This window comes from Rhamphochromis sp. 'chilingali', assembly GCF_963969265.1.
Source record: "Rhamphochromis sp. 'chilingali' genome assembly, chromosome: 2".
NCBI lineage: Eukaryota > Metazoa > Chordata > Actinopteri > Cichliformes > Cichlidae > Rhamphochromis > Rhamphochromis sp. 'chilingali'.
Window position 1 is genome coordinate 17,913,213 of NC_137930.1, and position 52,216 is coordinate 17,965,428.

At 40.4% G+C, this 52,216-nt stretch overlaps 6 protein-coding genes across 8 annotated transcripts; 4 read left to right on the top strand and 2 right to left on the bottom strand.

The window, feature by feature from the left end:
- Positions 1–2,555: 2,555 nt before the first annotated feature.
- On the bottom strand, positions 2,556–23,163 carry usp20 (ubiquitin specific peptidase 20). Of its 3 annotated transcripts, XM_080875426.1 has the most exons (26): positions 22,755–23,162; positions 22,539–22,634; positions 22,318–22,425; positions 22,109–22,162; positions 21,750–21,812; positions 21,524–21,664; positions 21,286–21,388; positions 21,006–21,075; positions 20,721–20,834; positions 20,535–20,613; positions 19,136–19,652; positions 18,851–19,000; positions 18,040–18,179; positions 17,615–17,787; positions 13,215–13,309; positions 13,093–13,126; positions 12,955–13,000; positions 12,624–12,804; positions 12,366–12,492; positions 12,112–12,281; positions 11,862–11,943; positions 10,804–10,912; positions 10,617–10,719; positions 10,472–10,540; positions 10,221–10,389; positions 2,557–8,994 (listed from the first exon to the last, which is right to left on the bottom strand). In XM_080875426.1, exons 3-25 carry the CDS (start codon positions 22,393–22,395, stop codon positions 10,232–10,234), a joined length of 2,856 nt encoding a protein of 951 aa, XP_080731552.1. In that variant the 5' UTR covers positions 22,396–22,425; positions 22,539–22,634; positions 22,755–23,162; the 3' UTR covers positions 2,557–8,994; positions 10,221–10,231. The 3 variants fall into 3 exon arrangements, with proteins under 3 accessions (XP_080731553.1, XP_080731552.1, XP_080731554.1); XM_080875427.1 differs by having other exon boundaries at positions 2,556–8,958; positions 22,539–23,163; XM_080875428.1 differs by having other exon boundaries at positions 2,559–8,994; positions 18,040–18,152; positions 22,539–23,161.
- A 6,283-nt stretch (positions 23,164–29,446) lies between these two features.
- rpl7a (ribosomal protein L7a) lies at positions 29,447–32,277 on the top strand (the record flags this gene model as incomplete). Its single annotated transcript, XM_080876146.1, has 8 exons — positions 29,447–29,466; positions 29,893–30,059; positions 30,265–30,414; positions 30,661–30,801; positions 31,177–31,256; positions 31,529–31,659; positions 31,971–32,040; positions 32,134–32,277. The coding sequence occupies 8 exons, from the start codon at positions 29,447–29,449 to the stop codon at positions 32,236–32,238; spliced, it is 864 nt and encodes a 287-aa protein (XP_080732272.1). The 3' UTR covers positions 32,239–32,277.
- A 674-nt stretch (positions 32,278–32,951) lies between these two features.
- surf1 (SURF1 cytochrome c oxidase assembly factor) lies at positions 32,952–36,224 on the bottom strand. Its single transcript, XM_080875439.1, has 9 exons — positions 36,065–36,224; positions 35,886–35,946; positions 35,388–35,512; positions 35,195–35,277; positions 34,822–35,013; positions 34,650–34,722; positions 33,359–33,521; positions 33,138–33,219; positions 32,952–33,043 (listed from the first exon to the last, which is right to left on the bottom strand). The coding sequence occupies exons 1-9, from the start codon at positions 36,125–36,127 to the stop codon at positions 32,983–32,985; spliced, it is 903 nt and encodes a 300-aa protein (XP_080731565.1). The 5' UTR covers positions 36,128–36,224; the 3' UTR covers positions 32,952–32,982.
- Positions 36,225–36,239: 15 nt separating this feature from the next.
- Positions 36,240–39,271, top strand: surf6 (surfeit 6). The gene is made up of 4 exons (XM_080875438.1): positions 36,240–36,465; positions 37,878–38,081; positions 38,170–38,252; positions 38,404–39,271. Exons 1-4 carry the CDS (start codon positions 36,375–36,377, stop codon positions 39,091–39,093), a joined length of 1,068 nt encoding a protein of 355 aa, XP_080731564.1. The 5' UTR covers positions 36,240–36,374; the 3' UTR covers positions 39,094–39,271.
- A 509-nt stretch (positions 39,272–39,780) lies between these two features.
- Positions 39,781–45,790, top strand: kyat1 (kynurenine aminotransferase 1). The gene is made up of 13 exons (XM_080864380.1): positions 39,781–40,053; positions 40,132–40,190; positions 41,921–42,068; positions 42,198–42,347; positions 42,479–42,565; positions 42,695–42,817; positions 42,983–43,103; positions 43,186–43,262; positions 43,345–43,434; positions 43,609–43,795; positions 43,882–43,958; positions 44,479–44,565; positions 44,654–45,790. Exons 1-13 carry the CDS (start codon positions 39,982–39,984, stop codon positions 44,711–44,713), a joined length of 1,338 nt encoding a protein of 445 aa, XP_080720506.1. The 5' UTR covers positions 39,781–39,981; the 3' UTR covers positions 44,714–45,790.
- Positions 45,791–46,763: 973 nt separating this feature from the next.
- On the top strand, positions 46,764–51,592 carry spout1 (SPOUT domain containing methyltransferase 1). The gene is made up of 12 exons (XM_080864392.1): positions 46,764–46,875; positions 46,967–47,006; positions 47,935–48,048; positions 48,126–48,285; positions 48,382–48,471; positions 48,559–48,608; positions 48,753–48,883; positions 48,991–49,063; positions 49,159–49,257; positions 49,373–49,475; positions 49,626–49,773; positions 49,887–51,592. Exons 1-12 carry the CDS (start codon positions 46,828–46,830, stop codon positions 49,968–49,970), a joined length of 1,140 nt encoding a protein of 379 aa, XP_080720518.1. The 5' UTR covers positions 46,764–46,827; the 3' UTR covers positions 49,971–51,592.
- Positions 51,593–52,216: the final 624 nt, after the last annotated feature.

Here is a 52,216-nt window from a genome sequence, read left to right on the forward strand (position 1 = left end):
ACTTGAGATGACATCACACCTCCGTACTTAAGAGCAGCTCTCTTCCTAAAATTAAAACGGGCGATTCTTTCGTCTCTCTCTCATGCTTATATTTTTTTGGCATACAGCAGAAGGTAAAAACAACAAAAATAATAAAGTCTATGCATCATTTTTCTGTGGCATTTGCAATAGTTTTAGCACATTAAAATATACTGATGTAAAAAAATCTCATGCAATTTGGGTCTTGAATTACTTTGTTAGCTTTTTCCACAATTAAGGCAACCATTTCTTTTGTAATTTATATTTGCAAAGTAAGTGCAGCTTTTGGTTTTTTTTTTTAGTCAAACACTAGAGTGGCCCTCCAGTGAGATGACAGTGCCAGCAGTGGCCCCCAGCTCATTTGAGTTTGATCCCATAAAGATCATGCCAAGAGTGTCTAAATGAATAAAGTAAATAATTATTTAACTTGTTTAAAATTGGATGTAATCTATTAAAGGCATAATTAAATGAAGATTTAGTAAAATTATGTGTTTATTTAAAAATATTTGGTGCTGTCAGCGTTAATCTCATTAAAATTATGTTAACGCCATAACCGCATTAGCGCGGCACATCTCTGTTAGCGAGTTAGTGCGGATCGCCCCATGTGTGGGGCTGCACGGCGTCAATGCGTTAGCGCCGTGCAGCCCCACGCACGGGGCGATCCGCGCCAACTTGCTAACAGAGATGTGCCGCGTTAACGCCATAACTGCATTAATGCGGTGAGGTGAATCATCCAATAATTTAAACTGCATGGAGTCTCATTGCAGTGCTGTCAGTATACTTTGAACTAAATCATTTGTTTGTCCATGTTCAATTGTGTTATACGTATTTGAAAAAAATAATCAAACATATTTTCAATTAAAATTAACATAGGGAGGGAAGAAAATGAGAATATTTTACCTTCAGCCAGGACACGCGAGGGCGTGATATCCCATACTTATGTGTTGTACCGAGTGAATCGACTGAAAGGGAACGGTTAGTTATGTCTATAACTTCTGTTCCCTGAAGGAGAGGAACGAGGTACAACACATAAGTATGGGATATCACGCCCTTACTTATGTGTTGTACCGAGTGAATCGACTGAAAGGGAACATCTGATCTAGCACACTGAGGGTATCTGCATGGATACCCTGAAGAGCGCTGTCAAGCCTGCTCCAGAAATTATCAAATTATCTGTCTTCTAGATGGCAGCTGTTTGTTAAAAGTTTACTAGAATTTTTTATTTTTTTTTAATCTGATCTGTGTGAACAGTCTTCATCAAATTTAATATACTGGTGTACAGTTCTTTACCACCTTCTTCCCAATCAGTCTAGCATTTTTGGGCTCTCAAAATAATTTTACATTCATGTGCCTTCTATAGCTGAGTTCTTGCCTTTAAAATTGCACATACATTTTAAAAGAACACAAGTAATACAGTCAATTATGTGTTATTTCTATTAGAGCTATTAATCATAAGCATGAAAAGGTAGTGAAGTGCACAGTGAAGCCAAGCTCTAGTTATCAAATATGCTGCTATCAACGTGTGGGCTGCGTCCTGCCATCCTCAGAAGTCTGGAGTCTTCAACTTGCCAGGCAGGAAGTATTTGTACACAAATACAAACTCTGTGTACTTGGAACTGAGAAACAACTAGAAACACTGGGGAAAATGTGTATTTAAAAAAAATGAAAAAAGAAAATGCAATGGCTTGGACCACCCTGGAGTTAGCCCCGCCCCCTGACTTTGAAGGGTGAGGTTTAGATTAGATTAAATAGATTTATGATGCACTGCAACACAGAAACCATTAAATAATTTAATGTTTTGATATTTTAATCTAATAATGACACATTTAAGTAATTATTTTGGCACAATCCCAAGTGGCTACATTTGAAATCCATCACTGGTTCATCCCTTAAAAAGCATGGAAACTTCACTGCTCATCATTCAATGCATTTTTTTGCATAAACCTCTGTTTAGCAAACATAAATCTTTACAAAGCAAAAGATTTGGAAAATTCGCTTCCTTATAGTAAGAAGGTCTGACAGCTAGGATGGATGGATGGATGGACGATAAGAAGGTTGATGCCACTCCAAGCTTGATCTGTTTAGGTTAGCTTAGCATTAATACTTAAAGCAGCAGAAAGAGCCGTGCTTTGTCAATGAGCAAATTAGGTTTTAATGTCCATTTTTGTACAAATTTAAAATGTAGATAATGTGATTATTAGAGGGTATGTGCTGGTAGGGAGGGAACGCACTCATGCAAGCACATCCAAACATTTAACATGTGATGTACCTTTAACAGAACCATGAAAACGACTTCCTCATTCGACTGTCCTTCTGAATAAGGAAGTTGAAAATTAGGTCCTTGTTGGTCCTTGACCCTACTAAAAGGTGCCATGATGAAGAGATAATGAGTGTTATTCACTTCACCTGTCATTGGTCATAATGTTATGCCTTATCGGTGTAGCCTGCTTCACAGTAATGCAAAAGTCTTGAACCACCCTCATTTCTTTATATTTTGCCTCAAGGAGCCAGATTTGGGGGGGGGGGGGGCGCGACACTGGCTGCTTTTTCACTCATTTTCACTCCAATCCTTGTGTGTGAGCATTTTTACAGATTTAGAGTTTTTTTTTCTTTTGTTTCTTTATTAAGCCTGTCAATGGAAAATTGTACTTAGTAGTCAGTATAATCTTTTAATGATATAAGTTTGCATATGGTAGAATGCTGCATGTAATTATTTGTGTGTAGAAGTATATAGTTGGTGGCATATTGAAAGGATGTCTCATCCTAGGAGGTCTGTAACATTCTAGGGTGTTCACCCCCACATCCTAGGAGCATGAGAGTTCGTACCTTGTTTTATTGTTTTATGGTAGGATTAACGTAGCTACGTCTGTTCTAGTCTAAGTGTTTTAACTGCTGGACTTCCTCACCGTGTTATCTAGGGTGAACCATCTAGGGTGGGGGAGACTACCCTCTTTGTGACCAAGGATGTAGCTTTTGTGCTTTCATAACCCTTTGATCAGCAGGACACACACACACACACACACACACACACACACACACACACACACACAGAAGTACAAAATAAAGACCGGGGCAGTGCTCAGCGCGAGTCTCTCAGTCTGGAGACTGCCCTTGCTAGCAAGAAGTTCTGTGTGTTTCTCTTCTCTGGGTCTTTACTGAAGAAGTGTTTTAGAACATTTTCCTTAACAAAGCCATATAACACTAGCCTATGAATTCTTCAAGCATAAAAAGGCACCTAACAAACCAGCACTGTGTCTACATGTGACAGACCATTTCCAAAGAACCAACAAAGTCAATATTAAAGAGCCATTAGACAAAACCTTGGCATGGTATCTAAGCAGGGTGTGTTCTTAACTGGACAAGTGGACGACAAAAGTGGCAGGCCTAAAACCTATCTACACCACATGAACATAGTGAAATAGAAAAAAAAAATCTGGAGAACTATTGCTCAAGACCACTTGAAAAAATTACATGACAGTCTGGCTCCTTGTTAGCGAAATATAAAGAAATGAGGGGACTTTTACACAGCTCTGTAAAAATGCTGCATCAGTTTTTTGAGGCTGATAGGAACACCCAATGTCCTGGAATCAGGCCACTGGTGTTCCTCTTGAACAATTGTCAGTGAGGTTTCAAATATTTACCAAAAAGCAGCTGAAAGCAACCATCAGTACCTTCTTGCATCACACACACACCAAAGAAAATTGGCATTTTCAAATGTAATACGAGGGAATTTTAATCATCAAACTAGTCATAAGTTATTACATCAGTTATACAGATATTAAGACATCTCATTGAATTTAGGCCAACCACTTAGGTCCCACGTTATCAAAGCAACACTACTGGCATGAGCACACGAGCCACACATTAGAGGATACAGAGAAAACAAAAGTCAATGAGATCCCGTTGTGTGTTTTAACATTTCCGATTAACTGTCCACATTTTTGAGTGAAGTGAAAACTCTGCACGTGTAGCTACGCACTGTAACACAAACAAACAAACTCACAGATGAGGATAATTAAGTAATCACCATTCACGATTTCTCTACACTGCAAAGAAAGTCTGAACAAAAAAAAAAAAAAAAAAAAAACGCTCCAGTCTTCAGGTCAGCTGTTCAGACTGTCAGCATGTCAAGCACATCTTTGATGATAGAGCTGAGATTGCACTAAGATTTGTCTTTTATTTCATTGCACTTCCCCCCCCCCCCCAAAAAAAAACATGTATCTAAACATAATACACATATCGCCAATAACACCTCTCGTGGATACAACATGGAAATGTGCTAAAAGAAAACACATTAGAAAACAATGAACAAATCAGTGGTGTAAACAAAACAATGGAAAAAAGTAATTCTGCCTATCATGTGTTAGGACGCACCTTTCAAAGGTTCCTGTTGTTTTTCATATAAAGCTGGAGAACAAAGGAATGATTACCTCCTGAGTTCTCATCGCTTTCCTTAATATCTCTGCATGAATGAGAGCTTTCTCGATTGAGCTTCCAAACAAATAAAGCTGTTAGAGTTAATAGTACACTGCTAGACATACATGACTAATGTAAAGGTGGATGAATGTTGGGAAATTTCCCACCTTAACAAACAGTGTGTAGGGGATTGAAGGCACTGTATTCAAAAGTAGGATGACTATAGTGCAGATAGAGTTACCCCAGCTATTATTAAGGGAAAAAGCACACATCAAACACTTAATTTTTGATCGGTATTTGTCAAAGTTTTGTTTTATTCTGCTAAGATGACTCGAACACATTAAAGGGAAACCCTATTTCTACTTTCTTGTTAGAGAGTAAAAATGTCCAAGGTCTTTTTAAATATAAAAAAATTTAAATAATTGATGAATCTGTGTCTATCTGAACTACTGTCGCCTATTTCCGCAATCAAGTTTCACATTGGATGGGTGTATTGCTGACTATACAAGCACAGTGCCAAATGTGAAGTTGTTTTGGATAAGGGGCGCCTCACTTAGCTGGAAGGCAAGAATGCCACGGGAACCAAAAGGTTAAAGTAGATATGTCACAGAATGAGATATTAGAAATCTGGAAAATTTAGAGCTGAACATGCACAGTAGTGAGTCCACTCAATAGCCATGGCAAGCCAAGACACCTTTCAGAGGAAGCTCATTTCCACTGCTTGTATCCACAATCTCGTTCTTTCGGTCTTCACGCCCAGCTCTAACCATAGGTGAGGACAGAAATGTAGCATGACTAGTAAATCTACAGCTTCACCTTTACACTCATTTCTTTCTTCACCACAACAGACCGGTACAGCACCTGCATCTCTTCAGACAATATGCTATTCCCATTCTCTAGATCTAAAGATACTTGAACTCCCCTATGGGAGAAACTACTTTCCAAAGTGGAAAGAGACCTGCACCCTTTTTCGGTTGGGAACTGTGGCCTCAAACTTGGAAGTGCCAAATGTCATCCCAGCTCCAAATCATCCTAGCGCAATGTATGGCACTTGAAAACAAAGTGTCTGGACTTCTTTAAGTTTCCTTGAAGACTTTTCACCTCTCATCCAAGAAGCTTCTTCAGTTCTAAGAGCAAATGGTGGAGAGTTCCAGATTTTAAGCCCTATTGGGAGTGTCCCCAAGAGGGTCGTGGACCCCCTGTTGATCCTCTGCCCCACACCTTTGAAAGTGGGTGTGAGGCACAATCAGTCAATGTTTCAGGTGAACCCACTGTGAGACTAAGCCCCACCCTATCAGGTGATTTACTGAGGTCAAATGGCTCAGGATGTGAGTGGTCGTTAAGGCGTCTGGGAAGGGTTCTCAAAACTGGATTATAGATGGCAGCGATAGAAGTGATCTGGGCCCACCCAGCCAGAAACAATCTACCACTTCTGTACCTGGACTCTGGTGGAGCCCTGGTTGACCATTAATTCTCCACCCCCCAAAAAAACAAACAAACATTAACTTTGATTTTATTGGAAACCTAGATATATAACTACATGTACAGAGGTGAGCCAGTTTTGGCTTTATGGTTGAATTCACTGTCAATTTGTCCTGTGCCTCTATTTTGGCTCTTCTATTTGGCAAACGCAACCGGGGTGAATGATCATACTCTATTATTGAGACCCATCTGTTATGCCTCAAATTATAGCCAAAAATGATTCCTTGATACAAATGTGAAGAAATTCAGACGATTACTCCCAAATATGTGTGGGTGAACTCGTCATCAGGGAAAAATAGTAATTTCACTTAGAGGAATTTTTTATTTTTTAAAAAAAAGCAAATGACACAGAACGGGGAACACTCTGGAACAAACACCACTTTGCACCTTCATCTTACATAAAAGATTAAATAAGCCCTCACTATTATTTTCAGTCATTTGGCCCTGAAAATTTCGTTATCAAAGTACTTCTAGCTACTTTTAAACCGGCATCAGCTGAGTTGCAACATTTACCCACAGTCTACTTCTGGAGGTTTTTCACTGCCAGTCTAATACATATAATTTCTCCCTTAATGATTACTGATAAAATAGAGATTTAAAAGCAATGTATATGCACTGACACTTTATGAAAAACACCTATGGAGACTTCATGTCATGTAAATTGACAAAAAAAAGAAGAAGCATGTAATAGCTCATTAACACCATTTCTAAACCTGATTATTATTAACTGACAGTAGACTAGACTAATATAATGTAATGTAGTCTAATATATTAAAGGGAAAGAATTAGCTTATTAAAATAATGCCAAGCATTAACTACTTAAAATGTGGGGGCGACGTTTGGCAAGGGTTAGGGTTCTATTATTTATTTATTTTTTAAAAAGAACAAAAAAGGCAAGCGTGTGGTTTATCTGAAATGAGAAAGAGGATGACTAAGTTTACTTAGCTAAGCTTCTTACAGATTTGTTATCGAATTATCTCTCTTGCATTTCTGCAACATGAATTGCACACTTCAGGAAAATATCTAACATTTTATACTTATGCTAAATTTTTACAAGGTTTTTTTTTTATTTACCACCTTCAGATTGGAGTCCAAACATTGCACAGTAGTATAAAACAAAATAATAATAATAAAAAAAGTATACATACACCGAATCAGTATAAGGAGTAACCTTATTGGTGCGACATGTTTCTTTTCTTCTTCTTTTTTTTTTGCATATGTGATATCTGTTTGTGAAGCTGTTGTGTTATTTCTGCTAAATTTTTAGAAGATGGTGGGAAAAAGCACTTTGTACTTAATACTGCCCTTTAAACAAATACTGCATAATGGTCTATTGTAATAACAGGCATCTCAAAGTTAATTTACACTTAGAAATCAAAAGCTTCTGTCTCTTCTCGTCATAAAAACCAGCTCTGATGTTTTGTTGCACAAGATTCTCTTCATTAATCCTCTCTCACGCTCAACTTTCTGTTTATGCCCCATGAAAATTCCCATTTCCAAATTTCCATCTGTTAATATTCATAAACTCCTAAGTATTGATAGCTGCTTGCGTAAACTAAACAGAAGCGAGTCAACACTTCGATCATTTTGAGCACACAAAAAGATAACGGGTTGTCTGTTTGGGGTATAAAAATAAAAAATAAAAAAAAACTCAACCTGTCAGTGAAATGTCCTCACTTGAGCAAAGAAGAACAAAAAAAACAACAACTTTTTTTTCATGCATTTATACCCAAAGTCTTTTGGAACATGCATTTTTGTAGTCTGTAAACCCTTTTAAACAAATTCAAACCTGAAAAGACCCACAGTCCTGAGTGCTTTTAAAGAGGACATATTATATACCACTTTAACATGTTGATGCAGGCTTTACATGTCCCCGAAATGTTTAAGGTTCAGCTTATACCCCCAGTTTTCAACAGACGCTTTCAGTGCCTGTAGCTTTAAATTAAAAGTGCTGCTGGTGCCCAATCTCCTTTTCAGGAAGTGGTCTGTAAGACACACACGGGAGCAGCCGAAAGCACCACCCAGTGAGAGCAGTACAGCACAGTGTGCCACATAGACGTGAATGAGAGACTCTGATGTTTCTATCATTCTCAGTGTGATCATTTTACATGCAACACAAAGCAATCACAAACAACCACTGATTTGAGCTCATGATTATGAACCATGGATCAATTCAAAAACTGAAACTTTAGCAATGCAGCTTTAAAAACTGGCTCATAACTGGCGACAGGTTACAAGCCAGGTTGTAGTTTGTGTCTTCATATTTCGCACTCATTTCATTGTCTGTAAACAAAAACTGAAGATTATGTAAATGAGGTCAGCTGTAGTGGGATTTTAAACGTGCTGAAATGCAGTACAGGGTGCGATGAGGAGAGATGCAAAGAGACGTAAAGGACCGAGCTGAGCTTGGACTAAAGCAGTAAAGGTGACATGAAAACACAGAAATGTACACCGGGGCAGGTCTGTTGTATTCAGGTGCATCTATTCACCAGTGGGGCCTGTATGTAACTACATGCAATATCTCTAGAGATGCTCTTTTGCCATCTTTTGTGGAAAAACAAAGTAGATATGCATAATATGTCCCCTTTAAAGATCAAAGTGTCCGACTGTGATTTATCTGACATCCCTCTCGTCATGGCCGTACCTGCTGATATGTAACTAAATAACAAAAAGCACTGTTAATGTCTCTGGGTTTGCTTCCAGGGAAGAAGAGAAGTCCTCAAAAGCAACACACTGTAATTCTATTCTCCGCAGCATTTCGTCTTGTAATACTTGCAGCCATCTGCCCGTTTAGCATTATACAACACCATGTCACTACAGCGGCCACTGAGACACCACAGCTACCAAAAACAGCTCCAGGGATGTGACAACATCTTATTTGTACACCTCAACATTAAGGATCAAAGTTATCCAACAAATAAACCGTGTTGTTTTTAGGTAGCGTTTTCTCTTGCTGCAACATGGCTTCAGAATAACATGCTGCTACATTTACAAAGTGCTCAAGATGGGGCTTCTTCACCGTGGTGCAAATTCCTCAGCTTCCTGTGAGGACAAGAGTGGAAAAAGGGCTCAGAAGACCTGGGGATGATAAAAGTTGAGAAACAGTTTGAGAATGAGCAGACCCTTAGTGAGGCATCATCTCCAACTCTATATTTTGGATTTATAGCAGTTAAGAGACCAGATATCCTTCTTTCTGCTGATTTACCCAAATACACTAAAAGGCATACCTGAATCCACTCTGTGTATATACAGCATATATAGGGATATGTATGTTTATAAGTACAGTGTTGTGCAAATGTCTTGAGCCACCTCTCACTGCTATATATTTTCCAAAAAAATTCCAGACATTTATTGAATCCTGCAAACATACACGGAAATACAGAGTTTGTACAGTTCTAACAAGTTCAGCAACAGAGCTTCAGGCCTTTTGTTCTCTTCTCTGTCAAGATGATCCCACGCTGCTTCAATAATGTTGAGGTCTGGGCTCTGAGGAGGCATTTTATTGCGATTTTTGAATCACTTATTGCTAAAAGATGAAGCTGTTACCAATCAGACACTTTCTAGATGGCATATCATGGTGAATCAATATCTGACAATACTTATTATATTTGTTTCATCACAAATCCCACAAACCAAGGCAGCAACTCCCCCGTGTTTTACAGATGGCTGTAGACACTCACTGTTGGACCTCTTCTGACCGCCACCATACATGTTGATAATAAGTTTTAAATGTGGATCCCCTGCTCTGTGATCAGAATTTACACCAAAAATACAGAATCTGAATTCCTTTGTTTATAAGACCTGTTGCCACTGATTTTCACTCCAGCTCCTGTGTAATTACACACACCTCAGCCACTTCAGATAACAGGAGATGAAGTCCAGATGCAACTTTTAGGTCCATTTTTTCACGTTTTTGAGGCCTGCCAGGTCGTCTTTATCCAGGTTCCTTAATTTTTTTTTAGGACACACTGCACACCATGTGGAGATGTGCCAAATTTAAAGCTAATAGCTCTGTGTTGTGTAACTGTCTTATGTTTGGATTTGGGGTGTTTTTTTATAGATTCAACTCAAGGAAATGGGAACAAATAATCTTCGTGACAGGCTCCTAATAACAAAGTGCCTAAAGATACGATTTAAAATTAAACAACAAACATTAAACAAATTTCCTCTGAAAATGGTCAGGTACGAGGACTGGACTCAAAATGAGGCCAGAGAACTATTGCTAAAGATCACTTTTAAAAAATTCAAAAACATCAGTCTCAAAGGTTTTGCACAGTAATGAAGCAAAGTGTAAAGATTCCAACCTCTCTTTATCTCAAAGTGCTCTCGTCTCTGCCTCAATCTTCCTCTCTCCGTGAAGGGTGTCGGGGTCAGCCGGGGCCACCGTCTGTCTCACTGCAATCTCAGGGCCTCCGCCATAAATTCCCAACAAGTACTGCCAAGTCTCCTCTGAGATCTGACCATAGTCTGCACCTGTGGTGAAAAAACACGCAATGTCTAAAAACAGTACATTGATTTTCTACCTTTATGTCCTTTTCAACCTCCTCAGACTTACCTTGCTTTAGCTGTATATGTCCTCCTTTCATAACACCGATTTTACTGTTGTCGATGGGACCGGGTGGCTCTGGGAAAAGGAAAGTATAAAAGTATTTGGTAAAGAGAGAAAGATGGGAACTCGAATGCGCTGCTACTCATCGTACCATTGTCTTTGCCCTTCACAAAGCTCTCCCACTCTCTGAACCACTGCATGCTGATACACAGGATCACTGTTGGAGCCTCCTCAGCTTGAAACTCTTTGTTCAGCTACACACAAGAGAAAAGAAAAGTTCATTCAACACAAAGACACTTTAGCACAAAGGTAAACTTTTGCATAACACACACGTTTACCTTGATGAAGGTGTCAATTTCTGTTTTTCTGCGTTTAGCTAGAGCTTCAATCTCCACCTGACAGATTGCACACATGTAGAGGTGGTTGACTGCTGGGCCACCTCCGAAGCTGAAAGCAGAAAAAATCCGTAACAGAGAGATTAACACATGATTTGATAAGGAAGTATAAGGCCTTTTTGTTGGTCTTTACATCAATGCTGAGATGCATGTCATCTTTAAATGGGTGCTGCTGCCTAATATAATCAAAGTGGTCAACAATGTTGCTACATGACATAACCATTCAGCTCTTATGCCGAGTGACAGTTTTGGTCATTTTGATTCTAAACAGCAGCAGCGTCTGGTTTCTTTTTTAATACAGACAAAAGTACTGAGTGACACCTCTTCAACCTTTTTCAGGTATAAAAATCAAGCACCTAACCACGCAGCTTGACTTTACACACGTTGGTGAAAGAGTGGGTCATTCTAAAGCGCTCAGTGAATTCAAGTGTGGTGCTGTAATACAATGCCACCGTTGGAACAAGTCAGTTTGCGACATTTCCTTCCTCCTAGCTCAACCTCCTTGTTCTAAGTGCTATTACTGCAAAGCAGAAGTGCTTGGCACCAAAGCAACTCAGCCACAAAGTGACTGTCACTTTTGTGTGTCTGATTTCAAGAGTGCTGGTCGAGATCTGTGTAAATAGTTTTGTAAATCAGACAACTTGTTCTGTTTCACTGTATATACTGAACACTACAGGAGTGAGAAGCCTTTAATCATTAAAACCTCTTTTCTCTTGTTTACTGGATAGGGGTTTAGGTGAGCAAATTGTCTTTTGTTTGACTCTTAATTTGGTCAGGGAAGATTAGGGACCTTTGGAGATCTTTTGTTTGTTTCATTGCCATAGCTCACTGCTGAAGTCAATAAATAGCTGCATAGCATTTGCAATTGCTCTGTGTTTTGGCTCTTTCTTGGGTGGAGTTGGAGTGGGGAAATCACATTTCTTGTTACGCCCAGGTTATCCCAGGCCAAGGTCGTAACATAGTCATACTGAGGTTTGTTTGGCAGCATGGAGCACGTTTACCTGTTGTAAAGGTATTCCCACACGTTCTGGGGAACAATCACAACCAGATCATCTATGTAGTGGTATTTATTAGGAGGGATCCCTGCACAGAGATGAAACACGTTAATAAAGACAGTGCAGGCATGTTTTTCTAATCAAGACAAGTCAGTGGACGACTTAATAAAAATATTTATACCAAGCTGCAGGCTGAGCCATGAAAGTAAAGCGAGCAATTCTGATTTTAAAGAAGAGACTTATTAACCACACATACCGCCATGTTGACAAAGAAACGTGTGGTTGCTGATGGGGCCTGGCTCAGCGAAGGTGTTGAACTTGTTGAGCCATTCTCTGGAGATGTAAAACTGCAGCAGGCTGGGCTCCTTCATATTGGCCAGAGCCACCACCTTCTGCCTCTCTCTCACAGCCTCCTCGCTACTTTTCCTGCACGAGTACAATAGAAATAAATCACTTAACACATCTTGGACGAATTAGCGTAGAGTCTATGTAAATGACGCCTTTCCTCACCTATAGAACAACACATAAGCCTCTGCGTTCTGCACCACCGTCTCATGGACTTCGGTAACATACTGGTCATCAAACTCATACCACTGGCCGTTGATTACATTCTGACAGTAAGCTATGTAGTGCCCACCTGCACCCATAAACAGCATGACAAAACATATTAGAGACAGATGCTAATCGGATATGTGTTTTGCTCGCTCTGTGAGAAATATTGCCCACGGGGGAAATAATATATCAACGGGAAACTTTGTGGTCTCATACTTCCTGCAGTGCCATGGTGGCAAATGACTGACAGCAAGTCGTAAGTGGTAACTTGCGATGGACTCTCTTTAGCCAGGAAAGGTCGCATGTCGAGGCCCTCGAGCGGGAAGGACACGTGGCTGCTTATCTTGAACGAATACATGACCTCGTGCCGAAAACGTTTCAGGTGAATGCACAGAATCTATGCAGCAAATACAGGACAAAACAAGGAAATTAAAGATGGCATTATGCAGCAGATTGCAAATGAAACCGATGTGTTATCTACTGAAAGAAAGTGCTGAGCTAAAAAAAAAAAAAAAAAGTAAAAAGAAAAAAGAAAAGAAAACCGCACCTCTGGAAGTCTAAGCACTTTGCAGTATTTGACACCATTTCTCAACCTGTAGAAAAGAAAACACTGTGTGAATAAATGCATACAAGTACTCTCCTTTTAAATCAAGGATATATATTTCAAGCATTTAATTTGACGCACTTTTTACATCTCTCACAGCTGTACATGTTATCCCCTGGGAAAAAACAAAGAAAATGAATGGAAATTGAAATTCTGACATATAAACTATGCTAGTATTGGAGCATTATTAGAGCACCAATTACCTTTGAGTTCATCTGCAGCAAAAAAAGCAGCAAGGCAGTCCTCTAGTGTTACCATGGGCCCCCAAAACCAACTGGGGATACATGAGACTACAAACCTGCACAACACAAACACAAATACTCATAACAAAAAAAAACCAAAGCAAGCTGGAGAAATATTAGCTTTAAAAGGCAACTCTAAACTTCAGCGCAGTTGATCACATAGTGAAAATGTTTCCCCTTTTTCAATTAGTCATTTTTAATCATTCTTACTAATAAGCAAAACAAAGTGAGTTAGAGGATGGACTGATGTGAAAGTTAGAACATCTGGAAAACTGCAATTCCTTGAAATGGCCGTTTGGGGCTGGCTCCAAAAGCGAGTCAAAATTATATTTATTGTATTAAGAATTAAGGTTATTGGGGGCGTGACTTAATAACTGGAAATCTTAAGGTTACAGATGTCCGCTATAATCACTAGAGTCTTTGCAAAGACTCCACCAGAGCTAATTAAAGCTAACTGAAGTCACTCGCCCTTTCTGAGGCGACTTTGGGTTAATTTGATAAGAATTACCTGCCAATAACTAAAAAATGGAGTAACAATTCATCCAAAAGCACTCATATAAATAATTATAAATCACTCAAGTGTTTTCCATTGTAACCACCAAATTTCCATTGGAGAATAGCTTCAAATCATAATGTAATTTTGTTGCTTTTATTTTGAAGGCGGATGTCTGTTTTTTAAGTAGTTTTTAAAAATGACTTTGACTTCTAAGAATTTATTTACTGAAGTTGGAGGTAAAGTTGTATGCTTAGTTTGTGTAGAGCAGATTAGTGTGATTCACCACTGAATCACCACGATGAAAAGATGAATACAAGATGAAACACGTAGACTTGATAAAACAGCATTTGAAAATGTGCAAACTGTTAACAGGAAGGAACGAGGACATTTCGGGGAAATCTAAAGCTTCGGCTGAAAACAAAGCAGACAATTTTGACTTTTTCTCCTTGCCACCGGATGAGAAATGTGATATCTGCAACACAGCCCAATATAAGTCTATGTACACGTGAAACAAGAGAGTTTGACATCATGGAGGAGCTGGAGTGATTCGTCCATGACGGTAACCGCATGCTTGGATAGGCTGGAGCTGAAACGGCACAAACTGGCAGGTGTTACAACGAATGGCTGTCTAAATCTGAAGAAAGATAAAGTGACTGAAATGAACACAGAACTGAAATTGATGTTTTTGCACTGAATTATACACCAGGAAGTGTTGTGTAAGTCATTGCTAAAAATGAACCATGTTGCAAGAGCAAAAGCACCGAATCATTAGTATTTCACATCATCATCACTGCTGGATCTTTATTGCTCTCTCATAGAGGAGAGATTTCCGTGTATCAGAAGACGCTCTTTGGCTCTACCTTCATATGTCAATAAATATGCTTAGTGACTAAGTTTAACAAATCCCCTCTCAGTGATGATCACCTGTCTGCTGTCCTTCATATTTCTACCTGCAGCGCTCCACAACAGTCCCGGTTTCTCATGGGGAAAAAGCTGACCCCTGTGTTAGCTGATAACAGCATTGTCAAAACACGGCCACTTCTGTTTCCATAATATCAAGATTGCAACAGCCGTGAAGGTAAAAGTCAAAGCTTTGAAACAAGACTTCATAAACTAGTCTGTGCCATCACAGCAGAGTAGTAATGTGAACATGAATTTTTGAGCTATGATGACGCAAACAAAGCGTAGGAGTATGACCTTATAGGTCAGATCTTATCTGCACTCCTTCCTGAGGGAGATATCTGGCTCTTTAGTCTCCGGATGCTCTGCCTGTATAGTGCCAACATACGTGCACAGGTAGTTTGATGGTGATTTTTGGAAAAATACACTTACCAATGAGACCGAACCAAAAGAGTACCGTAATTGTCGGGCTATAAGCCGCTACTTTTTGCACAAGCGTTGAACCCTGCCGCTTTTAGTCAGGTGCGGCTTTTCTATGGATTATCCATGAGTTTTGTCATATCATAAGACGATTTTTTTGTTTGTTCCGCTGTTGTACGGCACTACGTTGCCTGGCGGAAGGGCATATGATCAGACACACAGTATCGGGGTTCAAGAGTGGTATGTTGGTCACATGTCCATCCGCCAGGCAACGTAGTGCCGTACGAAGTAGCGCGAAAAACAAAATTCAAAGTAGCGCTACGCGTTCAGTGGGAGGCGTGGATGACGAGCGGCGATAAACTTGCGAAAAGCAAGTTATGCTCAACTCCACCGGTGGATTCTGACAGCGTGGAAAAGTGTGAAAACATCCACGATCACCAACGGATTTCGAAGGGCTGGACTGCTGCATGATGAAGAGGAGGACACCGCCACGGCCCTTCAGAGGGTGTTCGACTCTGACACTGACAACGAGGATTTCTTTGGTTTTGAAAGTGACAACAAAGGAGAGAAGCGGAGAGTGGATGACGAAGCCATCCTGAGCCTGTTAGTATCCGACACTGGAGAAGAGGACTTTGGTGGTTTTAGTGCGCAGGAAGAAGAGAAAGATGGTGAATGACTGACTTTTCTTGTTAAAGCCGTGTCACTGCACCTGAGCCTAAAAGGTAGGCCGAATCTATTTTTCTGGTGTGCTGTAGGCTACTGTTATGTACTACATTTGTTACTCGTTTATGAAGCAGAGCACATGTTTCGTACTTGTAATTACCGGTACTTGTACATATACCTAAAAAGTTATGCAAATATGTACCCGTAACTTGTTTTTCAAAATATTAATAAAAGTGATGTCTCCAAACAGCCATCTCTTTCCTGACAATTCCCTTTGTGCATATTCTCTTACATATGATAAGTCAACATTGAAACACCTGCGGCTTTTAGTCAGGTGCGGCTAATGTATGTACAAAACAGGATTTTCCCCTGATTTTAGCTTGTGCGGCTAATACTTAACACACTGTTTGCTGCTATAACTACACATGTTTCTTTTTCAGCTATTTATTTATGAGTGACTTATGTATGTATGTATGTATATATATGTATATATTGTACTATTCTTAGTTAGTGTATTGTCTGTCTTGTCTTAATGTTGGTTTATAATGGAGCACTGTAACAAAAAATAATTTCCCCCAGGGATCAATAAAGTATTCTGATTCTGATTCTGATATTCAGGTGCGCTTTGTAGTCCGGGAAATACAGTAATGTTTTAAGCCAAAAAACAAAAACAGTAATGAGTTCAAAGATGCTCTAAGTCAGCAGAATTTTTTAAAAAGAGAATAAATCTGGGTTAAACAATAAAAGCCCTCTTCCACCATTGCTTGAGTGTTATTATGAAATCAAAGGAGTAGCTTTTAAAGGGAACCCCGGCTATTAACACATGTTTGCGCTAAAATATGCACTGTGCTTCCAATAACATATATGTGGTATTAAAATACGCCAAATGTTTTCCTTTCAGGCACATTTTATACAAAACCGATTTACCAGTAGGCCGCCATTGTTATTTACTTCTCAGTGCACTCTGGGTCTCTGTCAGGGATGCATAATTTGGCACGACACCATTGCCATTGGCAAGCAGTAGCTGCATAGACACCAGTAGTTTTCCCTCACTTTCACATCCTCGTGTGACGGATTGTTTTCATCTTCATCTAAACTAAGTATTGGTTGACTATTTTCATCCTCTCTCAGATTGTTCTGGTTCAAACTGGAAAGGTTGAACAGAACCCATTTCCAGGGCACTGCTAACTGTTAACTCGATGCAGTGCAACCGTGTGACGTCACTATCCAGAGTATTTTTGCTGAAAAGTGTAAGTGTAGTGCTTTTCAGAGCCACCTTAAGTTTACCAAATCTGTCCAACCAATGAGTAACTGAGTGACTCTAGATGGCCTCTCTACATGTCCTACACACAAACTTTATCTGTTTATCAGCACATTTTCAGAAAAAAATGTGATAAATCATTGAAGGAAGTTATCTATGAGACATCACCTGCAATACACTTCCTCTAACTAGCAAAGTGATTGCTAGTTAGAGGAAATAAACTATTCATTTTTTAGATCTATTTAGTTTATAGATCTGGCATAGCACATGCGTTCATCTTCATCATCGAACACACAGACACGTGTTGCAGCACCTACTGAAAAGACTAGCTAAATAAGAAGCTTTTGTAGTTTTATGATTCGTTTTCAGGAAATACACAAAGACTTTGAAAAAAACCGACAGGCCAAGCAAGTTTCTACTCGCTGTTAATTCTGTAAAAATGTTACCTTGCAGGCATATAGAAAGCTTATCTAACTACATCTGAAGTTACAGGAAACTAAAGTCAGAAACATACCAGATTAAAAGTATATCGGTAACATCAGCAGTCAAAATTATGCACAACTAAGGTTCAAACATGCAAACGTCGTCTCAGCCTTTTTCAATTATATTTCATTCACTGACCGCCGTATGGAGTCCATGATGTAGGAGATCCACCCCTGCGAGCCGTAAGTGTCAGGGCACACACCAGTCTTCACCGGCAGGTTCTGATGGATGGATGAATGGAGCTTTGCTAGGTCTTCTTTACCAGGAATAGGGAGGGATAAGTCCTGGAAGGTTTCCACTGTAGTTGAGACCTGTACCAAATTCAGAGAACCAGTTTAAACAGCATACCTCTAGCAGTAAAAGAGCAATTATGAATGTGTTTTAATCACTCTAATTACACAAAAAAGTCTGTATAATACTGAAATGAAATAATTGCACAAGTCACTTCATTTCATTTAAACCTGCTTTGATAGAAAATGTAATATAATTTAACAAATAAACATATTTTATCAAGCGTATACTCTACCTCCCCCTTGTGTTCAAATATGTGAAGTGCATCTTACCCTGTCACAGGTCAAACACTGGACTAGACTGAGGATCGAACCATCAAAGATGTCCGAGATCACACTGCGATAGTGAGACTGTTTTTTCTTCCTGGCACTGAGCAGCAGCTGAGCTGGAAGACACATGATGGGAGGGAGGGCTGGCTTCAGAAGACAAAGGCAGAGAGCATCTCAAAGAGTGCCACCTTAACTAACATCTTTGTAACTGTGTATACTCAAACTGAAAATGACTTTCAGATACTATTCATCAGCTACACATACCTTTTAATGCCTGCCACTAATTCATTCATCCTTCACTTGTCCAGTTTTCTCATTTTTTAAAGGCCACACTGCACACCATGATGAGACATCCCAAGTTTTCAGCTAATATGTGTCAAAGTACTACTTTATGCCTATCAAACTGTGTTATCATTGACATTTTAAATTCAGCCAAAGAAATGGGAATAAATTATGTGTTTTTTTTCAACCGACTGACGGTTTGAATGATACACGAGTCACGTGAGCCTCCACAGTCACCTGACATAAACCTTGGAGTGAAAATGAGTGTAAAAGCAGCCAACATCTCCAAAAATAAAAAACTTAGAAAGACTCAAGAACTCCACTTTGGACAGTGTGATTCTACAGGCAAAGACTCGCCTGCTTCATATGTGAAACATTAAGAAGCATCCTATGTTGTTTACTTACAGTTCTGTACATGCGACTACCACGGTAGTGCGGTAAAAATGTGTTTTACCAAGGCAAATGTTTCTCAACCTGGGGACTCTGTTAAAATTGTGAAGCATCTTGAGCAGTCTATGAGAAATTTTCTCACCTTTTTTGAAGGAGTATGCAGGTCCTGAAGAGCGGAGAGGGCTGGACCGGGGGGGACTGGAGGACAGTTTGGGATGCAGCTCTTGAAGGGTGCGCACAGGACTGCAGGGAGTGGACTGGGGCTGGGTCATCGATGCTTCATTGTCTGGCTCTAGAAAACATCACAGTGGAAACACAAACTTAATGATAACTGATGATATTCTACAATACATAACTGAATAATCCAATATATAAATATATAGATATATAAATATATAAAATCACTGTATTCCTGCTGGTCTTGTACCTGAGCTGTTGTTGCTCGGGACTTGACTTTGCCCTGTGTTAGACGTCTGATGGTTTTCCTGACTTTGGACCTCTGTGTTTGGGGCTGCAGGCTCCTCTTCATCCTCCGCCCTCCTTTCTGGAAACCCTTCCTCAACTGCTGTGTCCACATCAGCATCTTCATCCATCTCTTGTGAGCCTCCATGGAGCGGGGAGCCGGGTAACCTCCTTTCTTTAAGCCTCTCCTTCTCAGAGATCACTGTACCACTACTGACGTCCCCCATTCCACCTGCCGGTGACCGTATCCCATCACACTCATCCTGGATGAGCAGCTCGCTGTCACCCACCCCTCCTCCCTCCCCTCGGTCACTACTGGAGCCAGAGTCACAGGAGAGGAACTCATCCTCAGAGGGGGAGCGGTCTCCGTCTCTTCTGTCCTCCCCGTCGCTCCCGTCGTAGCCCACGCTACACTCCGACAGAGGCTCCTTCAGCTCTTCGTGTAGCTGGTCCATCAGACAGCGCAAGAACTCCTGAGTGTCCTGGACAACACAGAAACCTTATATTAACTGCATGGATAGGGCCGCATTCACAGAGAACATTTGTAAATGGACAATAGATAAACACAAATATTGCAAGCAAAAAGACAGAAACATTGGAGTAACAAGAAATCGGTTTGCACATTAGCGAGATACCATGTGCCGATCACAGCCACTGCGTAAACAGACAAATCAAACATTAACTAAGCCACCGAGAAAATATGGAAAAAATAACAAGAAACTGGATTGGAGATATCTCGATACTGTGTGACTGTCTGCATTTTCTCTTTAAATAGGATCAGACAAACTAAAATACTAAGTCTGACTTGAAGTTTATCCTTAGACGTGCCATGAAACATAACTGGGTAAAAATGAAGCCCTCGGTCTTTTCAGTATTCAAATATGAAGGATACAGAACAACAGAAGTAAAGCCTGTGTTATTCCAAGGAGCAGTTATCTTTCAGATTAAGCAGCCTCTCAGAAGGGAAAGGGAAATTCAATTCCTGTCTTTATGTTAAAAGAAAAAAAATCCATTTCCTATTACTTTGTCTAGTTCCCCCTCCAGACAAATGGCATTTGACGGAAGGCTTGTAGTCTAACAATGAAAGTGATTAAAGATAAAGGAAAACAGGAATTAACACTAATGTGGATTTCTCTTTGTCAAAGGCCAATCAACCATGTTTGTGTACTTGCTTTAACTGCCACAAGGGGGAGACAAACTGCAGATTTAAAACTGAGTCAAAAATAATGGACTGCACTTTAAAATACACAACCGAGTAATCTTGTGAAAAGCATTTTTTGCAAATCCAAGGGTTTAATGATATAAAATCCAATAAAAGGACAGTGTCAAGATGCTGTTGAAGCATGCCGGGCGGACAGCCCTACCTGCTGAGCGTAACCACGAAACATGGGGTTAACCAGTTTGATGCCGTGGGACAGGCTGGTAGGGACAACATAGCTGGGCCTGAGAGGGGAGCAGTAATAAGAGACATGCAATTATGTTTTCATTTTAATGACTAAACACTAGTTTGTTGTCCAGTTTACATACAATCACTGTGATGCTTTAATTACCGTTTTTTATGCCAGAGTTCTGAGATGAGTTTCTGGTAGCTCTTACACAAAGCAGGCTTCTTGTCAGTCCTTACCAATCCACCGCAGTCCAGAAAAAACTGAGTGAGAGGAGGGCTAATGAGGGGGCAGAGGGACAGCTGAGGTTAAAGCACCTCTAACATTAGTAGTAGATGTAAAACAAAAGAGAAGCTTTATTGTTTGACTGAAATATGTCCAATGATTAACCTGATTAAAACCAAAACAAACATTAAAGTTGTTCTACATTTTAGGAGGAAAAGCACGCACCAGTTGGACAGGGCTTGAAGAGCTGCGTTCATGTAGCAGGAATTTCCAATGTTTTTCATTCCTGTCAACCCTACAAACAAAGATCCAAAAAAAGATCACCAATCATGAAACACTTTATCCTCTCAGAAAGCGTTCAAACTAAACATCTTAGACATAAAGACTGCTGTACAAGTCAGAGAGAAAAGAAAAACCTTCAAGGCCTGAATAAAAAGAAACCAGGGCAACTTTGACCACCAGTCTAGAAATGTTTGAAGCTGATCAAGCATGCATGCATATATACCTCTGGGTTTAAGCTCATCCTCTTCTGACTCTGAGCCTTCTTCTTCGGCCACAGCAATCGGTACCGCTTTGAGTGGGTGACCAACTGTCTGGGGAGAGGTTTCCTAGAAAGAGAATAAACAAATATTATAAGCATCTTGTGTGTGTGTGTGTGTGTGTATTTCTTGTTCTTATGTTAAAATGTAAATTCCACTAGTAAGACACTTAACATAAAAACATGAGCTGGGTTGAACTCATACCTGCTCTGTAGCTTTACAGAGGTGTGCTGCAGCAGCTACGGGCACCAGGGCCGGCCTGTGCTCCAGAAACACCTCTCGCTCACACACATAACACCAGATCCTGAACGTTGTCAGATTCACGGTAAGGTTGTGCTTCTTAGCCTAAAAAGGAAGCACACAATCTGCTTATAGACTACTAATTTAAAAAAAGGGGCTTGCAAATAAATTTTGTATGAAAGGGCCGTACCTGTGCATGCAGGGTGCTGTGATCAGAGTAGGACTCTCCGCACCCGACATACGGGCAGTCATTCTGCAAATCAGACACAATGTAAGATAGGATCTCCTTCCTTTTTGCTTCTCTGTTCAGAATCCAAAAATCAATCAACACCCTTTATCGCTTTCCTGAACTGAAGAGGAACTGCATTTTTAAGCACATTTATACTCCACGCTAACATTAATTATACAGCATTCACCTGGCCCTCCAGTCTCTGATGATATATGCTAAGCGCAGTGTTGGCTTAGAAGTTAAGCCACCTTTTAGCTTTATAGCTAACTATTTGAGATAATAACGTAAGGTATTTAACAGGATCTAAGTCCTAACCTTACCTGTAGACAGGCCCACAGGTTTGGACCACCAGCTCCACATGACTGACAAGTTCCCTACAGGCAATATTAACACAACATAGTAAAGAAGAAGAAGTTTATATGCATGGATATTACATGAGCACAACACAGCTGAAGTGCTTATTTCAGTCGCCATCCACAACAGGGTATATTTTACATCTGACAGCAGCTTCACTGTATGAAAAGCGCACCTTAGACTTCTGCAGAAGGTCCTCCTTTGTCACCTCGCCTATTGAATCGAGGTGGAGGCAAACGTCTTGTTCAGCCATAGTTACCAACTATCTTCTTCTGGTGGACGTCTGCAAACGTGACAGGCCATTAATAGCAATAAAGTCTTCAGAAAGGGGCTGCTGTAAGCTAACGCTAGCTCCATCACCTCAACACCAAATACACAGACAGACATCGCACTCACCTCGTCTCTGGCTGATAGCTCAAAAGCAGATGCAGCAGCAGCTGTAGTCTGTCATTACCGCGAAGACAACAAGCCCCTAAACAGAAGCTGTCAACCCTGCAAAGGTAAAGGCCTTCTGTTTACCCACCAAAGCTCACGAAACATCTCCTGGCCCGCAGCGACGTGCTTTACAAAGGGCTCACAAACAGGAGCGGCTACCGCGACCCGAAATCTTACTTTTCATGTCCGTGCAAACAGCTCGTGCTGAATGCGAGCAGGTGACAGTATGCTAGCAAGACACCGAGGAGGTGACGCGATATCCCGGCAAACCATCCCCAAACAACCTCCCCCCCGCGCCACCTCCATCTGCAGAGAGGCCCGGCACGGCACGCACGACCACTGGGGACGACGTCAGGCTGAAGGAGGAGACGTCAGCCCCGGCCACCGTTAGGTCAGCACATGCAAATTCAGTTCCGCTGATGAAAATGAAGGCTCTCTTCTTTTTTAATAATAGATCTGTTTCCTGATTAACATTTGATTCATAACTGTTTTATTTGTATATATAGATACATTCAGATTCATAAACCGCAAAGTGCGCTTCGATTTCGTAAAAGTCCCTATTTACGGAAGTGACATAATACTGTACGTATGTCAGAGGTACGTAAGTTAAATGGGTCCCTCGAGTCCATCGGTTGACTGTTTACAGTGCCGTGAAAAAACGAGTGTGTCTCCGTCCCCATTTGTCTTTTCTTGTTTAGTTTAGTTTTTCTTGTTTGATTGTTTGGTTTTGTTTTGTTCTTTTGTTTTTTGTACGGGGCTCATATTTGTCACATTTTCTTTTCACAATTTCAGACAATTTAAATGAAGCTAGAGTAATGTTTGGCCTCTGGCATTCAAAGATTTCTTTACACAGATTATGAGTGGAGATAGGTTCAGGCACTAAGTAATATATGAACATATATACAATATTTTTTGTATAGATACAAAAAAATAAACAAATAAGTAGATTAAAATAACATACATGAAATTCACCTAGGACCTGCACAAAATATAATTTTACAGGTTTACCATATTTGACCCACTTATCCCACAGTTTTAATCAAAATCATTTTTCTTAAGAGAAAGAAAGTAGTCCTTTCCATAGTATAAATGTCACGTGAGTGCTTTTTTCTATGCAGCTGTCAGGACACCAAATATATATTCATCAGGGCATCTTAGCCGAAATTATCAAGCAAATGTTAATGTTATGCAGTGAAATCCCAAAATAAATATAAAATGTAGTACTTAAATGATGTTTTAAAAGTGAGTCTGGGGAAGGGGACAGCAGTCCCAACAACAGTGTCACGGTTTGGCAGAAGTAGGACCCAAATGCAGGACTTTCTGAATGTAGACAATGTGTTTATTTACAGCAAAGAATACCAACAAAAGTACTAATAATTCACAGTGTGTGAGTTCTCTGTGCGACAGTTCCTCAATTCCCATGCAGTGATTTTCCTCCGTGGTCCACGGTAAATGTTCCTCTATCCTCTGAGTCTATGTACATAGGTGCCCAGCTCCCGCCACACGTTTCTGCAATCCTCCTGGAAACAAGAGACACTTCAGTTAGTACATCTTCACCTTATGAGCAGGAGAACTGTGTTCCTAATACAACGAACCTGCGCCTAGCACTGCTCCGCTACTCTCTTAAGTAGTGCTTCCTTGACAAGGCTGATCAGTAATAGGTGATATTTCCACTGCACAAGACACTTACAAATGTGGATTGCACAACACTGGACATTATATTTCTTCATTTCCATTTAATACTTGTACGGCTGCTGTTATTGTATATATATATTTATATTTCTTCATACATTCTTATATATTTCTATACTGTGTATTGTGTATTTTGTTGTACAGTTATTTTCTTTTCAATTTTAACTTATATATTTTATCTTATTCTTTCCCAGTTAAATTTACCCTTCATTCTAATTTGTGTTGTACAGTTATTTCATTTTTAACTTTAATTTTTATATTTTATTTTATTTTATTCCTTCCTAGTTAAATTTATCCTTTTTAATTTTCGTATTTATTTCCTATCTTATTCATAGCCTTTTCTTTTTTTCTTTAGGTCATGAGCAGTTGTGTAAGCATTTTACTGCATATCGTACTGTGTATGACTGTGTATGTGACAAATAAAATTTGAATTTGATTTGATTTGATTTGAATGTGATTACTCCAGGTGTGGCTGGCTCTAAGGCGGGAAGACTCTCAAGGCCTGGTGTGGCAGCAAAACCCGAACATCACAGCACACACACCCTTACATGTACACAGGGAAACGAGGGACCAGGAGCAGACAATACCAAACAAACAACAATAGACAATCCTGAGAATCTGATAGACCGTTTTTTGGTAAACCCAATATTGCTACAAAAACTTCAAAGTAGAAGACACGTCTTGGGTCTGTGAGAGTGGGGACGGAAGAAGACCATTTTGAGACAGATTTTATGGCAACGGACCTTGGAACGGTATCAACGATGAATAGATTAACCAGCATTGCAACTATTGGACTATCAATGCTGGTAGGAAAGAAGCTGCAGAACTGCATTTGTGGCTGGTCAAAACTAACAACTGACATGGGCCAAATACGGCATGACATGGCTAATGACCTCAGGCAGATTAACAACACCACACTCCCAGAGAAACTGAAGCTCTGGTGCTTACAGTTTGGGTTGTTACCCAGACTACTGTGGCCACTGATGATGTACAGGGTCTCGCTTAATCATGCCAATCGAATGGAGAGGCTAGTGAGCACCTACATGAGGAAGTGGCTTGGACTTCCGAAATGCCTAAGCAGTGTTGGACTCTACAGCGACAGGATACTGTCATTGCCTATCCCTAACCTAGCAGAGGAGTTCAAATGTGCAAAAGTGAGGCTGGAGATATCACTCACAGACTCCTGGGACTGAGAGGCGCTGCTCCCACCCTAGCAACGGGGAGGAAGTGAACCCCAGCCATGGCTGTGCTACAGGCCAAATCTGCTCTTCTCTATCGTGGGCAACGTCCAACAGGGCAGAGGAGGGTTGGTCTTGGAGCAGTAACACCTTTCTGGTAACAGGCATCTGTAACCGAATGTTGAAATATGATGGTGGAGGAGGTGCGTCGACAGGAGGATGCAGCCAGAAATGCCAGAGCTATCTCCCACCGATCACTCACCAATCACACATTTTCTTAAAAGCTTGGACTTTCCTGAGCTGGCAGACACCCACAGAGAGATCTTGGATGCGCCATTTTCCAAAAAAGAGATTTGCGCTGCAATTTTCTCTCTACAGTCAGGGAAGTCCCCTGGCCCAGACGGCTTTTCGGTAGAATTTTTCCAAATCATTTGCCCCACAGCTCGTACCTCTACTCCACTCAGTTCTACCTGAAGCATTCACACAGGGCAAACTGCCAACCTCCTGGCACGATGCTTCCATAACTTCCGCTTTTACTATTGGGCTGCCAATATTCGGTCCCTGACCTACTGGTTACAGTCTGGGGAAGGTGTGGGCGCAGTTCAGGAGACATTTCAATTTGAATAATTTTTCACTTCAAAGCCCCATCCTTTCAAACCACCTATTCCTCCCACCAACTTTGGACAACTTGTTCCAGGTCTGGTTTAGAGCAGGTATTATTTGCTTTAAAGATCTCTTTATACACAATAAACTAGCATCATTTGATCAGCTGGCAGGAAAATACAGTCTTCCTAAAACTCACTTTTTTAGATATTTACACCTCAGACATTTTTTGCAGTCCCACCTCTCCAATTTTCAAGAAGCTCCAGCTGCTAAGTTACTGAACGAGCTCCTTAATTTGCAACTATCAGGCAAAGCTGTAATGTCTCGCATCTATAACAAACTGTGCAGTGTAACCCCAGCTCCCGTTGTGGGCCTCAAGTCCACATGGGAGAAGGAGTTGGGTATATCTATGTCAGATGACGTCTGGGACTCAGTCTTCTCTCTGGTAAATTCTACATCACTCTGCGCCCGTCATTCCCTGCTACAATTCAAAGTAGTCCACAGGGCCCACTTATCTAAATCCAAACTAGTTAAGCTTCATCCCAGTTTAGACCCTCAATGTAACAGGTGCGGGTCTAATGATGCCAATCTAACCCACGTGTTTTGGACCTGCCCTGCCCTGGCAAATTTTTGGGAGGAGGTTTTCTGCACTTTGAACAAGGCTACCAGCCTCAAACTAGCTCTCAACCCCCTACTTGCTCCCTTTGGTACAGCGGGAGAGGATGATAAGTATATTCCCAGAGCAAAGAGCAGGGTGTTTTCGTTTTTTCTTCTCTCTTTTTGTTTTTTGTCTGTTTTTGTTTTTTTTTCTCGTTGCTTGTTTGGTAAATAATAAGAGAAGAAAACAATGTTCCAACATGAGTTCTGTTTTGTATTCATTGTAAACAGTTTGTGTTTTTCCATCTTCTTTTTTTCTTTGTAAACTATATCCACAAATACTCAATATTTTGAATAAAAAAGAAATGCCAGAGCTGTAGCGCTGGCCAAGCAGGGTCGCTGGATGAATTGGGAGTGTCTTGAAAAGAGGAAACTCAATGGAGTGAAATCTGCAGAATGGAGTGTAATAGGCTAAGTTTCATCATATGATGTGCTGCCTTTCCCCATAAATCTGCAGCTTTGGTTTGGAAAGGACCCATCCTGCCCCCTGTGTGCACACCCAGCAACACCAAGAACATTTTGGTTTGTTGTAGGACTAGCCTTACTCAAGGCAGGTACACATGGAGACACAACCAGGTCCTCGGGTGTCTAGCTGAAAAAGTTGAGTACAAAAGGGAATCCATTAACACCCAACCTTTCACAAACCAAGAGGAGCATCGGTATTTGTCCGGGAGTAGGACAAGCTAAGAACTAGCTCTTCAACCCCCGGATCTGGGACCGCTGAAGGTCGCCAGGGATTGGCAGATGCAAGCTGACTTGGATGAGAGACTAATTTTCCCCACAGAAATTGTTACACCTCATTTGTGACCAGACCTTGTCTTTTGGCCTAACTCTCAAAAACTTGCTTATGTCATTGAGCTGATGGTACTGTGGGAGGATGTAAGACACATGCCCTGTGGTGGGCCTGCCTGAGCCGATGGTGTCTTGTGATAAAAGGCCGAAACACCCTGTGAAGTTAAAGCACACAACTGATGATGTGTCCTGCTGGTAAAGCTTCCAGGCTGCCTTTCCTCATAGTAGCCATCCCTCAAGACTTTCTCCATTAGAAGCAATGCAATATCAGGGATTGTAACAGCTAGTCCTTTTATTGAATCACAATATTCATTAAACCCAAAGCAACACATGAGACCCGGGTCCTGCAGCGGTGGAGAAATTGTTCTGGTGGCCTGCTGCAGATCTGGCAGTGGCAGAGAAAAAGTTCTGATGCCGACCACAGGTCCAGTGGCGGCGTGGCATGGCAGATGACCAGCGATATGATGGAGCTGCCAACTGTGGCTGAGCAGCTCAGGCTATGGTAGGTCGAATAGGTCCCCACAAAGAACAGACCTCTGGCGTGGGCATGGCAAGTCCAGACAGCCCACAGAACCTCTGGCTTGGGCAGAGCAGGTCCTTCCGGCATGCTGACCTCTGGCTCAGGCAGAGATGCGACTGGGCCTGAAAGCAGTGTAGAGGCCACAGGCGGTTGAGCAGGTGGCAGCATGGCAGCTGCAGGCATGAGCAGATGGCAGCGTGGCAGCCGTAGGTAGTTGGTGGTGTGGCAGCTGCAGGCGGTTGAGTAGGTGGTGGCATGGCAGCCGCAGGCGGTTGAACAGGTGGTGGCGTGCCAGCCACAGGCGGTTGAACAGCAACAAGCTGTGTGGTGGTCAGTTGGATCAGGTGGCAGGATGCTGGACAGACATGGCACACCCTCAGGGTTTAATCTAAAACCCTGGCTGCTAAGTTCAAAGGAAAACTTTTAGATATCGGTAAATACACAGAACACAACTACTGGTCTGATTTCCTCAGTTTTTGCACACCATGCCAAGTTTTGGGAATCATATTGTTGGCAAAATACTATTTTATGCTTGTCAAATAGTATTAAACAAACTAAATGGTCATAAACTGCAGTACAGAATTACTATGATCAATAAAATAAAGTTAAATCAATTATTACTGTTTATTTTCTTCTACTTTTTAAGTTTTCGTTTTTAAAATAAAGTGAAACTAAACTAGAAATGTGTGGTATGACGTTACTACGTCATAAAAAATCCTATGCTTTTAAAACAAAACGTTAATGTTAATTTTTCATTCATATAAATGTTTAGAATAATATGTTTTATCAGTGCGGCAAAGAAAATTAAAATAAATCCCAATCATTGATACGTCAGTGTAACACAGATTCCGAGTCAGTATTCCGTTTTTTAAGAAACAAAGCTTGAACTGGCAGGTAGCTGTAAAATCTGACTTCAGATCGGCACTTTTGGAAGCCACGTAACACGCAGCAAGCCTCGCGGTATTTACGCTACCCAGCATGCCCCGGTCTTCCTTTCTGCCTGAACCGACATGGTGGGTACATAGCTGTTCCTTCTGGGGGAAATATGTTATCTGTTGTATCTGTTTGCATCCTTTCATACATTTATATTTTTATACTGTAGAAAGTGCCAATTAAGTCTTTGAACTTTGTGTAGGGCCGTGATGTTAATATTGTGCTTTGATGCTGTGTTGTTTTTGCGAAAAACGTAGGTTATGTTGGTCGATGTGTAACCGGTGCTAACAGTGCTGTGGCTGCCTGTGGAGTGCTGAAGCTAAAGGCGATGAACATGCTTGTTTTAGAAGCTCGTTTTTGTTTTGTTTTTATTAAATTTTTGTGTTTTTCTTTTTAATTTTCCAGACGGTTGTATGTATTTTGTAAAGTAGAAGTACAATACTACCGGGGTACAAGTTTGTGTGCCCTGCTAGTTTACTGACTAGCATTAGGGAATGGGCCTGAGCGTGGGTCGGTATTAACCTTCCTTTTGGCCTCACATTAGTTGTGTTTCTGTCGTTTATTGAATGTATTCACAAACACGCAAGTTTTACCTACGTTTTCATTGATACGTTATCATCCTGAATCGGTCTTTAGTTCAGTGTGTATGACGTCCCTTAGGTGTTGGTGTAGCAGCATGGAGATTAGTTGAGCTCTGAAGTCATTCTCTGGCTTTTGGGGTTTATTTCTTGCTTTTTGCATTACAGCTCTAAAAAGAACTAAAGTGGTCTTTTGATTGTATTTTTGCTAGATTTAAAAATTATTTTGTGGGAAATTGACAAGGGTAGTTGCTAAAGCTAGGCTAAGCAACTCCCTGACACGGTTGGGAAAGGTAGAGCAGTGTTGTAAGTTTACATGCGGAGTAACATGTTTACAAGTTAATAGTCATGTTAGGTTAAAGTTGCTTGTGTTTATGCTTCTGTAACACACTGTTCCCTTTTCCACAGCCTAAGGGAAAGAAGGCTAAGGGGAAGAAGGTGGCACCAGCCCCTTCAGTGGCCAAGAAGCATGAGGCCAAGAAAGTAGTCAACCCCCTGTTCGAGAAGAGGCCCAAGAACTTTGGCATCGGTGAGTATCTGCAGGTGCCACTTTATTGGGGGCATAAGCTAGTGGTCATACAGGTGCAGATGATGTAAAAGAATATTTGCTATCTTAATACCACTGATGACAATATTCCCACCAAGATCGCTGATGCACATTATATTAACATTAAATTAAGAGAAAGTTTCTGTTTAATGGTAGATAATGATGAATTTGTTGTGCTTTACCACAGGCCAGGATATTCAGCCCAAGCGTGATTTGACACGCTTTGTGAAATGGCCTCGTTACGTCCGCCTGCAGAGGCAGCGCTCCATCCTCTACAAGCGTCTGAAGGTTCCCCCTGCGATCAACCAGTTCACCCAGGCTCTGGACCGCCAGACTGGTAAGTACAAGCAAGTGGTTTTCTTCTGTATGGCAGTATGTCAGAGTTGTCATGTGGGTTCTAAGAAGGACTGTTTCACTGTGCAAGTGATGTGAAAGAGTATTTGCTATCTGACCAGTTATGCGGACGATTTCCACCAAGATCACTGATGCATGTGTTTGTAATCGTGGTAGCTTTGTAGTAAGCCAAACTTGTTGCCCAAATTTCAGTGTTTACATTTTTAATTTTAATTGGTTTCTTCCGCAGCCACTCAGCTGTTCAAGCTGGCTCACAAGTACAGGCCCGAGACCAAGCAGGAGAAGAAGCAGAGGCTGCTGGCTCGTGCTGAGCAGAAGGCTGCTGGAAAGGGAGATGCCCCAACAAAGAGGCCTCCCATTATCCGTGCAGGTGAGTTTGATTGAACAAAGTCCTGTCTTTGTTAAGCTCCACAGTTTAGTAAAAATGTATTAAAGTTTAAGACTTGTGCTGGCCTAGTTGGCAGCTCGGTCTTATGTATTTCAGGAGTGCTGCTGGAATTGTAGGTTTGCTCCTAAACAGTCTTAAACTGTGCATTAGAACCTATTTTGTGTTCTTGTTAGTTCAGCCTCATCTGACTTGGCCTCAATGCAGTGATGACCAGAATTTCTTCACCTGAAACTTGCTGTGATGGTTTTTGAGCTTTTTAACCCTGAGCGTTGGCCAAAAAATAATGAAAAGTTTTTCTGGATTAAGTTGGTGGATCAAACATTTTAATTTCTGCCTTTTGGTTTTCGCTCTCTGCAGGTGTGAACACCGTCACCTCTCTGGTGGAGAGCAAGAAGGCCCAGCTGGTCGTCATTGCCCATGATGTGGATCCTATTGAGGTGAGATTGGTGTAATATGTGAATGCATGTTGGGTTCAGTTTAGTGTAAAAAGTGGTCTCTGGCAATGATGTCTGAATTTCTTCACCTGAATCCTCTGTGTGGATCAAAACATACGAGCTTTTTAACCCTGAGCACAGACCACAAATGAAAAACAAGTTATCATTTATTAATTTTTGTAAAAGGCAATATGGTTGCCACACTCCATGGATAAACTCAAAATTTTTTGCTTCCTGAAATGTTAATACTTCCTGTGGCTCCCCTGAATTTCTAGCTCGTGGTCTTCCTGCCTGCTCTGTGCCGCAAGATGGGTGTCCCTTACTGCATCGTGAAGGGGAAGGCTAGACTGGGCAGACTGGTGCACAGAAAGACATGCACTTCATTTGCCTTCACACAGATTAACCCGTGAGTATGAACATACACTGAACTGTGCCCAAGTGTGACAGTGAAGTTTGGCAAATGATTTTTAGTACGTGTTCAATAACTGGCTGGAGAAAAGATTCGATACTTCCTCTGGAGTGAGATCTTAGTTCACATCTTCAAATTTGCTTGGATTATTTTCTACAGCAGTTGACTTTTTAATCAGGGACCACAATATGTATAAATTTGAAGTGACTTTTCAGACAGGAAAATTTAGTCATCTGAATACAAGTGTCGGTACTGCATTGACCATCTTTTCTCTCTTTTTTTTTTTTTCTTTTTCCCCCTACTCCTAGTGAGGACAAAGGTGCACTTGCTAAGCTCGTGGAAGCCATCAAGACCAACTACAATGACAGATACGAGGAGGTGAATAGCCATTACTCAATTAGCAGTGTTTACATTTCACAAATCCTAAAACAAATTGTACAAATTTTAACTGTTCGCAATCTCATTTTCCAGATCCGCCGTCACTGGGGAGGTAACATCATGGGTCCCAAATCCACAGCCCGCATCACTAAGCTGGAGAAGGCAAAGGCCAAGGAACTTGCAACCAAGCTTGGTTAAATTGTTTGGAATAAAAAAATGTATGCCCTAAAAGAAGAAGACTTTTGTTGTTTAATTTTCAAACTAAAATGATAGAAATGTTAGAATCAGATTGCAGGTGTCAACACAGTGACAGCAGGAAACGTAAACATGGGAGCATTTTAAATTCTGATTGTTATAATAAGGGTGGAACTGACATTTTTAGGTTTCCCATGCCGAATCCTGAAGTGTCACAGTTTAAATCAAGATGATAATCTTGGGCATTATCTGACAAATTGCTTGAAATCGGGATAGTTTTTTTTCTTTAATAACTGAGAAACCACAACTTGAAAGGTGAAAAATATCATGAACTCTGCCTTTCAATTCCTGTAAGTGAAGACGTATTGATGGTCTAAGTTTCTGTAACTGGAGTTACTGAATCTGATCGCACTGAAATTACTTATATTTAGTATCATCCAGCAGTAAAGTTAACCTGTTTAAAAAAAACAAAAACAGAAAAACTGGCTTAAATTTAACATAAGATGCTTTGTCAAAACCACATAATTTACAGGACACGAGGCGCTTTTTTTTTTTTTTTTTTTTTTTTCCCTTCCCCCAACGGTTATTATTGGCACATAGTACATACAACAAGGTAAATGACAGAATCCCCGATCTTGAGTACTTTATTTACACATGAAGCTATTTACATAATATATGTACCAGGCTGGAGCTACAAGTTAAGCACAAACCCATCATTCAAGTACCAAGTAAAATAATTTTATTGCTTTAAATCCTCTTGATGAACTTTGCATACCACATGTAGGAAGTAGCTGCACACAAACCATACCTAGAAGAAAAAAGTAATTCTGCATTTTATCAATCAAATGCACCTTGACACATGAGTGTAACAGATGTACAGCAGTCCAAAACAAAACACTCACCATGTTATTATGTACTGCATGTGTTCATTCCTCAGTGTGACCCTGGTCTGTCCACCTATTGGCCCACCAGGAATAGTGCTACCTGCGTGAGACACAAAACTTTTAATTACTTTCAAATTGAAGTGTTTCTGTTGATGTGAGTGAGATAAACAGCATACATGGAGGATTGCAGAGGTTTAATCTTAATGTAAAGTCACTGCGTCAAAGAGCACTAAACATACCAAAGTCGGCATCAATGAAGATGGGTGCGGCTCCAGTGACTTGTGCCATCGCTTCCAGGTCACGGTAATGCCAGCGGTTTCTCTCCACGTCATTGTTTGGTACAAAGGGTTTACGATTCTCTGTCAGTCTGACCACTCCCACCAACTCCACCTCATCCTCCACCTGCATAAAGGCAGCATTTCAGTGATTCAAGTGTTTACAACAACACAAAGGTGGTGTTAGTAGTTTAGCGAACAGTCAAGCGGTGTAAGTCAGTTCTGTAGGAGTAACATGACAATAAATGGGTCTTCGAGGCACTTTCACAGGCATATTTAAACTATTCAATTACTAAAGGGAGTTGGGGCCTAATTGAAGATGAATTCTCAGTGCATAAAGAGGTTTTCAAAACTGGAAACACCCCAGGCCTATACCAGGACGTGGGATTTGTCTTGACCAGGTAACTTCAGGGATGGTTCGCTTCTTACCAAGGTGGATCAACATAGTAACTTGTGCTCCAAAATAGGTTATCTGTGAACAAAGTAAGCCATACTTGTTCATTATTTTTCTTTGTGCTGTTTAACATGTTTAACATTAACACGCTAACTGGGGCCTGCAAAGTCTGGCATGTAGCTACTGGGTTTTTTGCAATTTCTCTAAGCATTGCACAGTCTGGCCTTGAGGTGTTTTGCCAGGACTTCCACTCCTGGGAAGACTGGAAACTCTTCAGTGTTTTCCATTTGTAAATAATCTTTCTCAACGTACAATGATGGATTTCAAATTGTTTGGAAATGGTCCTTTAACCCTTCCCAGATAGGCAAGGGATCATTGCTGTTATCTCTTTGGTATTCTGTTAACACACACATAAATGCTCCAGACCAGCGAACTACCAAAACCTCTACTTTTACTGAGGTGCTCATACTTGCTTATGATCAATGAATCAAGTGCACTTATTTATCAGGGTGTAGATCATTTTTACACATGCTGCTTCTGCATTTTGGCTTAGTTTTTGTTCAGTAAATAATTACATGGTGTGATGTGTCATGTTGTTGTTCATCTGAAGTTGTATTTAGCCGTTAAGACTTGCTGTCAACAAGATGACTTTTTATTATGTCGTGGTATGTAAAACCTAAGAACTGAACTGTAGTCTTAGTTCTAACATAGCTTGTGACAAACCTATTAGACTTATAAGTTAGTCTTATTAGTCTTGAAGAATAAGTTAGTCTTTGTGCAATTAACAAATCTCAAAGACTTAACACTCCAGCCTGGTGTAAAACCTCTGTGTTTACCCAGCATCTGATGTCTTCCCCTCACCTGTCCCTTCATCCTGGTCTCTGGTCTTATTTTCTGCCTTGGCACGAATCCTCTGTTCACCAGGATTGTGATGCTTCAGTGACACAGACGGTATAAATCAGTGTTGAGAGCAGCGATGTATCAATCAATGTACAGATATTGCTATGGTGAGATGTTTTATCTGGCTCCTTACCCGAGGTCGGTACAGTGGAATGGGGTGATGACATTAGCGCCGGTCTCTGCACTTGAAGAGAGCCTTCCTGCTTCTCTGGCCTCTCTCTCTGGGTCGACTGGTGAGCGGGGCATAATGTATAGCTCTTGGGAGTGATCGTAACATCCACGTACCTTGACTCTTCTGTACTCGAGGTTATTAACCTCATAAGGACTAGAATGCAAGGCGGGAAAATGGTATGTAAATCTGTGCCTTAATGATTCACATATGTAAAAAACGCAGCTTATTCAACTTCTGCACATTAAGATATTACATGAAGTGTTAAAGAGCACCTGTTATACTTTTTCATATTTTCTGTCATAGATACAGGACCTAGCCACTCTCTGCCACTTACTCAAGAGGAAGAGGAATGGGTTCTGCCGTAGTGAGTCGGGTCAGGTCATCAATCAGCTTCAATTTCCACTGACGCCTTTTCACCTACAGATGAAGGCAATGAAGACACTGGAGTACACCCAACAACAACCAGAAAGACGTAACTGCATTGTGTGTATTTAAAAAAGCAATAACAATCAACAAATAAGTGGTACCTGCCATGTGCCGAGGCCAAAGGTGGTGGCAGGGATGAGCAGCAGGAACCATTTAAGAAAAGAGTCTTTCTCTGCAGCTGTGGCTGCTGTGGAGCTGGACTGTCGTCCAAAGCCAAGGAACCTGCCTGGATATGTAAAGAATAATAGTGAAAGGTGGATTCCTTGGAGAATCGAACAGCATATTGACATAACAGTTACAAATAATATAATGGAATAACGTATATATGCTACCCAAAAAAATTATACACAAAGATTATTTCAGCAGCCATGGAGACAGACATTAATGTAAACCGAACAGGTTTTGTTGATTTTCTTATATTATTACGTAGTAATTACTTTTTTACCTAATTTCACCATTAAAGACAAAATACCATATAACAGATACAAAACAGATTTATTTTCTAGTCTTTTTTTTTTTAAGTGGAAAAAATATGTAACAGTGACTTTATTCGCTAATTATCTAAAGGTGGTGTAATTGTTGACAAGTTTAGTTTGTACCGTCTACACGTTTGAAGGCTCCTGGCAAGAAGAAAGACCTCTTGGTGTAAAATGCACGATTCTGAAATACAAATGTATAAAATAAACTCAGCATTTTTGCAAGTCGTTCACTCGGCGATGAAAATGACTTTGACGTTTTTTTTTTTGTTTGAGACGAAAAACTGCGAAAACTAACGCACCTGTGTTTTTAGTGTCGGCAGCAGCCTCCGGGAGTAAGTCAGCAGAGATGTCAGAGAGACCATTCTGAATCAAAACAACGTGGAAATGGATGAAAATGGACGAGACAACCGGCTACATTACAACTACATAACTGACAAGTTTCTGCTTGGAGGGGGACCACTTCTGGTGTTACTACTTCCGGATTGGGGACGCCCCGCCCCTTTAAATTTTTACACACGTGCGTATGTGAACGTGTTGATGTTTTTATCGGTAAATATCGTGTGTGTGTTTTATCCGGATTAAAGGTGGGAGCCCGTTTCACTTGTCGACATGGATCTCGCCTCAAAGGATTCGTACATTCAGAAACTTGCAAGTAAAGTGTTTTCTCAACGAGACCAGGAGTCCAGGAAGAGACCGTTCGGTAATGTTAGCTAAATGCTTGGGTTTGTTTACATGGTAAAATTGAAGCTGTAGTGCAGACTTTAACATTTAGGTGTTATTTATTGTGGAAAAACTACGTAAAACTCAGCAAGTGTCATCAAACCTTGTGCCACGGTTTCACGTTTTACCTACTTTGTACCACAGGAGGCGCTACAGTGTTTAATCTGATGGCTTTATGCGCCCCTTGTTCATTAAAGTTACCAAACTGATAGCATGTCAGAAAAATAATCTGCTATTTCTCTTAAAATACTTTTTTTGTCCCCAAAACTGATTTAAAAAATGAGTTTTTTGTCATTTATTTATCTAAATTTCTAAAGGTATCAATTTTCTCCTTTTCACTGATTTCATTTATGTGGGAAGTTGTAGATAACAAGATTAATTTATAACTCGGTGGGAACTAATATTGTAAATGACCTTTTTATGTCTTTTAAAGTTGGCTCCATAGGTTTTTGGACAATGCTACTTTTTTGTTGTTTTTGTAGTTTTTCCTCTGTACACTGTTGACTTTAAATCAATCAGGCAAGTGCAGAGGCTCAACTTTTATTCAAGGGCTTTAACAAAAGTAATGCAGTAACTATTTAGGTGCCACAGAAGTTTTACACAAATCCCCCTTTTAAATGTTCAAAGTAAATAGACACATAAACTTAATTTAAAATATAAATAAAGTCTTAAATACTTCTGCAGTCTTCCTAAGCAGTAGATTTCTTAAGTCTACAACCTAGTGTTGTGTTTCCTCCCTTGAGATGCTCTGACAGGCTGTGCACCCAACTTAAAGACTTGGTTATATTCCATTGCAGACGCAGACAACTGAGATTCAACAGTAGTTCCCATTACACTTCTTTAATGTCCTCTTCAAGTCCATCAGCTGGGGCTAATGCATGGTTGTTGTCTAGGACTCAGATTTAAAATTATAGAGAAAAATCTATGCAATAAAAGTGACAATATGGCAAAATAGCTTAAAAATGTCTCATTGTACAAGTATGTGCACACTAGACCTCCAGATGGACTACTTTTAAACCAAAGAGCTCATAACTTGTAGACATACATCCTTTGATCACATTATGCCAGGACAGGTTTTTTTCATATTAAGAAGTCATGAGATAAACTGACTGGCAGGTGTTTTACTGCTAATAGGATTGCTTTTATAAGAGAAGAGTCACCCACCAAATCAGCTGTGACTGGGGTTTTTTTTTCTCATGAAAAATGAGGAAACAAGCTGATCATGAGTTTACCAACAGAAAATTTCAAATCCTCTTTTCTCCAGTTAGCTGACGTTATCTGAACATGTTGCAGGCCCTAGGCTAGTAACTGTAATAGCAATGTTGTAGAACTGCAGTGACACATTATATACATGCAATCGTCAATATGTGCATTGTGTTTGTGTGTGTACAGTTCATTTCAAAGCTAAAAGTGACACTGGTCCTCCAAAGAAGAAGAAAAAATGCAAAAAGAAAGATGAGGCCACAGATGGCAAGACTCCCAAACCCCAACAGAAGCCTTCACCCTCTCCAGCAGCACAGAAAATCAAAGCTGCCGTGAAACCAAACGGGTCCAACACTGAGGCCGCAAATGGAGCTGCACACCAGAAGCATCAAGGTATACCAAGCCTACGCTGGTCCTGTGTGGAGGTTTTTCTCTTTATATAACTGGGTCTCATTTAATGCTTATTTTCTTTTTCTTTAAGGAGGAAGTGTAGACTCCAGCTTCACTACAGTCGATGTATTACGCAAAAGGCTCCATGAAAAGATTGAAGAGTCCAGAGGACAGGTATGCAGTTTTCAGAGATGGCACAGTATGAAAGACAGAGACTGTAGGGGGGGAGGGGTACTGAGGATCATCTAAAACAGGAAGTGATGTCACCGCTGGGTGCCCTAGAATTATTGTTGAAGCTTAACCATGTTAACCTGTCTTTTATCAGGGAACTCCAAAGGATGCATTATCAGAAGCTGTCCAGGCGAAGCGAGCAAAGCGAAAGCTGGAGCGGGAGCGCAAGAAGAGGAAAAGAAAAGAATTTCTGATGAAGAAACTGGCTGAAAAAAGTGGGAAAGAACAGCCGTTAGAGGTAAAACAGGAAGAGGAGCACGTCCCTGCCTCGAGCAAAAGAAATGAGACTGCTCTGGTCTTCAACAAGGTTGAGACGGTGGACGAGGGTTATATAGACAAGAAACAAAAAAAGAAGATCAAGAAACAGGGGATAAAAGGCCAGATAACTCCTCTGACGGGGAAGAACTACAAGCAGCTGCTCAGCCGCGTGGAGGCTCGCAAAGCCAAGCTGGAACAGCTGAGAGAGAAAGACGAGGAGAAGGCCTGCGAGATGGAAAAGAAGATCATGTGGACCAACATGCTCTACAAGGCAGAGGGCATCAAAATCAAGGACAACGAGGAGATGCTGCGCGAGTCGCTGAAGAAGAAGGAGAAGAGGCGCACTCAGAAAAAGAAGAAATGGGAGCAGCGGAGCGAGCACGTCCTAGAAAAGATGCAGCAGCGGCAGGACAAGAGGCAAAAGAACCTGCGGAAACGCAAGCAAGTCAGGGCAGAGAAGAAGAAGGACAGGGCGCGGAAGAAGGGCCGGGTGCTGCCTGAGGACTTGAAAAAAGCCACAGTTTAGTCGAAGGAAAGACAACTTGCATCTTGTTTCAGTTTCTGTATGGCACTGTGATATTCACATGATAATAAATGTTCTCCTTGTGCAGATATTGCCTGACCCTAATGCCCAGGAGAAATACCTTGTTTCATGGTCAATAAAATGGTATTATGAACATGATAATGAATATAATTCAAATTAACAGGCTCTGTGTGTGTGTTTGTGTGTGTGCCTGTTGACCAAAAAGACGCTGGTTAGCAAAACATTTGCATAGCACAAATACAGCCAAGTAAGCCTGGTTTTCTCTCAGGCCAAACGCCAATGAGCGCCAACTCATTAAATATATTTTTTAATTTTATCGATGTAATTTTTTTAATTTGAACTATAAAAAGATTAATGACTGTGGTTTAACTTTTTTTCGGACTACTTTGTCACTGGCAGTGATAAAAGTCAGTCCTGAGGCTGCTGGAGGATTACCTGAGTCCTCTCCGGGAAAAAAAAAAAAAAAAAGCAACTGCAGGAAATGAAACGTTCAGGAATATTTCTCCTAAATTCACGGCTACTTTTTAAAACAGTATTTAAAAAAATAAAAACTAGCATATGGTTAGTTGATGACATATACGTCAACAGAGCTGAACCGCGGCTTGAGTTTTGGGCCCGTGTTTGTCTGTTGTCCGTGACGTTTCTAATTGTAATATCTCGCCACGCCCACACAGGAAGTAGATATCAAAACACAAGGAGGCTGAAGGGGAGTTGCTGGGACCTTCGTTATCAACTCGCACTGGTCCCAAACAACAGCAACCCTGGACTTTCAGGTGAACAGAAACGTCTACAGATATTTTTTTCCTTCTGCAGGGACTCAGTGACAACATTAAATGTCGTCTGCTCCTGTGAGGCTGTGATCATTTATTAATGGGAATAATCAGGAACATTGCAGCAAGTTTGGTCCTACTTCGGCAGAGTTCAGTTAAAAACAATCATAAGGTAGGCACAGCTCCGTTAAACTGAAGACAGAGGTCTCCAGCATGACCGCGTATTTTAAAGCTTGTTTTGTTGCTTCAGGTCATAATGTCCAGGCGACTTCACGCACGCAGGACAGACGGGGTGGATAAGAATGTCTGGTGAGTAAATACACTGAAATGTCCGTGTTTTTGGGGGGATGATTACTCAACCAAAGGTAAAGTATCATATGTGTAATATTTTAACTATAACAGCAAAGTAATATTTCACAACAGAGTCTGCAGTTGCTGAGCACGTTTAAAGTTGCATTCAGGTACCTGCTCATTGGGCGATTTATGGTTAAAAGAAGAAGAAGAACAGAAACAGAAAGAGAAATGTTTTTGTCAGCATATTTCACTGAACTGAATTAAGCTGACCTGCTTTCTGCCTTCTCCTAAACAAATTGTTTAACTGAAAAAAGAAGAAAAATAAAAATAAAACTCTACCAGTTTGTTGCTTATGACCTGCCTCCTACCTCCACCAATCGGATGTATCACCTACATCTGATTGGTTGAGAGCAAGGTCGCACAGTTTGGAGCTGAGCCACTTTCTTTTTTTTTTTTTTTTAAGTGTCACAAACTAATAAAAATGTGCTTCATAGTGGAATCCATATATGTCATTATAGACAGCAGAAAAAGTCAGGTGTTTTATTTAATTAAGGTTTTGCATATTTTTAATTATTGAAATATTGCCACATTTAGCCCACCAGAGCTGTTCACCCAGCCCCTAGAATATGACTGAATACAGGAATAGCCTAATAAGTAGTATCTCTCATTTAACATTTCTTGTAGTGTTTCATGTGCACGTTTTATGTCACCAAGCTATAAAACCATTTCTATGACCACCAAACACAGCTAAAACGACAAACAATTAAAGAGCAGGTAAACAAATTCAGTGAAAAGATGCAAACACAAATTGCAGATTCCCAGACTCCACAATGTACAAGTACATTGCATGTGTAGGCGATGATTATCTTGAAAGCTTCACAAATATGAAACCTAAAATAGTGTATCACAATCGCCCTTTAGTGGCTTGCTCCAGTTCAAGTAATGCAAGTATTAACAGTGACAAGGGATAAGGAATAACGTAAATTTAGAAATAGATAATTAGCATAATTAAATAATATATTACCTATGATACTATTTTTATTTTATTTTATGAGAGCTACTCACAGTGTCTCCTGAGAAAAATTCTGGCCCTTGGATAAATGTAGTTGTCCCCAGCCCTAGGCTTAATGGTTGAGCTAGTAAATTACAGTTTGCTCAGATGGGCCCCGAGTGATCAGATGTGTGACTTCATGAAGGACTGCACTGCATTTTTAACCCTTGGACTCCGTCTCAAATACTGAGACACTTCCACATTTTGATTGCGTCTTGTTTACAAAGGTCAGCATTGAACACTTTCATAGTTTAGTGTTTAACTTTTACCCAAGTCTGTCATCGTGGGTCAAGTGCAAATGTGTCTGTCACAAGCCAAGCAGATTTCTGCAGAATATAATGGCAACTATCACAAAAAGAATGTGCATTAAATACTTATGTATGATACACGTTTTAATAGGACTTATTAAAAAAAATGTCAGATCCCTGTCATTTTTAAGGAGTCATTTTTTGATTCACAAGTCTAGAAAACTAATTAAACTTGGTCCTTCAAATATTTTAGGGTAAAGATGCTACCACTCTAAAATATAGATTCTCAGAAGTGTAACTCAAGCTAAAATAGAATGATGGATGCTTGAAATCAACAATCTTCTTAACTGAGATTAATTGAAATGGAACAAACCCTCTGATTGTTTCATTCTTACTGACACATCTCGTAACATCATTGCTTTGTCTCACTCACCTCACGCCCACAGGGTTGAGTTCACACAGCTCGCAGCAGATTACAAAGCAGTGAACCTCGGCCAGGGATTTCCCGACTTCTCCCCTCCGCAGTTTATCCAGGAGGCCTTCTGCAAGGCCATCAACGGAGGACCACAAATGCACCAGTACACCCGAGCTTTTGTAAGCACAAAGGCATCCCAAAGGGGGACCCGATTTCAGTCATTTTTCTGAGGGATTAAAAGGACAGATGAAATTGAAATAGTTGCAGAGCAAATAATGAATGGCTTTTTTATTATATTCTTTCCTCAGGGTCACCCCCCTCTTGTTAAAAGTTTGGCTAAATTCTTTAGTAGGATTGTTGTACAGGACATCGACCCTCTCGAAGATATCCTGGTGACCGTTGGTGCTTATCAGGCCCTCTTCTGCGCTTTCCAGGGTCTGATTGATGAAGGGGATGAGGTACAGAAATCAACAAAGTGATAAGTAGTGCTGTCAAAAAACAAGAAACTAGTGATCAACGTTCAAGTGAAAATATAAAGAACTGAGAGTTGGGTTTTTTCTCTCTCTTAAAAAAGTAATTTACGTTTCAGGTCATCATTATCGAACCGTTCTTTGACTGCTACCAGCCCATGGTGGTGATGGCTGGAGGAAAGGCAGTTTATGTTCCTCTGAGACCAGTGAGTGGTTCATGTTTCTAAAAAATAGAATAGAAACTGATAATTTCACATTTTCTTTTCAATTTAGGATCCTCAATGTATGGATCCTGTACATATTTCTTCTCTTTTGTGTTTTCCCATTTGCAACAGAGAGAGGGCAGTGCTATCCTATCAAGTGGAGACTGGGTTCTTTCTGCTGACGAGCTGGCCAGTAAAATTACTCCTCGCACTAAAGCCATTGTTATCAACACTCCCAACAACCCATTAGGCAAGGTAAGATTAATTATGCCCTCACGAGGCCGTTACCGTGCACATAAGTCTGATTTGGGTTGTGGAATTTTCAACTAATGGGATTTTATTTTCTTGCCATTTTCTATGTTTTCATTTAATATATCGACTTTACTCTCGGATACAAACATGCATCCGTGTGTGTTACAGGTTTACAAGATAGAAGAGCTCCAAATGATTGCCGATCTGTGTATTAAGCACAATCTGCTGTGCTTCAGTGACGAGGTGTATGAATGGCTCACGTATGATGGAGCCAAGCACATAAAGATAGGTGGGATAGCAGATTACACACAAACTAGCTAGCGACAGTGCCGACGTGTCATCTAATGTTTGTTTTTCCTATTCTTTGGCAGCCAGCCTTCCTGGCATGTGGGAAAGAACTGTAACTGTCGGCAGTGCCGGAAAGACATTTAGTGCTACTGGCTGGAAGGTAACACACAGTCTGTAGGGTCATTGTCTTTGCAACACGTTGTTAGTGTGATCTGATTTGTTTTTTTACTCATATTTTTCAGGTTGGCTGGGCCATCGGCTCTGGAAATATCATCAAATACATGAAAACCATCCATCAGAACTCTGTTTATCACTGCGCAACAGCCGCTCAAGTAAATGCATACTTTCTAAATTAATATTAGTACTACTTTAGTAGGGCTGTGAAATTATAGCTATTTGAGCAGATCAATTTTGTTTTGTTTCTTTCTTCTTGTGCTTTATCTAATCAGAATTGCTTGATCAGGTTAAATTTTAAAACTCTCTCCATCCTTCTTCCTTACCACCAGGAGGCAGTCGCTCATGGATTTGAACGGGAATATGAGCTGTTTGGGACTCCTGAGAGCTACTTCCAGCAGCTTCCCACGATGCTGCACCACAAAAGAAAGAAGCTGGCCTCGTGTCTGGAGAGCGTGGGGCTGCAGCCTATCATGCCAGAGGGAGGCTACTTCATGGTCACAGACATCTCCTCAGTCAGTGAGTGATGAACAGTCATCTTTGTTTTATACATCTTTCATCATCTGAAATCAGTATTTACCTTTTTGTCTTTTTTCCTCAAACAGAGGTGGACCTGAATGACCTGAGCACAAAGGATGAATTGTATGACTTCAGATTTGTTAAATGGCTCATTAAAGAAAAGGTAAAAATGTAAGGTTTTATTGACGTTTGTTTGGAGTAAATGTGGGGATATAAAATGATTGATCTGGGCACATGTTGTAAGGTCATCCTTAAGATGATCAAGGGTGGAGGGTGGATAGAGAAGATGGAGCGAAGATCGAGGTAAAAAAAAAAAAAAAATCCTGAAAGGTGAAAAACAGTACTGAAGATTCAAACTCTCAAATGTAAACCTACACCACATTAATGAGACATAACCAATCAAGTCCTTCTGCTTAGACCAGCGATTAAAGTGCGTGGTACATATCTGAAGGGTGGGTAACAGAGACATAAAGAGTTGCATACTTTTTGATGAATGCTCCCTGAGCTTGGCGAATTCTAGAAAACTGTTGGGGATAGATGCCCCCATGTAAGGAAACTGATGATGAACAGGACAAACTTTCAGCATCGATTGGAGACAATTGATGCTAAGTGGTCAAAATCTGATCCATTGCCACAGATTTTGAGTTTTCTTTGTTGTTTTTTCCTGCCTTTTCTATCTGCAGGGTTTAGCAACAATCCCCGTCTCTGCGTTCTACAGTCCAGAGCACAGCAAGGAGTTTGACAAGTACATCCGATTCTGTTTTGTTAAGGTAAACCTGACCTTTCTTACTGAAGTGGTACATCTCAAGAAACAACTTCCTGTTTGTCAGTCTTTCTGTCTCTGCTTTCTCCTCACAGGAGGACTCCACGCTGGATGCTGCAGAGGCCATCTTGAGAAAGTGGAGTCAGAAAGAGTAAACTTACCACTGATGTGAGGCTTTATCCGTCCACCCAGATTCTTCCAGTCTGCTTAAACTCAGGTGTTGACCTGATCCAGTTAAAGGTGCACGGACAGAGCATCCACTTGCACTTGAGCAATCACTGAGGAAGTATTTTTCAGTAAATATTTTTAAGTTAACAATATACCTCTACATCACAGCTCCAGGGATATTTGCCCTTACTTTGAAGTAATGAAATCACTGAATAAAAGCATCCATTAAACTGGTAAAATAAGTGCTCTGTGCTCAGTAACCTCATCAGCACTTATGTTGCACTCCTGCCAGATAAAGGAATTTGTTTAGAGAGAATTTTTATTTTGTAGTCATTTCTAGATGGATGTGAGTATTGCTGAACCAGGCTTAATGTATTAGTCACAAATAATCAGCCTAATTTAATCATCAGTGATGAGAAGAGTCAATATATTCCTGATCACTTTATGATTGCTAATATTAATTGTTCTCACATGAGCCATTGGCTGAGGAAGACTGGGAACATGAGCCACCCATTCACTCTGTAACAGCCACTCTCCCACCACAAGTGGGCACCAAAGCTGGTACTTCCACTTGCTTCATTTGGCAGTGCTTTATACTGGATGAATAAAACCATCCATTTTCTGTCTCTGGCTGGAATTAAACCAACAACTGTTGGTAAGGATTTATACAATGAAATACATTCACTAATAGAAGGTCTCATTTTTTGCATTAAGAATTGAGGCGTATGAGTGTTGCACTAAAAATGGGAATTCTGTTTTCTGCGAGTAGATTTTTCTATTGATTGGATGTAACTGCCATCATTTTAAAGGCTGTTATTCATTTTACATCAAAGGACTTTGGTGTGAAAATCTGACATTAGCACAAGAAACAAGAAGTGCTAGATAAGGGTAGAAAGAGTTGTATGTGTGCTTTCAGATGATGATGATGATAATACCACTACTATTACTACTAATAATAATAATGATGTCAGGAGGGGTAGCACATAGAGCAGTATTAATTCAAAATAATAATGGTGGCATACTGTGACACGGCTATTAATTTGTCAGTTCATTAAAAATGTATTTCAAAGATATCAGTGTCTCACTTCTTGTTTTGTGGTTAAGGGTGCCTCCTGAATGTAAAGCCATAAAACCAGTTATCTACCCATTTTTGAACTTTATATTAATATCAGCATAAAGCACTTACAGTTTTATAATATACATGTTTTTGCACTGTAAAGTGTTTGTCATCTTCAATAAGGTTTGTATGCACTGTGTTACCTTTGGTATTTATGCTGATTTTGTGCCTAAAGACACATTCTTAAATTGTTTCTTCAAAGACACGGCATCATGCTGGACTTTGCACATGCCACAGTAATTTGGGCTGAACCTTGCCGTTACAGAAATAAGTGTTTTTAATACCGTGGCTTCTATTTATTACAAGCAAGTTTACACACACATGTATAAATGAAGAAAATAGCATCTGAGCTATGGTTGTTTCCAACAAACAGTGACAAACCAGATGACTTGGCATCAAAATCAATACGGATCTCCTCTGGGATTATCGGTATGTTGTATCTGTTTCAGAACGCTCTGTACCTGCAAAATTAACTAACATTGTTGAACAGCTGACTTATAAAGGGGGAAAAGTACTTGTTTATGGAAAGTGGAGAGGTTAATTGGGAATTTCTGAATAATGTAGCTCCAAATGAAGATATGAGATTTCTGAGATGCTTTTTGATCCAGTTTATATTTAATAGCAGTTTTAATAACAGCTTATTTAAATAGCTAGAATCAGTCAAATTTAAGACACCATTAGTTGCTAAGAATTACAAATTTATGGATGTAAATTTTTACTTTTTTACCCCCACGGGAAATGATCTAATATTTTATCATTTTAAATGTTTTATATATTTTTTAAATATATATTATTTGTACAGAGAGTGGTGTTTTATAATAATTTATATAAGGTCAAAATTAAGGCGGTTGTAGGCAGTGACTGTAGCATGAGAAGCACAACTGGATCGTCACGTGGTTAACTTCCCGGAAGTGCTTTGCGGGCAACGCAGAACATGACCTGGAAGTAAAGACTGTTCACGTGTTGGTACATCGACGCTTGAATATGTCTTCTAGCTTTGCAGTGAAGCGACCCAATCTTGGGTCTTCTCAGGTATTGTTACTGTTTGACACTTAAAACAAACAAAACCACTGATGCGTGTCTTTATTTACACCCCTTTTCTGTCCTTTGTTCGTGTTTGCAGCCAGTCGAGAAGGTGGACTGGAAGAAAAGGAAAGCGGAAAGTGAGTAAACAGCTAACTAGCTGCATGTAGCTAACAGGTTTTTAGCCACATATTTTTCTTACATAGTCGAAAAGAAACTCATCTGCCGTGACATTGTTTCACAATGCCGTGACCCGGATTCGAACCGGGGTTGCTGCATTTTTTTAGCTGCATCCCTGCCAATACTATACGGCTGTTTTGGACATTAAAACAGAAAAAGAAAGAAAGAAAAAACTTTATTTTTGTGAGAATTAATGTGCATATCCATTTTAAGGTTTGTCATGTATTGACAACATGCTTAATGCAGATTTCTTTATTGATAAAAAAAAGCACATAACAATGTAAGTCTGCTCAGCAGTCGAAAACCGGAAGAGGGAGTTTATTAAAACACAATATAAAATGTAGCATGTTCGTCTTAACTATTAATCAAAATACTTTGTTTTACAATATACAATTATAGTGGAAACATATATTCTGTATTTATATATACATTATGGACAAAACTGTTGGGCCATTTATTCAGCACCATTGCCAAAAGTGTAAATAACCAACCCGTTTTTGCAAACATTTGTGAAAGAACAGGATGTTTTAAAGACTTCCTAGATCTCTTCCCTCCTAGAGGGTCAGCTGTGAGTGGTGTTATTGCAAAGTGGGAGCATTTAGGAACCACAGCAACTCACTTTTAAAGCTACAGAGTGGGGTCACCAGGTGCTGAGGTGCATACTGTGTAAAACAACACCACTGACCAAGTAACTGTAAAGTTTCAAACCATTAACATCAGCGTAAGCACTGTGCTGGGAGCTTCCATGACCAAGTAGGTCATGTAAATGTAACCTATAGGTGGCCCAGTACTTCTGTCCAGATAATTAAGATTTAGGTATTCACAGTGATTATTTAGAAATGAGCTCTTTTTTTTTTGTAAATGTCAATGATTCTTCCTGAATACCAGTAAAGGAGGCTAAGAAGCAAAGGAAAGAGGCCAAGCTGATCAATCGACTAGAAAAACAGAAACAGCAAGAGGCTGCTGAGAAAGCAGAAACTGAACTGAGCCAGAGCAAAAAAGGTAACAACATTATACTGTTGATTTTTCCTATGTAATAGGTGATGAGTGCTATAATTACTAATCTGTTTTTCTCTCAGGTCGGGCTTACACGGTGAGTCTGGCTCTGCCGGGGTCTATCCTGGATAATGCTCAGTCTCCTGAACTTCGCACGTACCTGGCCGGACAGATCGCCCGCGCCTGCGTTGTTTTCTCTGTTGATGAGATCGTAGTGTTTGATGAACGAGGGGAAGATGTCAAGTACGTTTTCATAGAGTGCCCACTTGCAGATTAAATATGCCTTGACCCACATGACAGCTAATGGAAAGGAGTTTGCTTTTTGTTTGTGTTTCACAGGAGTGTGGAGGGCGAGTTTAGCGGTGTTGGGAAGAGGGGACACGGTTGCATTCAACTTGCCAGAATACTTCAGTATCTAGAATGTCCACAGTAAGTTTGGAGAAAATCAGATCACCATTATTGATTTGATCAGTACATTTTATCTCTTTTGATAGTCCAGCTTTTCTTCTCCATCAGATATCTGCGCAAGGCCTTCTTCCCAAAGCATCAAGATTTACAGTACGCAGGTAACTTAGTAACAAATGGAAGAAAAACAACAACCTGATAAACAGCTGTTCTTGTGATGAGTCTGAAATTAAATACGGTGTGAAATATTTCATGATTTTCATGATCATCAATCAGGAATCTTTTTCTCCCTCTCTCTCTGGTAGGTTTGCTTAACCCTCTAGACAGTCCTCACCACATGAGGATAGACGAGGAATCTGACTACAGGGAAGGCGTCGTGGTCGACAGGCCTACCAAACACAATAAAGGGTCGTTTGTCGACTGTGGAATGAGAAAGGTGAGCTATTCTGCACTGGGAGCACAGCTGTTGTTAGTGTACTCTTTATTTATTGGTAATTATCTAAGAATATAAACTGAACGATGTTCACTTTCCTGGTCCCACAGGAAGTTCAGATTGATAAGCAGCTGCAGCCTGGACTACGAGTCACAGTACGGCTCAGCAAGACACAAAATCCAGGTACTTTTCTTCACCAGAATCTCAAGGTTCTTTTTTATTTTTTTTTTAGCACATCAGTTAAGTTTGGGTCCATCTATCTGTGAAACTGTCTGCAGAAGGCAAAGCATATAAAGGTGTTGTCGTGGCTCCTCACGTGCCCAGGACTGAAGGTGGTTATTATTGGGGCTACAGTGTTCGTCTGGCATCTTGTCTCAGTAGGTTTCCCATTTAACTCTCAACATTGTGCTTTGCATTCATTTGCAGTCTGTGTCAACGACTACTGCCAACCACTGCTTTATCCACACTCTTGTCTATTTCCCGTTCCTGCAGGTGCAGTTTTTACTGAAAGCCCCTTTAAAGGAGGATATGATTTGACTATTGGTACATCAGAAAGAGGCAGCAATGCGGACCAGGCATCACTGACGCCATTCAAGTAAGTTGCTTGAAGCGGCCTTTAACCGTTAGCGTGCAAACTTAACATTCAGAATATGTTAAATTTGGTAAGCATTAGGGCGGTAGAACAAGTGTCTCTGAATACATCCTCTCGGAGGTTGTTTTATTTATTTATTTTTTAACTGTGCAGACATCTCTTGGTCGTTTTTGGAGGTCTTCAGGGATTGGAGGCCAGTTTAGATGCCGACCAAAAGCTGGATGTAACTGACCCCAGTGTTTTATTTGACCTTTACCTCAACACTTGCCCCGGTCAGGGCAGCAGGACCATTCGTACCGAGGTGAGACCAGTTATTCAAAATTTGTTTGAAAAGCATTTTTCAAATTATAAACCATAATAAACACTTTTGCAGCTTGACTGTGTTTTTATTTGTTTCCTTCTTCCTGTCACCAGGAGGCCATCTTAATTTCCATGGCGGCCCTGCGGCCGAAGATCACAGCTGCCGTTTCCAGCAGTAGTGCTTCATTAGAGAGTTGAGGATACAATAACACAAAAATGTTTTAATGTCCAGATCTGGAGCATTTAGCATTGCCTTCTGTAAGAATATTTCACCCAATTTTTGCATTGAATGCAGTCAGCAATAGATCTGCTAATGTTGTCTGATGTTTATTATCCCCGTTGCTTCAAGAAATTGCACATATTGAACCATAAATACTATTCAGATGCATGAACTGGTGTGTTTTGTGTCAGCAGTACAAATCTATTTCATGAAAAACAGTGCAGAGACCATCATGGACAAACAAATGGGAACAAACTGTTTATTAACAGATTTTGAACTTTCAACTGTATTTTCATAGATTTTAAAGGGTTTCCTAATGATATAGACCTCCAACATTGCAATTCACACTACTCCTAAATAATTAAGTAACAGACAACCAATAGTTATTAAACCATAGTGAAAAACCTCTCTATATAGAATTTTGTATTTATTTACAGTGGGTCCACTGGGGGAGATTTTTTTTAGGCAGTGAACTAGCAGGCCCATTTCTGTAATTTACCACATTTATGTGCTGACAGATTTGTGGTTTTTACTACAGAAAAATTTGTTTTTATTGTGTAGTAAAGAAAATGACATTTTCTTTTTAAACTTGCACAAATTTCAATATTAAATGGGATTAAATGTGTCTTTAAAACATGTTGTTTAAACATCTTTCGCTGGTTCGACATACTTGATATCAAAGCAGGCTATATACACCCAACAATGTAAACTGAGCGTGATGTTCCTGTAGTAAAATATTTCTACTTACAAGTTTATTATAACAGTTTTAAAAATGGGACCTGAATGAAACTGAAAGTTGACTTTATCTGGTCCAGGCCAAAGATCGAAAAACGTATCCATACCACGACTGCGATGCATACTGTGGATGAATTGAACTAAAGCTGCATGTAGCGTGACATTGAGTTAAAAAGGTTTAAATGCCACACAATTAGTGGGTCCACTGGGGGTGGACACAATTCCGGGGGCAGGGTTAGTTCAGTAGGTAGAGTGGTCACCCCATGATTGAAAGTTGGAGGTTCGAATCCACTGAACGGCTATCCTGAGGTACTCCTGAGCAAGGTACAAATGACTATAACGGACCTCCATCGCCTCCAAAAGAACAGTGTCATGGATAGGCGTAGCTTTGGGTCACGTGGTGTCTGTAGATAGTGATTGCTATATCACCTGTTCACGGCCCGAGGGAAATTTTGTGAATGAGTGGGTGATGGGGGAAGTCGACTTTTGCTGACCGCTCAAGCTTGGAATGTTTTTGATCACTGTTTTTCTACGGATTTTAAGGATTTGATAACAAATAAAGGAGTTTTAACTTGGAACTTTGACTAACGTTTTAAACAGCGGGCGCGTCAACATTATTCCCCTATTCAGCTGCTCGGCGACTCAAAGGCTTGAAAGTCGCCAACATTTGTCAGCAAAAAGTGCGACGGCAATGGACCGTCCCGCAATCAGCGCTGAATAAACGCCGATGCGAGCCCACACACCGCCGCCACTACACCCGTAAAAGCGGCTAGACCGACAGATAAGGAGAAGACGACGGTGGTATGTAAACTGTGTTTTTGTGCTGCGTATTGTTTGTTTGAACGCAGTTTGGATTCTGACCATACGAAGATGTTTTTGTGACACGCCCACCGCTACGTTTGCTGATTTGGTGTGTGTGAGTTGTGGCTCTGCAGGCGTTCAACTGAGTTTGAAGGAATTGCTGTTGCCTTTGTTTTGGATTTTGGCATGCTGCTTATGTTGAATGCTTAAAATGAGTGGATCACAGGCTGCATCTGTTGTTGGAAAAACTGAAAAGGATAAAAGAATAACTTCCCTCACTGAGAAAGCTCTTGCAAACAAAATTGAAACCATCCAAACAGATCGGAAAAGGCATGTAAACAAAATGAAAAGTGTTATTATGTCTCTTAAAGAGCTAATGAAAGATGATAAAAATCATTCACAAGTCAAAAAACAGTTTGATGAGTTAACACACCTGTTTAAGGATGCCAGTGCATTGCATGAATCTTTACTTTCTCTAATCTCATTTGATGAGAAAGATAAACAAAATACATGGTTCTCAAGCATCTCTAAATACAATAAAGGGTTTATGGAGGATGTTAACATATGGCTTTCTGAAACTGATAAACATTCAGGGAGGCCATCATCTGACAAGGCACAGTCACAGGAAACTTCCCTGGGAGGAGAAGTGGAGGTTCGAGAGCACACTGGAAAAGAACCACAATTATCT

Excerpts from the sequence above, each read along its gene's own strand:
- surf1 (XM_080875439.1), bottom strand. The coding sequence starts at position 36,127 with ATGGTCTCTCTGACATCTCTGCTGACTTACTCCCGGAGGCTGCTGCCG. Across the intron at positions 35,513-35,885 it reads AGCCTTCAAACGTGTAGACG|GCAGGTTCCTTGGCTTTGGA; the intron begins GTACAAACTAAA and ends TTACATATCCAG. Across the intron at positions 33,220-33,358 it reads CTTCATTGATGCCGACTTTG|GTAGCACTATTCCTGGTGGG; the intron begins GTATGTTTAGTG and ends TGTCTCACGCAG.
- kyat1 (XM_080864380.1), top strand. The coding sequence starts at position 39,982 with ATGGGAATAATCAGGAACATTGCAGCAAGTTTGGTCCTACTTCGGCAG. Across the intron at positions 40,054-40,131 it reads CAGTTAAAAACAATCATAAG|GTCATAATGTCCAGGCGACT; the intron begins GTAGGCACAGCT and ends TTGTTGCTTCAG. Across the intron at positions 42,069-42,197 it reads ACCAGTACACCCGAGCTTTT|GGTCACCCCCCTCTTGTTAA; the intron begins GTAAGCACAAAG and ends TTCTTTCCTCAG.
- usp20 (XM_080875427.1), bottom strand. The coding sequence starts at position 22,395 with ATGGCTGAACAAGACGTTTGCCTCCACCTCGATTCAATAGGCGAGGTG. Across the intron at positions 22,163-22,317 it reads ACCTTCTGCAGAAGTCTAAG|GGAACTTGTCAGTCATGTGG; the intron begins GTGCGCTTTTCA and ends TATTGCCTGTAG. Across the intron at positions 13,310-17,614 it reads ATCATGGACTCCATACGGCG|GTTTGTAGTCTCATGTATCC; the intron begins GTCAGTGAATGA and ends TGTGTTGTGCAG.
- surf6 (XM_080875438.1), top strand. The coding sequence starts at position 36,375 with ATGGATCTCGCCTCAAAGGATTCGTACATTCAGAAACTTGCAAGTAAA. Across the intron at positions 36,466-37,877 it reads GTCCAGGAAGAGACCGTTCG|TTCATTTCAAAGCTAAAAGT; the intron begins GTAATGTTAGCT and ends GTGTGTGTACAG. Across the intron at positions 38,082-38,169 it reads TGCACACCAGAAGCATCAAG|GAGGAAGTGTAGACTCCAGC; the intron begins GTATACCAAGCC and ends TTTTTCTTTAAG.
- spout1 (XM_080864392.1), top strand. The coding sequence starts at position 46,828 with ATGTCTTCTAGCTTTGCAGTGAAGCGACCCAATCTTGGGTCTTCTCAG. Across the intron at positions 49,258-49,372 it reads TCGTCTGGCATCTTGTCTCA|GTGCAGTTTTTACTGAAAGC; the intron begins GTAGGTTTCCCA and ends CCGTTCCTGCAG. Across the intron at positions 49,476-49,625 it reads GCATCACTGACGCCATTCAA|ACATCTCTTGGTCGTTTTTG; the intron begins GTAAGTTGCTTG and ends TTAACTGTGCAG.